General features: G+C 42.7%; 1 protein-coding gene across 2 annotated transcripts; it reads left to right on the top strand.

Moving 5' to 3' along the window:
- The first annotated feature begins 543 nt into the window (after positions 1-543).
- AGK (acylglycerol kinase) lies at positions 544-55,108 on the top strand. 2 transcript variants are annotated; one of them, XM_061638768.1, is made up of 16 exons: positions 544-563; positions 9,916-10,093; positions 18,391-18,430; positions 22,308-22,387; positions 28,764-28,839; positions 31,417-31,509; positions 31,807-31,839; positions 34,933-35,027; positions 37,021-37,090; positions 38,002-38,081; positions 38,794-38,851; positions 41,103-41,250; positions 41,866-41,963; positions 43,622-43,692; positions 52,011-52,095; positions 54,842-55,108. In XM_061638768.1, exons 2-16 carry the CDS (start codon positions 9,984-9,986, stop codon positions 54,977-54,979), a joined length of 1,275 nt encoding a protein of 424 aa, XP_061494752.1. In that variant the 5' UTR covers positions 544-563; positions 9,916-9,983; the 3' UTR covers positions 54,980-55,108. The 2 variants fall into 2 exon arrangements, with proteins under 2 accessions (XP_061494752.1, XP_061494751.1); XM_061638767.1 differs by lacking the exon at positions 544-563 and adding an exon at positions 1,141-1,585.
- Positions 55,109-60,948: the final 5,840 nt, after the last annotated feature.

Below are 60,948 nucleotides of genomic sequence, written 5' to 3'. Positions count from 1 at the left end.
ACTTAATGGTTTTTCTGCTTGTTGTAGCAATTGTTATGTGCTGTGCTAGATGCTGTTTGATTTTTAATTGTATTTTATTGCTTCTTTTTATGTCTTCCATTGCATTTTATTGTATTGCAATTTGCATTCCATGGAGCTCAAACTGTAATACAATAAAATACACTATAAGAAATAAAAGCAATAAAAACACAATAAAAATCAATATAAATATTTAATACAGACATGCTGTGGATTATCTAAATGAAGCTTGCAGACCACAATTTGGGATCCCCTGACCTAGACACACCACTGGGCTTTACTGGAATCCTATGCACTTTTTCATGAGTGTAAATAAGTCCTATTGACCACAATGAGCAGTTCTGAGTAAACATGCATAGATTTGGCCTGCTGGAGACCTGGGTTCATTAGTCCTGCTCAGCCATGAAGGTGACCTGGAACCAGTCACTCCCTTTCCTACCGGGTAACTTACCCCAGCTGCACAGGGTCAGTGTGTAAGGATAAAAGGCTTCCCACTGACCTGCTTGGAGGAAGGATGTGATGCAAATAAATTATAACTTTAAAATGTAAATAGCTTATTCTAATGTATTATTATTAGTAGTAGTAAATATAATGAACTGCCTTCAAGTCGATCCCGACTTATGAATAGGGTTTTCATGGTAAGCAGTATTCAGAGGGGGTTTACCATTGCCTTCCTCTGAGGCTGAGAGGCCCAAGGTCACCCAGCGAGCTTCATGGCTGTGTGGGGATTCGAACCCTGGTCTCCCAGATCGTAGTCCGACACCTTAACCACTTTGCCACACTGGCTCTCAGTAGTAAATATTCAAGAATATAAATCAGGGATGGGACTATTTCAGACTTGTTGGATATTTTTGCTTTTTACCAGAACCCCAAGAGCTAACAACCAGAGCCTGAAGCAAAAGACATTCAGTTCTAGTATGTAAAAAACAGGTTGCCTCTGAGCACGTCCTGAATCTAGGGATTTTTTTTCTGGAACCAGAATTGTGCCCACCGTCCTTTCATAGAGGTTAGCTTCCTTCCTGCCAAAAGCCTAACTGAGAAAGGGGAGGGGGCGCCTTTTTGTTGTTGTTCTTGTGACACAACTGGGAGTCGGCAGTCCCTGCAGGATGTACTACAAATCCCCCCGAGATCTACCTGTAAATCCCGATCTATTTTCTGCCTCGCCCCAAAATCAAGCCCCGGGGGCTGTATTAATAACAACATTACAGCCCTTGTTGCTAGGCCCATACCCCCCCCTTTTAGGAAACCCCGCCCGTCTTCGCGTGGCCTGCGCGGAACTAAGGCGAGGCGGTTCAGTGTTTCCACCGGAGACGCGAAGGAGGAGCAGCGAGGGTAAGGGAAGAGGAGACTGACAACGGCTTGTGCCAAGGAGGCAAGAGAGAAGGGACGGAGATCCTCTTTGTTTTTCCTTATCGCAGCCTCGGCCCTAACGAAGGGCGGGTTGAAGGAGGCCGGGCTAGGCCAGCGGCTGCCCGAAAACGAAGGAGGCAGAGAGAGCATGCATGCCGGAGAAGCGGCAGTGAGAACAGGAGGAGAAAGGCTTTGCTAAGAGGCTTTCACGTGCCAGGTGAGGCAGCCGCTCTGGGAAGCCGTTCAGAGGGCTTCTGCTGCGTTTACATCCATTTATCATGTCCTGCCTTTCCTCCAAAGAACTCAGGGCTGCAAGCGTAGTTTTCCCCATTCCTCCGCTTAATCCTCGCGACAACCCTGTGAGGTAGGCTAGGCAAACCTGCCGAATTCCTTGGCCACTGTGCTGCCTTGTTCCTTGATTACTGTAGCTATTTTGCTTTCAGAAACAGCAGAAACTTGCAGCCCCTTAAAGACTTGTTATGTGCCTTAAGTTGATTATGATTCACGGCGACCCTATGAATCAGCGACCTCCAATAGCATCTGTTAAAGCTACCCTGTTCAGATGTTGTAAGTTCAGGTCTGTGGCTTCCTTTATGGAATCAATCCATCTCTTGTTTGGTCTTCCTCTTTTTCTATTCCCTTCTGCTTTTCCCAGCATTATTGTCTTTTCTAGTGAATCATGGCTTCTCATAATGTGTCTAAAGTATGATAATCTCAGTTCCATCATGTTAGCTTCTAGTTAGTTCTGGTTTAATTTGTTCTAACATCCAATTATTTGTCTTTTTCACGGTCCATGATATCTGCAAAGCTCTCCTCCAACACCGCATTTCAAATGAATTGATTTTTCTCTTATCCACTTTTTTCACTGTCCAACTTTCACATCCATACATAAAGATCAGGAATACCATGGTCTGAATGATCCTGACCTTAGTGTACAGTGATACACCTTTGCATTTGAGGACCTTTCCTAGTTCTCTCATAGCTGCCCTCCCCAGTCCTAGCCTTCTTCTAATTTCTTGACTGTAGTCTCCATTTTGGTTAATGACTGTGCCAAGGTATTAATAATCCTTGACAAGTTCAACATCCTCATTGTCGACTTTAAAGTTACATAAATCTTCTGTTGTCATTATTTTAGTCTTCTTGACTTTCAGCTATAGTCCTGCTTTTGTGCTTTCCTCTTTAACTTTCATCAGCATTCGTTTCAAATCATTACTGGTTTCTGCAAGTAGTATGGTATCGTCTGCATATCTTAAATTATTGATATTTCTCCCTTCACTTTTCACATCTCCTTTATCTTGGTCCAATCCTGCTTTCCGTATGATATATTCTGCATATAGATTAAACAAATAGGGTGATAAAATACACCCTGACACACCCTTTCCGATTGGGAACTAATCGGTTTCTCCATATTCTGTCCTTACAGTAGCCTCTTGTCCAGAGTATAGGTTGCTCATCACGACAATTGGATGTTGTGGCACCCCCATTTCTTTTAAAGCATTCCATAGTTTTTCATGATCTACACAATCAAAGGCTTTGCTGTAATCTATAAAGCACAGGGTGATTTTCTCCTGAAATTCCATTATCCAATGTATGTTTACAATATGATCTCTGGTGCCTCTTCCCTTTCTAAATCCAGCTTGGACATCTGGCATTTCTCACTCCATATATGGTAAGAGCCTTTGTTGTAGAATCTTGAGCATTACTTTACTTGCATGGGATATTAAGGCAATAGTTCAATAATGATTGCGTTCCCTGGGATCCCCTTTCTTTGGAATATATTATTAACAGGTGTCATTCACAAAAATCAATTGTTGATAACACAGGCATCCTGACATTAGTAAGCCAACAGCTACCCCTCTGGAAATTATTTTGTTTTATTTGTCACTGGCCTCTTTGTGTTTCCTTTCCCTCTGAGCTTGTTTCTCTGCATCCCACTATCACCATATAGATATATGCTTGCCAATTCAGGATTATACTTCATTCATCTGATGAAGTGGACTGTGGTCCGCAGAAGCTTATGCCACAATAAGATTTAAAGAGCCACACGATGCTTTGTTGTTTTTGCTCCAGCAGACAACAGTGGAGACCCCTCTAGAAGTTGTGACTGGCCTAAGGTCACTGAGCAAGCTTTATGAGTGAGTAAGGATTTGGTGTCCCCTGTAACTACTGCGCTACACTAGCTGTATTAGGGGAAGGGCTGTAGCTCAGTGGTAGAACATCTGCTTTGCATACAGAAGGCTCCAGACTGAATCCCTGGCATCTCCAGGTAGGGCTAGAAGAGATCCCTGTCTGAAACCCTGGAGAGCTGCTGCAAGTCAGTGCAGACAGTACTGAGCTAGCCACGCCAGTGGTCTGATTCAGTATAAGGCAGCTTTCTATGTTCCCAAGGGCCTGGCCAGTAATACAGTGCATGCTTTGCATGCACAGAGTCCTATGTCCAATTCACATCATCTCCAGGTAGGACTGAGAAAGTCTCCTGTCTGAAATCCTGGAGAGTTGTTGCCGGTCAGTGTGGACTGGGGTGGGGAACTGGTGCCCTCCAGATGGTGTTGGACTACAATCCCCATCAGCCCCAGGCAGCAAGGCCAATTGTCATGAGCGCTGAGAGTTGGGATCCAATAGCACCTGGAGGGTCACAGGTTCTCCACCCCCCTGGCGTAGGCAATACTGAGCAAGTTTCTATGTTCTTAGGATGCAATGAGTGGAGCTTCAAAAAATATGGGACAGAAAATTAGTATTAGAATTGCAATCTGGCCAGCATTTTACTGGTCTAACCAGAATTTCAGTCTCATTGCTAGTTGGCAGGGGGACCATCCATTAAGTGTGCTCCGCATCTACAGCAGGGGTTCCCAAACGGTGGTCTTCAAGCTTCATTCAGGTGGTCCACGGCGTGTCTGGATTTGTGGTTGGAGACTGCACATCCATTGCATTAAATATTTGTATTGATTTTGATTGTATTTTTATTGCTTCTTTTATTTCCTATATTGCATTTTATTGTATTGCAATTTGAATTCTGTGGAATTCAAGATCATACAGCATGTAACATGGTGTATTCGTTACAACAGGCAGAAAAACCATTAAGTGATCCACCAAGACTCTTAGTAATGGTCAAGTGGTCCATGGGAAAAAATGTTTGGGAACCACTGCTCTAGAGGGTGGGAAAAGTGTGATTTATTTCATAGTCCTCAAACAGGAATATTTAAACTTTAATAAGAAAAAATGTGTTCAATATTTTTTATACTTTCTATAAGATAGGTATGTGTGTTTTAAAGAAAATGTGGTAGCCTCCAAGGAAGGAGCACTCTGTTCATATGTCCTCTATTGTTGACATTGGTCTGTGACAAAAACAGCTTTTTGTCTCAAGAGAAAGGCACTTTGCACATGCTCAGATACATGTAGACATGGGGTCCTTAGGTTTTTTTGTATGTGTACATATATATTTCAGAATAATTTAGCCTGAGCTTCCAGCGCTTCTCGGCGCTTCACTAATTTGGCAGTTTTGAATTGTGTCCATGTCCCATATGTTTGGTGCTTGTTCCGTTTTTGCAGAGATTTTGCGGCATGATGCAAATTGATGGTGCCTGATGCCCTGAGTGCGTCGTCAGAGCTTGGAAACGTTCCTTTTTTAAACTACAGTTGAGCTGATGGGAGTTGTAGTTCAAAAAAGAAATGTTTCCAAGCTCTGACAACGCGCTCAGCAGCTGAGTCCAAGAAGGGCGTCCGGTGCCATTTTATTGTTGAGAGAAGTGGCGGAGGGCGACTGACTGTGTGAGCGAACAGGCAGGGGGGAGAGCGAGCGGGCAAGGGGGGGATGAGCGAGGGAGGTGGCGGAGGGTAAGCAAGTGTGCAGACAGGCGGGGGAGAGTGAGCGGGCAAGGGGGGGATGAGCGAGGGAGGTGGCGGAGGGTAAGCAAGTGTGCAGACAGGCGGGGGAGAGTGAGCGGGCAAGGGGGGGATGAGCGAGGGAGGCTGCGGAGAGTGAGCAAGTGTGTGAACAGGCAGGGGGGAGGGCAAACGGACAAGGGGGGATGAGTGAGGGGGCGGTGGAGAGCGAGCGAACAGGCAGGGGGAGGGTGAGCGGGCAAGGGGGGATGAGCAAGGGAGGCTCCGGAGAGTGAGCGAACAGGCGGGGGAGGGTGAGCGGGCAAGGGGGGGCGAGTGAGGGAGGCGGTGGAGGGCGAGCGAGCAGGCGCGGGTGGGCGGGCAGCTCCCTCCCTGCGATCCACAGCAGGGAGCCTGCCATGGAAGGGGAGCACTACTCCCCCACCATAATGAGGGCAAGCGAGCAGGGGGGGAGAGGGCGATGCATGGAAAAGTGGAACATCAATCAGCTGCTGCGGGGGGAGCTTCAGGGGCCAAGCGCTGTCAGCTAGAGCTCCCCACACTACAGCTGACTGATGGTCCGCTTTTTGGCGATTTTCGCTTTATGGCGGGGGTCTGGTCCCTAACCTGCCGTATAAGTGGGGCCCTACTGTATTTCTGAAAATGAAAGGTGGCAACTTCTACTGTGGGGAACAGCAAGCAGCAGAGGAATTAAGGGTCTTGAGCAGAGAGAAGAATGGAGGGAGGCAAGAAAGAATTAGGCAGATTTATGGAGGACAGGTTTGTTAGCGTTAACTGTGATAGCTAAATGGAACCTCCTGTTGACCATTGAACCGCACTGTCACTGAGTTTGTTTTTCTATCAAGTCTGAAAAACTGTAGCTAGGGGGAGTTATGTCTTTGCCCAGTCTGGGAACGGACAGCCAAGGCCGTTGCTATGGTAACCATCGCGATAGACTGGGAAAAGTTCTAGCAGCTATCTGTGTTAAGCTGATTCTTCTGTGTATTGCCTCTGAACTGAGAGGCTGTCTTCTGTGTTTACCTTTGGAGAGAGATGTACCAGAAGGGGGGTGACTGAAGAAACTCTACATGTATTTACTCTTAAGCCTTTGGCCGTAATGTCTTAATAAAGACTCTTAACATGATCTAATGCTCTGAAGAAGTTTCTTGCTCAACTTAACTCCAACGTAATGTATGCTGTTTCACGCAACAACGCACACACGTCAACAGGGTTATGGGCCCAGATCCACAGCGCATTACACGGGAGTAAGTTGCTGGTCTGAACGGCAGATGGAGTTCCAGAGGGCAGCTTGATTGATTGTGCCAGACAGAGGTGAGCAACATGGCTGTAAACCTGTCTGGGGGAGGCTTGCCGATGGAACGACTTAATGAAAAGAATTATGGCAGCTGGAAGCCAAGGATGCGGGCTTTGCTGATAAAAGAGGATTTATGGGACATTATAGATGGACCACCCCCGGCGGTATTGACCGCGGCCTGGAAGCGCAAAGATCAGAGGGCGCAGGCGTTTATAAGCTTGGCTCTGTCGGATTCTCAACTGATGTGTGTGAGAGATGAGCCGTCAGCTAAACAGATGTGGGACGCGTTGCAGGATTTGTCCCAGGAATGGCAGCGGAGGCAGAAGGCGCAGAGAGCCGTGCAGAAGGAGGCTGTCGAAAGCAAACAGGATTATAAGCAGCAGCTGTTGAAGTCTTGTTATGCCTGTGGGGCTCGTGGGCATCTTCAAAGAGACTGTGCAGTCAAGCGCAACTCCAGGGACGGAGGCTTGAAGCAGGGAAGTGTGAACTTTGTTTGTAAACAGAAGCCACAAACTTTAGCACCTGTTGACTGGATTGTTGACAGTGGGGCAAGCCATATATTAATCAAAGACAGAAGTTTGTTTTACACATCAGAAGACGTGCAGGATTTTGTGCAACTAGCTGATGGATCGCAAAAGATTGTGGAAGCCCGAGGTCTGGTGAGATTTGACAAGTTGGGAATACTGTCAGATTGTTTGTTTGTACCAGAACTGAATCATAACATGTTGTCAGTCAGAAAACTGGTGAATTCTGGGTATTGTGTAACATTTGATAGAGGAAAATGTTTTGTGCAGAGAAGAGGCAAAGTTGTCTGTCAGGGTTTTATGACACAAGGGCTGTTTAGAATGTCCATGGGTGTGAAGTGTGCTGATGCCTTGAGTTTAATGGGGCGGAAAGAGAATGACAGTCAGGACTGTAAACAGACTGCTGTTGTGACACCGTCGGCATTAACCATTCAAATGAAGCACGTGGAATGTGCGGAACCAACCTCATTTAATGAAATTAGGTTGATGCCTGAGGCAGAGAAAAATAAGTGGCAACAGGCCATGCAGGAAGAATTGAAAGCCATGGAACAGAATGGCACGTGGACATTAGTAAAGTTACCTATGGGGAAAAAGGCCATAGGTTGCAGATGGGTGTTTAAGAAGAAGAAAGCAAGTTCCGGGGAAGTACAGAGGTACAGGGCACGTTTGGTTGCCAAGGGATTCACCCAGCAGCATGGGACAGATTATGATGCTGTTTTCACCCCGGTTGTGAAACATGAGTCCATTCGTGTGCTGCTGAAGCTGGCAGCGATGCAGAACATGAGTGTAAATCACTACGATATAGGGACGGCATTCCTACATGGTGATTTAAGAGAGGAGATATATATGGAACTACCTCCGGGTTCTGTGTCAAAGGAAGGGTTCGTGTGTAAACTGCATAAATCAATATATGGACTGCGGCAAAGTGCACGCTGCTGGAATGAGAAATTGGACAGAGTGTTGCATGGAATGGGATTCCAAAGATGCAAGGCAGATCCATGTGTGTATATAAAGAGACAGGGGATGAAAACCACGTTCTGTGCAGTTTACGTTGATGACATCATGTATATTTATCATGAGCAGCAAGAGGAACGAGAATTTAATGAGCAACTGGGCAGGCAGGTGGACACAAAGAATTTGGGGCCTGTCACACACTATTTAGGCACGGATATTGTGCATGCAGAAGACGGAAGCATAACATTGAGTCAGGAAAGTAAAATAAATCAAATCATAGAAGAATGCAACATGACAGAATGTAATGTTGTGAAGACACCAGTGGTTGTGGCATTTCAACAAAACGTGCAAGAGACACCTTGTACAGAACCTGAGAAGTACAGGCGCATAATAGGGAAATTGCAATATTTGGTGAAGGTGTCTCGCCCAGACATATGTAATGCAGTCAGCATTTTAAGCCGGAAGGTAGAGCATCCTTCAGAGGCTGACTGGCAAGGGATTAAAAGGATAGTGCGTTATCTGAAAGGCACGAAGACAAAGAGTCTGGTTTTGTCAGGAGCAAAGACAGGAGGTCTTGAATGTTTTGTGGATGCAGATCATGCAGGGGAGCTGAGCAGTCGTAAGTCAACCTCTGGCATAGTTGTGATGTGGCACGGGTCATGCATTGACTGGAGCAGCAAGAAACAAAATGTGGTGGCAACCTCAAGTGCAGAAGCAGAGTATGTGGCTCTATCACAGGCCTGTAATGAGCTACAATGGTTCGCAATGCTCATGCAGGAGATAGGCATTGATATGCAATTTCCGATTACTGTATATGAAGACAATCAGACCTGCATTAAGATAGCCACATCAGAAGCTCATACCAAAAGAACAAAACATATTAGTGTCAGATACTTTCACGTAAGGGATTGTGTGCAGCAGGGGTTCGTTAACCTGACATTTTGTGACACTAACAACATGGTGGCTGACATAATGACCAAGCCTTTGTGTGAGGAGAAATTTGGCAAACTGGTGACAAGGCTTGGAATGAGTTGAAAGTTTGATTGAATAAAGTGTTAGCTAAATGTACAGAGATGTTCTGAACTGTACTGCAATGTAAGCTGTATTGCAAGATGTATTGGAGAAATGTATTGTTATTGTTGTAATGAGTTACAGACATGATGGGAAAAAGGGGGGATTGTTGACCATTGAACCGCACTGTCACTGAGTTTGTTTTTCCATCAAGTCTGAAAAACTGTAGCTAGGGGGAGTTATGTCTTTGCCCAGTCTGGGAACGGACAGCCAAGGCCGTTGCTATGGTAACCATCGCGATAGACTGGGAAAAGTTCTAGCAGCTATCTGTGTTAAGCTGATTCTTCTGTGTATTGCCTCTGAACTGAGAGGTTGTCTTCTGTGTTTACCTTTGGAGAGAGATGTACCAGAAGGGGGGTGACTGAAGAAACTCTACATGTATTTACTCTTAAGCCTTTGGCCGTAATGTCTTAATAAAGACTCTTAACATGATCTAATGCTCTGAAGAAGTTTCTTGCTCAACTTAACTCCAACGTAATGTATGCTGTTTCACGCAACAACGCACACACGTCAACATTGTTCAGAGGCAGTGTACCTCTCAATACCAGCTGTTGCAAATCAATAGGGGAGGATGGTTGTCTTCACCTTCTGCTTGCGGGCTCCCTAAGGGCAGCAGCTGTTAGAAAGAGGATGTTAGATGAGATGGATCTTGTTATGATCTGGTATGGCAAGCTCTGTGTGGTACTGCAGTTGATACTGGGGATAGTAATAAATGGGGACAATGCTTTTTTCATCCTATAATATTTCCTGCCATTTTATTTTATTAACAGGAAAGAAATAGATGTTTAGAGGTAACTGAATGTTGCAGCCATTTCCCTGTTTTAGATTATATTAATCTTTTATTTATGGTTTACCACACAGATGTTCTTGTCTTCCGCTTCTTCACATCAGAGTCCCTCACAAAGTGTGCAGCAGAGTAAAACATAAACATGGCCAGAGTCGTCAAAATGTTTCACACACTCAGAAATCACTGGAAGAAGACTACTGTTGGGGCCTGCTTGCTCGTCTGGGGAGGAAACTGGCTGTATGGAAAACACTGGTAATTACTACCTTGGATTTGATCCATGCTAAGATTGTTGAACTTGAGCCCCATTGATTTGAAAGGGATCTGACTTGAACTATCTGGATGGAATTCCTAATCTTTACAATAGTATTGGAATGAAAGGGTTTGATTTTGATTTCCCCCCCTAAACTAAACTAGAATCTAGGGCCAAACCAGAAGTGACAGGAAAAACACAGACTGTGCTCCCAATTATTTTTGCTTTACTTTACCACGGAAGGCTCTGAATTTAATTGGAGCAGTAACACAAGGTAGAGGGGCTTATCCTTTCCCCCATGTTCTATATTTCAGATCAAAAACACTTCTAAGCAGTTTTTCTCCCAATGGTGGGAAAAATACATCTACTTAATAATATCCCTTGTGTGAAGAAAAGCAGATCTGGGGAAATTTTGACTGGCAAAAAGGTTAAGCACCCCTTCGCCATTTCTATAAAAAAATGTGAAGTCCCTTGCTGCTGCAATGTAGTAAAAACAAAGACTCTCAATGAGTTTTCAGTTTTAAAGAAGAGGCAGTTTATGTGTTTGTAAATCTAAAAATTAGTCTGTAGAACACCTTTCACATTTTGATCAGCAGGAGGCTACAGACTGGTTTTATGCATCTATAAGAGAAAAAACTGTTTTAAGTAAAGGGTATACACTTAATTGTTTCATGTCTTTCTTTGGGACCAGTATGGCAATTTGTTAGGATGAAGTTGATGACTGTAGTTTAGATTAAATGAAGCTGTAATGGACAGGACTGAACAGTTTTCCTCCTGGATGTTTTAGACTTAATGATGAAAAACATGGGCTCAAAAAGTGTGTGTAATTAAATGGACTATCTGTTACTAAATGTGCTATGTAAGGCTATATAATATATTTTTAAAATCCCACTTAGTGGTTCTGCCTGTTTGCTTCAAACTTGGAGTGGTGTTTAACCACACCATGTGGAATTATTAGTTGAGAACAGTTTGGTTCGCACATAACACTAAACCATGGTTTAGTGTAGGGGTTGCCAACCTTTTTAGGCCTGTGGGCACATTTGGATTTTTCAGGAAGTGCTGTGGGCACTACCACTTCTGATAACTTCTCTCCCCTTCCCTGGATAAGCACCCCCTCCCCAAGACAGAGTGCTCTCCCTCTCCCTGGTTGGCCACTGTGAGAACAGGATGCTGGACTAGATAGGCCGCTGGCCTGATCCAGCAGGCTCTTCTTATGTTCATATGTTCCCTTTCTCTCTCCCTCTCCCGTCTCTGCTTTTCCAAGAGATCTGGGTAAAAGTAGGCTCCAGTAGAATTAATCTTAGCCTTGAAAAGCAGAGTGAGCTAAAAGAGAAAGTTGGAAAGACCACCACACTTCTAACTTCCTCCTTCAGCTCTATGTACTTCTCAAAGGGGAAAAAGCTAACCATCCTCACCACCTTCTGACCAAGGGCAGAAATGTGTGTGTATGTGGTTTAGATGCTTTGTAGATGCCATAGGATGTCCTCAAGTGCATCGTTGCACCAACCCCTGGCATAAACTGTGTTGGCCCTGCCCCAATGTCCCCGCCTGATCCGCTGCAACCTCCGGCATTGACTGGATCTGAAGGAAGCTTCTTAACACTTTTGACTAAAAATGTTGGAAGCCTCTCTGAGATCAGAAACCTTGATAACTGAGAGTGTCCGATCACAGGGAGGCTTCAAAACTCTTAGAACTCTTTTCAGGCTCTCCTGCTCAATGCAAGAAGATTGGGGGTGAAGCAGGTAGGGAAGGGGACATTGGTGGTGAGACTGGCTCATGCCATCCCCAAACACACACTTTATGCCCTTGTAGGACTTTTGTAGATCCTGAATACAACTGTCACAGTCAAAACCCACTGAAATCAACCGAACCAAATTACTGCATATTCAAACATACACTGGAAACAAATGCAGTAAAAAATCTGAGTGATTGAATGAAGCACAAGACATCCATGAAGAGAAAAAAACCTGAGAAAGAGCCAAAGTAGACTTGTTTTTTTAAGTCTTCCATTTAGACTCTGGCAGGATTCACCATAAAAGAGATCCGAAAACAGAAAGGCTTAATTCGTTCCTATTTCTTAAAAAAGTGATTGTGCAGATTGTGCTTTGCAAGCCAACAGTGGTTTAAAATCATTGGCTATATTTGCTTTTCCCTGAAACTATATTAACAGTGCAAACAGGGATTAAAATTCCTTCCAGGAGGAAGGGCAGGATATTAAATAAATAGATAAATATTAAAGCTTATTAATATACTTTTTAGAAACCAGTACATTGGTTTTGGTCCTTATGATGAAAATAGTTCTCTTTCATTTTATTGCAGTGATGCTTACGCTCTCATTTTCTGAAGGAAAGAAGGTGGTTGCTTCCTTTACAAAATGAAATGAACCAAGAACAAACACCCACACACCCTATGGATGTTAATGGGATGGAAACATCCTCACCCGGTGGACAAAAATTGCCCTGTCTTAAACTAGGATCCCAGTATGACAATGTCTTCTTAATCTATCATAGTACTACCTTATCAAAAGATTCACCAGGGTGCAGATGCACATAGGGATGGTTCTCACATAATGCTAAACCATAGTTTAGTTCTATGTGGAAGAGCCTCAGCAAGCTCAACCAGAGCATCAGGTTTGCACGCTTTCATCTCTTTATCCCACATGGCCAGGAGGAAGTGCTCTGCCAAGACTGCTTTCAGTTTCAAAGAATCTCTGCTTAGTGTTATGTACAAACCAGAGAATCTCTGCTTAGTGTTAATGTGGTTGGACTTGCTGAGGCTCATCCAAATAGCAGTCCTACCACTTAGCTATGACCTTTCTCCAAAACTGCATTGAAAGGGAAGGTCATAAGGGGGCTTCTTGCTTATTAAACTCCCAGTGAGTTCCAGAGAGCTTTGAAGCCCCCTTTGTATTTTCTCATTCAGTGCAGAGAGGTTGGGTTGAAGCAGGCAAGGGCATTGGGATGGTGCCAACATATTTTATATTTTCACATGTTTAGCTGAATACCTAAAGAGGGCTTATGTTAACATGACTGTATGCAACTACTTAGCAGGGCTTTAAATACAGGCCTACAGCAGAGTTAACCCTAAGCCAGATTTCATGGGGACCAATGCCTATTTAAGCTCCCAGGGTGCTCCTGGAGACTCCATCATATAGTGAGTTGGGTGTTCAAATAAATAAATGTAGAGCCATATACCTGAAATGTTGAGCAACATTCGGAAGGCTTAATTAGGTAATATGTACATAGTCTGGCAAGTGAGTTTGGGTTGTTACTGATGCTGGAGACTAAATTACTATGCTTGAAGCACTCTTGACGAGACTTATATAGTGTCCTTTTATAGCAGATTAAAGGTTTAGTGAAATCTTGTCCCTTTTTTCCTGACATAGTAAGAGCTTCTAATGCAAAGAGTTCTGCTTTAGTTCAACATTGCTTCAGATTAGCCTTTGACTCCCTGCAATTAGCTGTCTCAGGCATAGCGTACTCATTTGCCGCTGAAGGACTCCTTCCAGGGGGAGTGCAGAGATCCAGTGCCAAAACCATCTCCAATTAGCTCATATTTATCCTTGAATGGTAAAATGTGGACTTTGGCTGTGGAATTTGAAGGCTTTATTCTGTAGAGCAGCATTACAGGCAGCAGTGCCCGCTTTCTCAGTTCAAAAATGAAAATGATTATTACATGGCACTGTGAGAGGGTGGCTTGAAACAATAGACTAGTGCTCCCTGCAACACAAGTTTTTCTCTTTCTGATCACCCACAGTCTCTGCTGACTATCTGATCTCCTCTCCATTGAAATGCTATATGCCCAGGACAGCAGAGTGTGGCCGTTCCATTTGCAGTCACACTGAATTCTAAGAGGTTTAGGCACCACTCATCTTATAAAGGAGCCAACTGGAACTCTTCATTAAGAATTGGCAGCTTTATGTTCTAAAGAAAAATATACCCCAAAGAAGTCTGCTGAAGCCACCCGTAATGATTTTATTTACAAAAATCTTGCAGAGAGAATTTGCCTTTCTCATCTGCCTTGGTGGTTGTGGTCCATCTTGGGCAGCTGAAATAAGAATGAGATCTGTACTGACTGTGGTTTGGTTACCAAAGTAAATGGAGATATGCTTCTTATTGTTCTCTTCCAATTTTACTGGCCTGCCAAGCCAACCCAGTTGTTTGGCAAATAATGGTTAAACTGGATAGCAGCGAAGCAGCATTTCATTAGCTGGAAATGGCTGTGCCTTTTTTTTTTTTTTTGCTATAAGGCAGAAGTGGTGATTGCAAGTTCTGAGCAAAAGCTGTGGATATAATTACTTTACACTTTACCTATGGTTATTGGCATTGTGATAGCACAAGTGCATTGAGTTTTTCCAGATGATAACACAGCTAGCTAGTCAATTTGCAAACAATATCTGCCCTATCTGCTGCTGTTAATTGTGAGCTTCTTGTATTATGTCATTGCTCTTACTATATAAGAGAGAAGACTCACTAGGTGTTGTCCTTATTCTGTCTGAGGTGCCAAGTGAAAACTTTATTTATTTTTATGATGGACTTTTATCTACTTCAGCATTTTTTTTTTGTATTTATGTATGTCTTTACACTGCTCTGAGAGCTAGGCTGAAGAGCTAACTCTTGTAGTGATAAATAAAATAATAGGAAATGAATTGACTAGATTGATCTGCAGCAGAAAATCCGTATTAAGTGGTAGCATTTATGGACCCACCCCACTCCTTCCTTCAAGAATGAGTATTGCCCTCATGTCCTGCTTCTGGGCTTCCCATTGGGTTGGGTTGGCCACTGTGCTGAACAGGATGCTGGAATCCAGCAGAGCTTTACTTGCAGGATCACCTTACCCATATCTGCCCACTCAACCGGTTTGATCTGTGAAACTGGCACCGTTTCAGGTGCCACATAATACTTGTTCCGCATTTGTAAGAAATCGATCTTTTACTGTGGCAGCCCCTGTGCTTTGGAACTCCCTGCCTATTGACATCAGGCAGGCACCTTTACTGTACTCTTCGGTACCTGCTTCAGACATTTTTGTTCAGGCAAGCCTGTCCAAACATGCAGAAGTTTATATTAAAGTATGTCTTTTCAGCTGACTGTTGCTTTTAACTATGTTTTAATGTTTTTAAATACCTTTTAAAACTATTTTTATTGATAATTTTGATGATGTTAGAGATGTGAAGGCACAGAAAAAAATGGGAGAAAAAAGGTTTTTCTTCCAAATTCTTCCAGGCCTTCACATCTCTGATGATGATTTTGTATACTGCTTAGCAGATTTATTACAATTGAGTGGTATATAATTTTTTTTAAAAAAAAAATAATAAGGGTGGTGTGGCACCCAAAGCTTTTTGCTGGCTTTGTGGATCTCTGAATCCAGACCAGAATCACGCAAGTGCAACTGAAGTTCCTGAAGGTAGAGAACACCTTGACAGTGCTTTCAGCATACAGTTCTATTGCCTTTCATGGATTTCCCTTCATGCAGATTGGTGCAATTTGGAAGCAAACCAGAGAAAGTAGGTGATTTTTTCTGCATTCCACTGTGACTTTTTTAGTAAGACTAACTGAAATAAATGGGACTTGAGAGCCCTTAGCTTTCAGCAGACAGGCCTTTCCAGTCAGCAAGCACAAACTTAAATTGTATACAACTCTGCACACCCACCCAGTCTTCACAACCTTGGCTCAAACGTCAGTGCCTTGGCTTCTAACCTTGAGACTGATGTTAGTCAAAGTTCAGCATTCTCTGTAAAGATTTAGCCTGACACTGAAGAACAATTCAAACAATTATGGCAGGAACCTCATGAGAACAGTTCCATTGTGTCCCCATTACATTACTACTGTACTGTGAATCAGCCAAGCTTTACTTTTCTTAGCCTTTCCTAGGTGTTCAGATGCCTAGCAGGATAGGTGAAGAATCCTTTAATAAGAGTAGCTCACTGTTGTCCCTGCCCCAAAGTGATCACGTGGTGGTGGGGAAAGGTACTGTGAATTTTGCCCTTATAATAAATACCTGTTTGTGTGCAATGCCTCTCTGTATATGTGTAGATAAGAGGAAGCAGGGCTGTCCAATTCATTTCAGCATTAGAGTAGGTTTTTAAGTAGTACTTAGTAAAAATTACTGCAATTAGTCAGTAGTCTCTTGTAAAATAAAAAAAAAGTTCCTGTTTCTTAACACACATGATTTATTCCTTTGAATTTGAAGAGGAAACATTATGTTAAGGGGAGTGCTAATACCTCTAAGGAAAACTTTGATAAATATTCCAATTAGGCTTGAATTGGAGTAATATATTATTTATGTGTTCTCTCTTAGAAAGCTTGCTTCTGTTTGTCCCATTATTTTCACTAAAGGTTTTCTATTGACAGGATTTCTCTTGCTGCTCAGTTTGAATTTCTTCAGATTGATTCTTTATCTGAAATCAGTTTTCTGTAACATGAGAAAAGCTACCGTGGCAATAAATGTTGGTAAGGCAGAGCAAGTTATGTGGCTCCAAAGAGTAGGATTAAGCAGAGAAAGGGGAAGTCCTAAAGTAAATTGTTCTGTAATAAGCCAAACAACGTGCTGCATATTAACAAAAACGCGCTGTGTTATTTGAGTTGAATTGAAATGAGTGTTGTGCAGCCCTTTTGGCATGCAGAGTCCAGGTGAGCGCTGCCCTGCTCTAAACTGATGTGCTTCTGTTTGCCCTTTGGTCTTGGTATCCCTGACCCCAGCTGCTCTGAGGCACATGCAAACCCTCTTGGGGTTTTACCAGCTTGGCCTTTACTCTCTGGCAGATGAAAGTAGTGCCTGCCCGAAATCCAGAACACTTCAGGCTGTACAAATTAGACTAGGAATGCCACTTCTCTAGAGAGAAGCACTCCAAAAAGTTGGCTCTCTTGCTTCCGTCCTTCCTTGGACTACATAGTATTTCCAGCCCAAAATTAATGAATTCATGGGGAGTTTTATTTGAAAAGAATGGTTAAATGGAATATGGAGAAGTAGCAAATTTGCCTTTATTTATTTAATACATTTGTATCCTCCATCCTCTATGGTTACCAGGGCAGCAAGCAATACAAAATGGACTAAAGTGTGGCTCTTTGACAAAATCTAGACGTACGTTAAAGTCCAATGGTCCAAGTTTTAGAGAATTCACATGCCTCCCTGTTGCAGCCTAAGCTGGACACTGATCCAAGGTGAAGAGCAGGACTCAAACCAAAGCCTTTTGTTTTATTGCAGCTCAAACCTCACTGCTTCTCTCCACCTCCCATCCCTGCAGGCTGCCCCTTAGGTGTCTTTGTTCATTTTTCTAAAAATAAAAATTAAAAATCTGCCTAGCTGGTTGCATCAGCACAACCCAATCTCATCCTTGCCTTTGCCTCACTCTGCACCCCTTTTCCAAGCAAAGACAGGTTCATGAGTCCTTTGGTCATGCATGCCGCAGAGGAGTTCTACGACCCGGCGGTAACTCATTTAGCCTAGCTGCTGGAGGAATTGGCAACTATGGCTTTGGGAGTTTTCAGATCCTCAGGTCTGACAGAGAGACTTGGAGGTCTTTACTGATGCCCTGCTATGATACCATCTCATCGCACAACATATACAGAGTCAGTTCAAGGTGTTTCCCCCCCCCACTTCATTGTACCTACTCAGCAAGTCCTATGCACATTATATTATGGCATCTGTGTATATGATGCCTTTGAGGATAACGTAAGCAAAAATAGACAAGTTCTTGCCACTGAGGAACATTCCATTTAAAATAGACTATGGTGTAAACAATAGAGAATAGAGGAGGAGGAGGCAAGAGCAGGGAGGAGAGAAGAATATTGGCAAATACAGGTACACATACAGAAAGGTTGTAACTTGATGACCGTATGCCGTTCATCAACAGTGCTGAAACTAGCGTGATGCTTCTGAAAGAAAATGAATCATTTGGCCACTGATTTGCCAGCAGGCTTGACAATTGGATTATGCTACTCACAAGTAAGACTGAAGGGAATTTTGTCAGTTACTTACTATTTATATAGTGTAGGGATCAGTCAGTTTGGCATACAAACAGCTGTGAGTGAAACATTACTCAATTTTGTAATCTCATTACATGTAGAATCTGGTTCTTAGTAATGAACACATGGCTAGAGAAATAAAGTAAGTTAAGTTGGTCTCAAAAGTGACTTTTAAATAGTAAATGTGCCTTACGAGTAGTCCCTTTGGAAAGTTTTGTCTATGTTTTGTGTGCCAAAACAGTAGAAGTAGATATTTTTAAATGTCTGCATCAGTCTGTCTCCCTTCCCTAAGTTTCTGCTAACACCTATTCTTTTTTCCTTCTTCTTCCTGATAGCGACAACCTGTTAAGGAGAGCTGCATGCCAAGAAGCCCAGGTAATGTCATTTAACAAGATCAAATTAGATTAAAATCCTCTCCTTATCTCACTTGTGCAGGATTCTGGAGATTCTCCCAGCAGGTTCTCTTCTACGTGACTAGACTGGCAAAGGGGCTGTCTGTATTCTTTTGCTCAAACACCACAAGGCACTTCAGACCTGTGCTTTGCACCTAATTAGACATCCAATTCAGTGCCATCACAAATTATTCAGGAACATCATGAAGGTGGACTTATTATTATTCAGTATGAGTTCTGGAAATTTAATTACCTGTATTGCTTCTGTTAGGTAAACTTATGGGCCAATGGTGCCAGGACTGACAATTCTAGAGATTGAAATTGCATTTCATCAGCTGACAGAGCAGAGAGCAATTTGGGTATAGCTTTTTCATTCTGATTGGACCTGGTACTTACACAAAAGGCAGGGTGGGGGTGGGGAGTTCTAAAGAAGTAGGAAAAAGCCAGATTGATTTTATTATGATATATTTTTTCCTGCTCACTGTGAATGTTCATAAAAACATTTTTGTGCCTCTTATGGGGAGTGCCCCCTTTTTAATTTAAAGGACCTACAGCCATAAGATTTATTATACCCCAAGTGTTCTGAAAGCATGACTACACTGTAATTTTTTTAAATGGCTGTGTCATTGGTAATTGGGAAATAAAACACTTAGGATTCTGTCTGAAATCTGTATCTTTTGTACAGAATAAAAACATCTGTTTTAACAGATGATGATATCCATTTTGACAAAATACAGAATTCTAACATACTTCAAAATACTTCTTATTACATTCTTAATAGGCTATTGCAGCACTGTAACATGGAGTCTTGCCATTATTCGGAGTCTGCAAATAAAACCCATATTTTGGGGATATTATTAGGATATGAAGTTCAGAGGGGTATAAGAGCTTAAACAATGGAAATGAAGGTGTAGTTCATATATACAAGTACTCATTTGATGTTGCAGCGGAGTGAAGAACACTTGAAAGGTGCTATTGCAGTTACACCACTACAGACACAGTGGCCGTGCTTGCACATCATGATGAAGCCAAAGTTTCTGGCTGATAGTAGTAGTAGTAGTATACTTTATTGCAAAGCCAAAGGCCATCGCATAACCAACACACAATCCATTTTAAAAGGATAAACATCAATAATACATATAAAACTAAAATTCCAATACGATCCATTTAAAATTAGCAAGACAATAAAACTTAATGGCTGGGGACCACACTTGGAATCAATTAAATGCTAAAAGGCCTGGTCTGTGCGAGAATAAAATAACCGCCCGGAGTCCCCTCAACGATCAATCCTGAATATGTTTTGCACGGATTTTTTGGGCTGCCAGTGCAAAAAGGGACACCCTATGCGTTATAGAGGCGTCCATGTCTGACATCAGATCGTGTATTTTTTCATAGTCTAGAGCCAGGTGCGAGTGTGACAACAGCCCTGTCAAGTACTTTGCACGAGAGTGCGAATAAATGGGGCAGGTCAACAGATAATGAGGTAGATCTTCTACCTCCGGAACTCCGCAGATGCAAAGTCGCTGGGACCATGGCGTCCGAGAGTGGCGGCCATCCCTCACCGCGTTTGGCATGGTGTTAAAACGAAGCGCCGTGAATGCCAGCCTAAGGTTTACAGGGATAGGCTGGGCCAGGTATGATGCTCTGGCGTGATCGTGCTTAAAAACCCAGTACCATTTGGAGAATTTAGAATTAATTATAGTCAATCTATCTAAATAGGCACAGTGTCGATAAATTGCATCACGAAGACTCATTTTGTTAGTTAAAGAGAAGAGGGCCTGTGGCGAGATGTGATAGAGTTGGTATAGACTATCAATTCGTGCGTTCCACGACCCAACACATGAGGCCTGGCCAAAACATAGATTGAGTATTAACTTGGCTGGTGCGCCATTTATAGATCTCCAGAAGTTAATAAGGGTATAGTGTATACAGGCTCTGAGCGGTGGAAGGCCCATCTCTGCTCGTAGCAGCGCTGCTGGGGTGCCTGGAGGCAAAGACAGAAGTCTTCTCAGGAAGCTATTTTGTATAACCTCTAAACTGGCAATATGGGTTTCTTCCCAGCCCCACACTGCCACACCATACGTGATCTGAGGGATAACCTTACTTCGAAAATTTTTAAGGGTGGGGTCAATTAAATTGCCACCTGCAGTGCGATAGAATCTAAGTATGGCCCCGCTTGTTCTTAGTGCTGACGCTTTGGTTCTTTCTATATGCTTTTTCCAAGAAAGGTTGTCTGAAAAATATAAAAGTTTCTGGCTGATAAGGAATGAGTAGTATGCTGGTGCATGTTGCCTGATTGCTCCGACATCACTTCTTCCATGGCATGAGCTGGAGAAACAAACCACAAAGTCATACTTAAGCTTGATTTCCTGTAATGTTCAAAGCCAGGATCCTGATTTGCTGCCCCCCTAACACACCAGAATCACTATGTTATAGCCAGGATGTTTATGTTCTCCCTTTGCTGCTGGGGGCAATATACCTCTGAATACCAGTTGGGGAGATTACTGTTGCACTCAGGTTCTGCTTGTGGGCTTCCTATAGGCATCTGGTTGGCCACAATGAGAACAGGATGCTAGACTAGATGGGCTCTTGGCCTGATCCAGCAGGGCTCTTCTTAGGTTCTTATCACTAGCCAGCCCTAAACCTTGGTTTGTTGTTTGATTATGAATCCTGGCTTCTTAACAAACCAGGATCCTGGATTTGGATGTCACAGTGAAGCCAAACTTAACCCTGGCTTATCATGGTGTGTAAATGTGTCAGTTAATTCACTTACCCTTTCATCTCCTCACATGCCATGTGTTTCAGCTAATTCTGTTCATCAGATGGCATCAGATTTTGTGAAAGAATCGGGTGACATAAAACAAGTTTCTAGGATATTCAGTTATTTTCTACAGTACTGGCTTTTTGTGTTATAAGGAAGTAGTGGGAAGTGTAAAATAAAGATGGAGTGGTCAAATATGACAGAGTTGTCTTAAAATCAGTTTACAAGGTGTCTTCCTTGTTTGTTCAGAGCAAGCAGGTATTACTCCCCCTATAAAGTAAATAATTAGATGTTTCTAACAGCTGTAGCAGATCACAGAATTATGAATGTAGACCCTCTTTTTCCATGATTTCTCTTAAGAATGCAAAAGTAATAGAATTAATGACTGATTTTTCCCATCTGTTCTTTAGATAACAGGGCAGTTTGATTTCCTTTGTCCTTTGCCTCCATGAATCACTTTCTCACATACTTTCAGCCTTCCCTTTTCCACTGCAGTAACACAAACAGAACAAAGTTGAGCATGACATTCTAACACATTTTAAATTCTCTGCTCTTATAGTCTCACTGATGTTGATAATTGCTATAAATTGCTGCTTTGAAGAGCTGCAGAGCTCTCTTAAAACAATTATTTCAGTTGCCTCGCTTTATATCTCTTCACCAAAAGCATTGAGAATAGATTCATTGATTAAAATTATTAGTTATATTATTCTTGTTACGAAGCTTGCCTCAGAGTGAGACATGCTATGGCAGAGCCAGCTGTCAATGGATAGAACTCACATTGTTTACAGTGGAATTAACTGCATGTACTTGAGGTGCATCTTTGTAAAATGTCAGTGTGGTCAGACTACATGTTGCAAAGCGTTAGGCTACATTAGGCATCGCGCATCTTGGTGGCCTTTACTGGTTGCTTGCTGGGAGGGAGCACAGTAAAGCAACCTCAGCTCCCCCTCACTGAACCATTTTCTCTGTGTGGGGCAAAGAGGGTCCCAGAAGCCACCAAACTAACACCGAGTTGTTAGTGCCATGTTTCAGTGTCAAAAATAGAGGAGAATTTTGGTTCTTTTATCATTGGAAACTCCTGCTTTCTCTCCATTGCTAGGTGTTTGGCAACCAGATTATTCCTTCCAGTGTGCAGATAAAGAAGGCAACAGTATTTCTCAACCCTGCAGCTTGTAAAGGGTAAGATTGCCAATGATTTTTTTTTTTTGCTTGAGAGGCCAAACACCCCTGCTTAAAAAGATTGTCTAGTTGTCCCAAATTGAAAATTTTAGCTTAGGCGTATTTTTGATAGGGTATAGTTCTTACATATTACACATCTTTTGAAAAATATCCCTTATTTAAAGTTTTCTCCTCCCCCCCCCCCCGGATGCTCTACATTATTTTTGCAGAATAATTTATAATTAATACCATGGTTATTTATTATGCAGTAGCCGACATTAAAATGCACAAGAGCATTACCAAAACAAGGTCAGGTAAAGTTTTTGTTTTAATGTTACTGAATAATAAAACAAGTAATATTTCTCGCTTAAAAGTAGAAGTTGCATCTTACCAGCCAAGAGCTTGTATTCCATTTTTCATTAGTTGATTAATAATACAGTATTTGCGACTTCCGGGAAGGGTGACTTCGCTTGTGCCTGCTTTTGAGACGGGCTCCCGCCTCAAAAGAAGCTTATTCAGATATAAATCAGCCAGAACATTTTTTTTTGACTGATGAAATTTCTCCCGGGCAGGGAGAAACGTAGAGATCAACCTCAAAAGCCTGTTTTTGTTGGGAGGACTGGATTTCATTAATTTATGAGAAAAGGTCCAGCCAGCAATGCCGGACGGACTTCCGAACAAGCTCTATCTGATTAATGCGATACGTTTTTTTTTCTTCAAAGAGAAAACGGACTAACAGGCAAGCACCCTTCTTTCTATTCTTTTTTTTACTTGGTTTAAATTGTTGCAGCAAAAAGAGATTTGTCAAATGAATCGGCTTTAAAGAACTTCTGGGTGAGCTATAACTCTTCTCTGTTATTCACGAAATTAACAGCTTATCTCTGTTTCTATTGCAAAAAGCTGTCCTGGAAGTGCATTCTAAAGATATAAACAGAAGAGGGATTTCTATTCCGAGGAACATTATATTGTCTGGGACTATTCTCTTTTTGGTCTATTTTATTTTGACGAATCTGCTTCTTCACGACGCCACTAACTGTTTTGATGCTGGGAACTAAATTTGTTTTGTATTCTTGAACATAGAGAGATAAGGCAGGCTGTTCTGTTTATACTGTGATGTCATCAAGCCTGGAATATTAACCCAATTGTTGCTGAAATAAGAAGTGGTTCTTCTTTATTTTTGTTTTGCTTTGTTTTGTTGGTTTTAAAAATGGCAATCAAGAAAGTGGCTGAGAATCTGGAAGTAATTATGTTTCAGAAAATAATGGATGAGATTGAGATAACGAAACAAACCCTGCGACAGGACAGTAAGGAGCTGAAAATTGAACTGAGCAAAATGACGCAGGAGCTTAAAGAAATAGGGGATCCTGTGAGAGAGGAGAATGAGATCAGAGATGAGAAAAGAAAAAATAAAGGGAAGATACAAGCCCTGGAGATTGGAACAAATGTGGAATTGGAAAAAGATCTGGAGTTTATGGATATTAGAAATAAAATCTACTGTTTGGAATTTAACGTTATCTCTGAAGAAATTAATGAAGATATTAGAGATAAAGTTATCAATGGCTTGGATAATCTTCTGGACTGGAATGACGTGATGGAGCTTGATATAGAGAAAATATATGGCATTAACTGCAGCCATGTGACAATGGAAAAACTCTCAAGAGATGAGCCAGTGCATTTTGTAAAAAAGAAGAACAGAGATATGACTTTACAACAGTATTTCAGCAACTTATTCAGAATTGATGGCAAGAAAATATTTGGGATAGAGGAAATTCCCATCAGACTCTTATTATATGACTATGGCTATGACAGCAAGATTATTATGGAATACTGATAATGGAAGATTGGACACTGAAATTACTGGACTTAACAGGACTATTGAAGATGGAAGATGGAATTAATATGGATAATGGAATAATGGCTATTGAAATTATTGGACCTAACAGATTTTGATGAGATGGATTAATCGATATGTTTATTTGGACTATGGTTATGACAATAAGATTATTATTGTTATTAACGAGATGGATTAATCGACATGTTTATTTGGAGAAAAATTGATAGATATATTTCTTAAAGAATTGAAACCTCTCTTTGACTTTTTGTGGAAAGAATAAAGTAATGTTTATGAGATTTGATGATTAATTAAGATAACTACTGGAGGAAAGTGATTTTATAATATAATTTAAGAGATAGGATTGTTATATATTGTAGACCTATAACTGATTTGATCTGCGACAAATGGGAAGTCAACATTTTATTTTTTTGTTTAATCATTTTTGTTTTGTTTTGTTTTTTGTCTTTGAATGTTTTATGATTTTGTTTTGTATGTTTTATGAAAATTTGAATAAAAATTATTGTAAAAAAAATAATAATAATACAGTATTTGCTTGAGGGCTTATTTGGGGGGTGGCTTTGGGGGAAAAAAATAAAGTTTCTAAAGTCACAATAAGAAAGTGGTGTGATGATGAGAATGTTGGCCTAGGACAGCCATGAAATCCACTGGCTAAGCCTAGGTCATTCACCATCTCTCAGCCTAACCTACCTCACGGAGTATGCAGTGGGGGCTAGGAAGAGCCATGTATGCCCCATGGAGCACTTTAGAGGGAAGGAGGGACATAAACGAGATACACGTATACAAGGGACTGACTTAAGAAATGGAAGGGATAAATCAAAGCCTCACTCAGGTATATTCATCTGGAAGTAAGCCTCCTTTCTCTTAATTCCAACAATTGCTTGTAATCAGGCTGCATGTGTGGTTTTACACTTCCTTCAGCTTGCAATTTTCCCCTCTTAGTCCACGTTTTCTTTGTGCTTCCTCGTAGAGCATAATCTGGGATTAAATGAGGATTGAATGAGGAGGGGGAGAACCATGTACACCACCTTGAGCTCCTTGGAGAAAAGGTGGGATATAAATGCAGTAAATAGAAGTTAACTTGGCCCCAACAAAATAACAGCATGAGCAAATTTAGAGGATTGTATTCAACTAAATCCTACTCAAAGGAGACCCATTGCAGTTAATGAACCCAAGTTAGTCATGTCTATTAACTTCAATGGGTCTGAGTAGGACTAGCATTGAAGACCACCTGAATTTCCCTGGCAAATCACAACATGCCCCTTTAAAAAGAAAGTATTGCTCCTGTTTACAAATATTAAAATGAATAGTGAAATATGAACGTATACAAACCTGAATAAAAGGTTTGGGAAGGGCTGTAGCTCAGACCATCTGCCATGCATGATGCAAAAGGTCCAAGGTTCAATCCCTGGCACCTCCAAGCAGGACTAGGAGAGATTTCTGTCTGAAATTCTGGAGAGCTGTTGCCAGTCAGTGTAGACAATACTGAGCTAGATGGACCAATGGTCTGACTCAGTTTAAGGCAGCTTCCTATGTTCATACCTATGTTCAATTTGTAAGATGCTTCTGTACATCACAATATTATTCTCTGGGAGCCCAACATAGAAGCTTGCCGGATACATTGTGTGATGCAAGCCTTTTTTTTTTCTTCTTTCCAGGTTGTAAATTTAGCCACATCCAAATATTGTTTCCTGCTATAGATTGTTCCCACCAAACTGGAATCCTTGTTAGGCTCACCAGGGGCCAGTCCTGTGATGTGTAAGAGTGATCCTGCTTGGAGCTGTGTGTAGGTTCTAAGAGTGGTAGTTCAGTTAAGGGTCACCCTAGATGTTGTCAACGTCCTTGTTCATCTGATTTATTACATAGCCTTCACCTGAAGGTCCCAGGGTGGTTCACAATAACTTAAAATACATTAAAAACAGTTCAAAGCAAATTACAGTCGCCAAAGTAGGGTGGGTCCTAAAAATATATGTCCCAAGTGTCAGTTGCCAAGGTAATAAGGTGGATCTTCAGCAAAAATAGTGATGTGCCAGACGCACCTCTGTGAGAAAGGAATTCCACAACTTAGAGGCTGTCACAGAGAATGTCCTCTTCTAGGCTGTTGTGCGTACAGGCAGGCACACACACGTGAGCTTCTGAGGGCAGTGGAACTACCAAGAGAGCCCTCTCTGCTGATGGTCACACCCAAGAAGGTCTATAGGGAAGGGAGATGGTCTTTCAGATATTTGGGGCCTAAGTCATCTAGGGCTTCAAACACTTGAATTTGGCCCTGAAACGAATTGGCAACCCATGAAGGGGTTATACGAGATCTAAATGGAACCCTAGCTAGTACTCTGACCACGGCATGTTGCTAATTGGCTGAAAGCAATTAATATGTATTCAAAAATGTAAACCAGAGGTTGTCAACTTTTTTGGACCAGGGGGCACATTTTGTATTTTGAGAGAGTGCTGAGGATACCAGTCACAAAATGGCTGCCATGGGGGTGTAGCAGAACCTAAACTTAGAGAGAGTACAGTCATTGTTGCTTCTCTTTCCCCTCCCGCCCCCAATGTTTACCGTGGGAAGTCAGCTATGTCCTGTTTTTCCTGATTGTGGAGATACAGTTGTTAAAGGTACAAGAACCCTCAATGCGTACCCTAAACCATCTTATACCCACTTACCAGGCTGCCATCTTGGGAGAAAGCCCCATTAAACACAAAGAGATTACTTCTGAAGTAGGCATTTATACCATTGTACTGTAAGTTAACTATACAGTGATTTCTTAATGAGTCCCTGGCTTTAGCTCCTGCACAATAGGAGATATGCCTAAGCTTCTTTGCAGTGTTTTCTCATTTTGCATTTGCCGTTTGGGGAGGGAATTCTTTAACATCCACCCACACTTATTGCAGTAGAATTTGCAGAAAATAACTTCTAGGGAGTGTCTCATCTCAGATGAACCCACCACAGGAAAGATGCACCTTGGTGGCTAGGAAGAAGAAAGGACAAACTCCGTAGATTCCAAGGACTATTAAAAATTAAGACAGAAGCAGGAAAAGAGCACTAAAGGTGAGGGGAAAACAAACCCTTTAGGACCCCAGGGATTCCTATTGTCTGCTGTGCAAACAACGTTGGTTGGCTCCTTTTACAGAAATATCTTTGAATGGTAACTGCACAATTTGCTTCATAACTTTCTTTCAAGGAGGGCTAGAGACTTATTTTTAAAAAATGAAAGCTCAGAGTCTGGGCTGTTGCCTGGGGACACCAATGAAGGCTTTCACATGTGCCATGGTGCCTGTGGATGTTGGGTTGGTGGCCCCTGATGTAAATAGTTTTCCTGGGGGGGGGAGCTGGCCTGGAACTGTGGCATGCAGGGCAGCTTAACCTCTTCACCTCCACCATACTGCAATCCCAATGAAAGTATCTCTTTCTCCCCCCGCCCTCCCTGGCCCCCTCAGTTTAATAGCATCTATGGAGGGGTAGTTTTCATCAGCATTGTGGCATGGAGGGAAAGGGTTAGACCTTACCTCTCTGTATGCTGCAGTCCTCTTCGCCCCTCACACATGCACACCCACTGCTATTCATACTGCAGAAAGTAGACAAGTTAATTGCATTCACACAATTAGTGTCACATCTAGTCTGGCCCTAAGCTGAGCCTAGAGCTGTGCAGAAGGGTGAGGGAGCACAGCAAAGGGGCCTTTAGCAGGGCCAACATAGACTGCGTTCTGCACAAGACCAAGTGCTGTGATGGCACACATTTTCCCTCACTGTGTAATTCTAGAGTTTGGAAGGACTTTCTTCTGAACTTCCAGTCTGCTGGTAAACACTTCAATTATTTCTAACGAGGAGAAAGTCCTGTCCTGGTGCTTTCTAAAAATGCCTGTGTGGTGAGTACTGCAACACAAGCTAGTAACTAGGAATCATATTTGCGACCACAAATTCATGAACAAAGGAGAGAGACTTGCATCTCCTCATAATATCACCTTCTGTCATAGAGAATTGGGGTGGTGGTGGTGGTTGCAGTTATGACCTGGAAAACCCAGGTTCAAATCCCTACTCATCCATGACGTCACTGGGTGATTTGGGGCAGTCACCATCTTGGCCTAACCTCTCATAGGGATCTTGTATGGCTAAATTGGGAGTGGCCCTTGGGGGAAGTGTGGGATAAAAATATGATGTAATAAAATACATAAATTGTCTGAATCCGACATTGCCAAGTGTCCACCCCCTCACTCTCACTCCTTTGCTTCCGTCACAAGGTAGGCAGATTTCATTGCTTACCCAGGTATCTTTCCGTTGAGACCTGTATGTGAATGACTCATTCTGCATACAAAAACTAATGCTAGAGACAAATAGCCACCTTTATACCGATGAAATAAAACTCCCCCCACCAGACGACCAGCTTTCACTTGGTTGACTTGGCTTCTCAGATTTGCCGGGGACATGCAGAGCAGACTGTTTTTATTATGAACATGATTTTGGTTTTGTTTAACACTGAAGGATTTTTAAAAAAAGAAAAGCAACCATCACAAAGTGACCTGCTACTTTTTTTTCTTTTTACTTCCTAGCAAAGCCAGGAATCTTTTTGAAAAGAATGCAGCCCCAATTCTCCACTTGTCTGGTTTGGATGTGACCGTGGTGAAGGTAAAGCCTGAGAATGAACTTGTGGTTTCTCTTCCTAGTGACTACTTTCTCCTCCTGGTACATCTCAGTCAGAATACCTGTCGCTAGAGGTGAAACTAAAGAGGGAAGTGTCTAAATGCTCAAGTCAAGGGGGTGCTATTTTTATTATTTTTAAAACAGTGCCCTTTTTTGTAATTGGGTTCTCTGGCTTTCATTTTATTGAAGCAAGGGCGATGGAGAACATGTGCAACATTTGGTGAGAGAGGCATTTTGGAGTGTTGTCTACTGATGCATGTAGGCAAAGAAAGGGGTTGAAGACTCTGAGAAAAATTCTGATGCACGAGAGCTCATAAAATTGCAATGGGGCACTTGAGATTGATTAAGGACAGTCTTGTTTTACACCTTTAATGGCCTCTCAGATAGGGGAAAAACTCAGCAACACTGATAGGAATATAAAAAGACAAGAGAGCCTTCTTAAGGAGGGGAAGATTGTACTGTTTTGAGATCATATTGTGCTAGCTTCTTAACATGCCTTGTGGTATCTGTTAGCAATAGAGGCAGCCCTTTCTGCACCCATAGGCAGGAGGACATTCTACTCAGGAAATGCCCTGTCCTGGGATCAGGTAGGTAGGACTAATGGGCACTTTTGTCTGAATGTCAGCAATGAACCAATGGAGCTCCCTTTATACTGAGTCAGGTTAGTGGTCCATCTAGCGCAGTGTGGTCTACTCAAACAGAGTAGAGTCTCAAGCATGGACTTTCTCCCCAACTTTGGTACCCAAGTAACTAGAGATGATGGTGAAGATTTCTATAGCCCCATCAATGTACATGGCACATCACAGAGCATTTATTTTGTACAAAGCATGTGTTCAACCATTGAGCTATGGATCCTCCCCATTAGTTTGCAAACATATTGTCAGTCCAAGGGGTTACTTTGTTTGTTTGTAACTTATATCCCTCTCTTCTTCCTAAAGGAGCCCAAGGTGGCAAACAAAGGACAAAACACTAAAAACATCTTAAAAACATATTTTGAAAAACCTTAACATCTTAAAAAGCAATTCCAAAACCGGTGCAAAATGGGATAAGGTCTCTACTTAAAAGGCTTGTTGAAAGAGGAAGATGTTCAGTAGGCACCAAAAAGACAACAGAGACAGCGCTTGTTTAATATTTAAGGAAAGGGAATTCTAAGGTGCCACAACACTAAAGGTCCACTTCCTATGTTGTGCAGAGCGGGCCTCCTGAGAAAATGGTATCTGCAGGAGGCCCTCACCTGCAGAGCGCAGTGATCGACTGGGCATATGAGTAAGATAGTCTTAAATAGTAAGCATACGCAAGTTAGGGTAAGCATTCACCAAGTTAAGGAGGATGTCTCCAGACAGTTGCAAATCCCTCAAGTACCTCAGGATGCAGTGTGGGTTCAATAGGTGGTGCTGTTCACTTTCAGAACTAATTAGCAGAGAGTTTTGGCTGAATGAGAAGACATGATTTTCAGAAACTATCCTTTTGAAAAGTCAACCATCAGTTAGTCCTGCTACAACAACAACTTCTTCTTTGAACCAGAAAATGATTAAATGTTTTGAGTTAAGTATTTCTAATTTTAAAATAGCATGGACTATATTTATCTTAGGTGAGCGTAAAAATATAGTGTAGGAATTTCTCTGCATTATATGCTGTAAGGCATTGGGGGGTTCTTTTAAGGGAGGGATATAAAATTTAAAAATAAATAAATGAGATGTATTGTGTTGAGCATTGCAAGTACACACGTGTATGGAACTAAAAGGCTTTCCTTTTTGGTAGACTTGTCCTTGTTTTTCAATAGGTCTCTTCTAATTATGGATTTTTATTTTTTATTCTACAGTTTTTATACTTAATTACAATAATCTCTAAGCAGTGTACAGTAGGGCCCCGCTCATACGGCAGGTTAGGTTCCAGACCCCCGCCGGAAAGCAAAACCTGCCGGAAAGCGGATCAGTTGTAGCGCGGCGGTCTGGAACCTAACCCGCCGATTGCACCAGAGGAGGAGGAGATCAGATCTTCCCCTCCTTGGGTGTGATCAGTTCGAGCGGGAGTCTGATCGTGCTAGAAGAGGAGAAGATCAGCTGTAGCACGCTACAGCTGATCTTCCCCTCCTCCCGCATGATCAGATGGAGTACAGGGAGCTCCAGCCCCCTCTCCACCTGATCGCCCCGCTGGCTCCTTATTAGCGGAACACCTAAAAGTGGGGTGCCGAGAAGCGGGGCCCTACTGTACAAGAAAATAAATACAATGAAAATGAGTTAAACCTATAAAATCAGAATTTGCTGGAATTAAAAGAAGTCTTCAGTAGATGCTGGAAGTTCAACAGGCGGGAGCCTGTCTGAACTTATCTGGAAGGGAGTTCCATAAAATTGGGCCCACAAAACTGAATTCATGGCATGTGAACTGTGCATCCCAGTAATGGGGGACCAGTGACAGTGACTCCCCCAAAGACCACAGTGATTGGGCGGGAATAAAAGCAACCAGGCAGTCCTTGAGATATCCTGGATCTAAGTTGTTAAGGGCCTTGTAAATTAATACAAGAGTCACCCACTGTATTTTTGGGCTCTGTTTGTATCATAGACAGATTATGAAGGGCAAGCAAAGAAGTTGCTGGAGCTGATGGAAAACACAGACATGATCATCATTGCAGGAGGGGATGGAACTGTACAAGAGGTACTGTAAGAGTTCTGTATATTTCTCCCCATGGGAAAATGGCATGGGGGAAGGATTCTTGATGCAACAAGTTTTCTTCCCCTTCTCCCCCCCCCCACTTTTCCTGACAGTGGGATTCCTCCCATCCTGATTCCCATAAAATGATTTGATACATCATGAATGGGCAATTAGAGCAAAAATTATAGGATACATCAAGGCTTGGTGCTGCTGTGTCACCTGTTTGCTTGAAGGGAAAAGCAATTTCTGGCTCAGTTTGCCAATGAAGTGAAAGTGCTCTTGTTTTTTATTTTGTTTCAGGTCATAACTGGGCTTCTTCGAAGGGCTGATGAAGTAAGATGCTTTCTTCTGTTGCCTTTTTAACGGAAAGATCCTAAGCTTCTCACAGTCTTTATTTTCTGTCATTGTTGAGGATGAAGCACTGCTAGCTTCTTGCCGTTTCACCTGTCTGTCTTTGACCCAGTTCTCAATGAGGCAGTCAACCCGTGTCTGGAGAATGGAGATGGTGGCTTCCTGCGATTGAATGTTCCTCCATACAAAAACAATTGCCTTCTTGAAGAAAAGAAGCATGTCGAGGAGAAGGCTAAAATCCTTCTCCTTGAGATGCTAGTTTTCTGTGTACAGGGAATTTATTTCATGCAGAGGAGCATTCAATCATACAGTTGCTACCTGCAATATGAAATGGTACAGTCTAGGCACAGTTTAGTTGTCTCATTGAGAATTAATTAGGCCTTTGTCTTTGGAAATGGCTTCCTATCCCAGTTTTGAGACGTTCCACGTAAGCACAATGGGGGAATTTTAAAAGCAAAACTTTCAGAGATCCATGAGATTATAATTCTGCCAAACAAACGTTCCAGTTTCCCTTCCTGTCCTGCCCCAGTATTCATGTAAAGATAAAGTGGACCCATGACTGTTTGCATTCCCTTTTGAATGAAATATATGACTGGCAGGGATGCACGGCATAAAGCATGAGGCTGCTTGTTAACCGAATTATATTCCACAACATCTTATCAGAACCTGACCAAAAAGAAAAGGAGAGGGAAAAGGCAATTTAATGAACCGCTTGAAGATCTGAGGAGGCTCTTAGCTGCTGTACAGAGCCTTTACCAGCTCATGGGGAGACAAAATTTATATTTTGGCATCAGTGCAAAGAATTACATTTCTGTCTTTGAGGAATTCTAAGCTTTCAAATCTCTACACTTGAAAAGAAACTAGGCAAAAGGAATAATATGCTGTGACAGCTTTGCTGCTTAATGGAAGACCATTATGCAGTCCTCCCTCTTCCTCTCCCCACTACGAAGCAATTCCTGGGGAAATGAGCGATGGATCAGTGCTGCAATGAATTGTAGTCTGGCCTCTTTACTTCAGCCTCTGTTCCCTGTCAAAGGGGAAGGGACGCAGTCTTTACTTGCTCCTGTCTGCATCTGGTTGCCCCAGAGTTCCCTGATACTTTCCTTCTCTCACACGGCACAGTGATGGACCCTTTAGGGGAACAGTGAGAGTTCGCAGTGCACTCCATGAACCTTGTCTTTCTGAACTGGACAGGGCAAGCTTCAGGATTTTGGCAGCCCCCTCTGCCACCCTCCTTTCCTGGTCAAGAGACCGTAACTGGATCCCTTAATCTGCTAGGAGTAGAGTAATAGGCAAGCAAACAGAGATCAAACCCAACAGTCATCTGCAAGCCTAGCTATGTGCAAATTTCTTTTTTCCGAAAGACTTTTATCTTCCCAACTCTTCGTAACTAAAGAGCATCTTCTCTATCCTAGTGCATCCCTGTATTACAGTGCTAGTTCAGACTAAGAGGATGGTGGAGATCAAGTGATGCCTTTGTTTGAAGGTGTCATCTAGCTCCAGCAAGCCATCTCAGTGGAGGCCCCTGCCAGCCATAGGGCCCCAGCAGCTGCTGCATTGTACTGGCCTCTGGAGCCAGCCATGTTGCTGGGTTCTGTGCACACTTGCAGATGAGCCAGCTAGTTGTCAATGGCCTCCACACATTCTTCAGCAGTTCTCCCTTCATCTTTGGCCATATGGCCGAAATGTCCCTTTCTACATGCCTATTGCACCCTTCCCGCCTCCCCTCAAAAGTATGCCACCTCTTGGCCTTGCCCTTCAATTTCCATGCAGCTTCTAGATTGCGTGTTGGTTTTGGGGGGAAGGCAGGGATGTGTTTTGCCACCCATTCAGAAATTTCCTCTAAGTACCTGGAGGAAGGATCAACGGGTCTCATGGCAAAACCCTTCTCTTGAATTGTCTGTCTTTTCCTGGTTTCACTTTGCATGATAAAATGGTACACTCTGCTGAAGTTCACAGTAACCCAAAATATCCTGCATGTTAACTGTTATTTAGATGCAAAGCTATGGCCAAAAAAGCCAATGATACAACTCCTTTTGCCGGATTGTACTTTGTTCTGTAGGTATAATCAATTTATGTTCATCTGACAGTAGGGCATCTCTCGTGAAGTACAAAGAGACATCAGAGAAAATGAGATGAGGAAAGAGACTGAGTGTACAGAGGGTGCGACAGAAGAGGATGTAGGCAAATAGAGAGCTTCAGAAAATTGAATTGGATTTGCTGAATCACAGTGCTGCAAGCTGCAGTATTCTGCGGAGAGCCTAGGTGTTGTGGTTATACAGTCATTTACATTGATTTGCTGACACACTTGAAGGAGCATGGCTTACTCTGTCTCTCTCTGTCTCTGTGTGTGTATGTATACACATATGTGTGTACTCCAGTAACATGCCCTTAACCATGTCCTGACTGGAAGAATAATGCAAGCAGTGACTTCCATGTCTAGAGAAAAAGAGCTGTATTTGAACCTTAAAATCCTATGCAAGCCATGTCTCGGTGTGTGGCTTTTTAAAATTAACAGATGACTGTATTTTGTTGTTTGCTTCCCCAACTTGCAGAGAAAAAGATAAAAATGGTCAAACTATGTTTAAAAATGGCTGCCTAATTGGTTCTAATTGGTAACTTGATTGCTGGGGTGCTTTTGAATCTTCTACTCCGCCAGAGGAAGGCATTCTGAATTACTCATTTCTGTCTCAACTGTGCTTTGCTGGCAGATGAAACGAGGCCTGAGTGCAGCAATGCTTCAGATGCCACCTTCAGTCTTTTTGGAGATGGCAGGTTGCTGACAGAATCCATACGTTGCTTAGAGAGTATGTGCCAGCCTCTCTCTGTATGTAACAATGTAGCTAATGACTACAGAAGGCTGCTTTGTAGCCCGTTGGCACTTGGAGGGCTGTCTAAAGAGCCTGATGTTCCAAGTCATTCTTTATTAAGGCCTCTCTTTCAGGAAGTGCCTGCCCGCTTCACACCAAGGAGAGTGTGTGTGTGGAGTGATGTCAGCCCCAGCTGTGCTCTATGCAAAAAGGGAGCTGAATTCAGCTGATGCTGATGTAAAAATTGTTTTGCATTTGTTCCCAGGCAGCTTTCAGTAAAATTGCGATTGGATTCATTCCCCTTGGAAAGACCAGCACCTTAAGTCACACTCTTTATCCTGAGAGTGCAAACCAAGTCCAGTAAGTTTGCATTTGTGCATCATATGAGAATCTGTGTGAATGTTTTAAAAAGGAGTGGGATTTCAGAATCCTGCAGGAAGGAAGGGCTGTTGATCTGACTTTTTGTTTTTTGAAGTACAGTTTTAGATACTTTAGGGTATGTTATGTACCTTCTCTAATTTTTTTAAGCTGTCTGATTTTACATTTATTATCATAATTGTATCCTGCCCTTTCTTCATGGAGTCCAGGGGAGCATAACTCGGGTCTTTCCACTTACAGCAACCTTGTAAAGTAGATTGTCCTGGCTACAGGTCAAAACAAAATGGTAGACTTCATAATTGAGTGAGGGTTTGAATCTGAGACACACACACCCTGGTCTTGGATCTACACTAGCCTTCCCCAACCTGGTGCCCTTCAGATGTTATTGATTTCAACAACATCCATCTCTGACCATTGGCCATTCGGGCTGAGGCTGATGGGAGTTGTAATCCAAAACATCTAGAGGGCACTTGGCCAAGGAAAATACCACTAGGTTGGTTGCTGTACTCTCTAACACCATCACGCTGGTTCTCACTAAAGGCTGACTTTGAAGTGATTTCATTAAAACCAGCATTGTTGAGTCTAGCTTCCACTAAAAAAAAAATAAAAAGTCATGTCAAGTTGGTCTATATAAGTCTGGTTTGTTACAAGAGTTTTGGCCTGCAAAGGATGTGCCAGTTGGCTTGGAGAAAACTACGTACAAAGGATACCAGCAAAGCATCTATTGAACTGAATGCTAATTAGATATTGTGAACAATAGTGAGCAGACCTCTGCGGGGCAGGAAAGTACATCCACTACTGCTGTGGTACAGAAAAAGTACAATAGGAAGATGATGTACCACATCCCAGTAAGTTAGTCATCTTGAAAGTGTCTTTCACACTGAGGAGTTAATTGTCTTGTCACCCTGTTTTCCACCCCCTGCCTCGCCCCTATTATTTGACCATTCTCTGAAGCTAGAAATGCCTCATCTCTTGCGTTTAAGACAAAGTTGAATTTTTGAAGACTTTACACTGGGAGAAAGAGCAGGTTATAAATAGAGATATGTGAAAACATGGTGTCAGAACTATAATGTATGTGTCCTCCCTTTTCCTACATCCTGATCAATTATTTTATTTATTTATTATTTATTAGATTTGTATCCCACCCTTCCTCCCAGTTAGGAGCCCAGGGTGGCAAACAAAAGCACTAAAAACACCTTAACACATCATAAAAACAGACTTTAAAATATATTAAAACAAAACATCTTTAAAACATTTTTAAAAGCTTTAAAAATCTATTTTTTTAAAAAAGAAGGTTTAAAAACATATTAAAAAGCAATTCCAACACAAACGCAGACTGGGATAAGGGCTCTACTTAAAAGCCTTGTTAAAAGGCGTGTTGCCACAAGCCACAAGCCACATCAGTGTTCAAATCCTGGAAACTGGTTCAAAGGGTTGCATTCAGAGCCCCTGACTTTATTACTCTGAACTTCCTATTGAGCTTTACAGCAGAGTAGGCATTTGTACCTTACTCTCCTGCATCCATTGTCAATGGTGTACTATGCTGGATCAACAAAACAAAGGGTAGAATTGTGGCTGGGAGCGAGCAGGGGGTTCTCTTTATTTCATTGCAGCACAACCTATATTGAAGCCTTTTTGTGGTTTTTTAAACTGTTGTTGCCTGCCCAGAGGCTGTGGGATCAGGGTGGTTTTGAAATCTAAATAAAGGCTCTAATTTAGATGCCAATATTACCTTTTTCTTGTATATGAATACGTGCAGATGCTTATACCAAGTCTAGCTGATGTTTCCTCTCGCCCTGCATTATCAATTCTGGCTGGCAGCAACTCTCTAAGGACCTTGGGCAGGGGTCTTTCCCAGCTCTGCTGTCAAGGATCCTTGTAAGTGGAGATATGTGAGACTGAACCTGGGATCCTTTGCACACAAAGCCTATGTTCTCTACTACTTAATTATGTGTTCCTTTGACTTTTTCTTCAGACATATTACTGACGCCACATTGTCCATACTGCGAGGAGAGACTATTCCACTTGATGTTTTGCAGATCAAGGTAGCCGTGTTTGTCTTAGCTACTCCTCTGTTTGGGAAGGATATTCTTATTCCTATGTCTGTCTTCTGTTATATGTTGTTCCGACCACGCCAGAGATGTATTTCTAAATCATTCTCTAAAGAACAGCACACCTAGTGCAGGGCAGAGGGACTGAGGGTTACGGTAATGCTTAAAACACCGGTCATTGTAATGGAAATAATGTCATTTGTGGCCAATGAATTTGGTGGCAATAAAGGTTTTGTTCACAAACATTTCTGTAGGTGGGCATGCTTTTTTTTAACTGTTCACACATATTTTAGGCACAGATGTGCATAATGCTGTTTGTTTCTCTACCACGCCTGATTCTTTCTGGGTATCTTAAAGACGTCTTGGCTAAGTTGTTTCCTACAATGAAAGCAGCCATCATGAAGGCATCTGGGAAGGAGAAGAGGGGGCTTCGTTCCAGTCACGTTCTTAGTTCGACTTGATATTGTTAGATGTTAATTGTTTTTAATTGCTTTAAATAGTTTATGTTTTATTTTTAATTGTATTGCTTCTGTGTTGTTTGTCACCCTGGGCTCCTTTGGAAGGAATGTTGGGATAGAAATTTAACAAATTAATCATCATCTTGTGAACCCTTCCCTTTTATTTAAATGATAGCTGCTCATCGTCCTTTGTTTCAGTCTTATGGTACCCACAAAACGAAATGGCTCAGGGTTGAGGAAAAAAAGTTGCAACCAAGCCTCTCCACATAGGTATTAATTTGCAATTCCTTTCTGTTGTGTGCTGCCAGCATTATAGTGGTTGGTATTTTTGTTCTCAGCCTGATGCTGAATGTTTGATCCATTGCTGGCGAAATCACTGCAGATTAGTGCAATTTAAATGTCTAGCGGCTTTTGTATCAAATGTAACTTTTATTTATTTATTTATAGGGGAGCAAAGACCAACCTGTGTTCGCTGTAACCGGTTTAAGATGGGGGTCTTACAGAGATGCAGGAGCAAAAGTCAGCAAGTAAAGAAATAACACTCTTGCTTTGTGTTCTTTCTGCCCCTGTCTCTTACTTGCGGTTGCCTTCTTCTCCCCACTGTCTCCAACAATATGCAATAAGGAGTTCACTGTGACCAGATTAGGCTCTGAGGTGTTAAGATTGCTGCTGATTCCTAGTGAACGCCCTGGGCCAGATTTCACAAAGAGACATGGGATGCCTCCAGACTCACTATTTTATGCAAGCGATTTGAGCACATACCAGAAATTTAAGTTTGCACAATTAAAGTAAATTAAAGTATTCCGTTACCCTAGCACAATAAATCCACTTTAAAAACAAAACAAAAAAAGTGACTTATCGTATTTAGGAAAGTGACAGGGGAGTGCACTGAAAAATGGGGGATGAACAAATGACTATAGGAAGATGTGTAAACACCCCACCAGCAAATCAGAATGAGTGCTTAATAAAGACTAGACACAACCTAACCTCTGTGTAAGCTTTATGCAAGCAAATCAGGATGAATGATCAATAAACAGGTCATCTGGAGGAGTCCATAGAATACATCTGCGTTAGCATAGATCCATGGGCCAGCTACACTTTGCTGAGCATTGGCTGGGCATCTAACGTCCAAGGGTTAGGCTCTAAGAAACAGCTTTAGTAGAAATTCCATTGGCAAATATTATTGCCTTTTCCATGTCCTTAACATTATTTTGCTTTCTTTCTTTTATTCTCTTACAGGTACTGGTATCTTGGGCCTCTGAAAATCAAAGCAGCCCACTTCTTTAATACATTGAAGGTAAAGGAACTTCAGTAAAGGGCCTTTCCAGGCTGTTGTAGTATTTAGGAAGTGGGAGAATCTGTGTCTCACACAATCTATAACATAGCTCAGTGGTGGAGCCCATTTTCGAATGCATAAAAGGCCCAGGTTCAGTCCCAGAACTTAGAGGGTCTTAGTCGGTATATGTGCTCATACTGTATGAGGCATATGATGCAATTTGAAGTATCAACGGACCATATTTAAGGCCATGTTGAACGTCAGAGTATTTTTGTAACGTATCCAAAGCTGGCTCTTGACACTGGTCTGATGCAAGGTCAATTTTGAGTTATATCTTGCCAAAAAAAGGTAGCAGAGTTACAAAGGTTTTTTTATAAAGCTGAATCCTGGAATGCAGTTGGAATAATATTGCAGTGCTAGAAATTACTAGAGAATATTAGCTGCATTTTGAAAGGGTGAAGAGATGCTGTGATGCAGCTGAGGCCCATTAGAGGTTACTCCGCTGCCTTCCTCTAGTGCATCCCACTTTCACAGTTTTTGTTATGCTAATGATTCACCCTGAGATTTATTCCATTGACGTAAGCAGTGCCTATAAATAGAGTCCACAGGACTGTTGATAATCTGCTTCTTGCAGTCAGCCTACCTTCTGTCACAAAATGAGCAGAAAGGTTAATTGCTCTAATTTTTAAAGTTCTCAGGTAGTGAAAGATTTGACATACATCAACGGAGCTAAGTTTTTTTCCTTTACACACCCTTCTCCTGATTTCTTTGCAGATAATAAATATCCAGACCTCCACTAAAAGCTGTGGCATCATAATAGATATACTGGGCGAGTTTGTACACACTGATAAACCATGGTTTAGCACTACGTGGACAAGCTGCAGTGAGCTCAAACAAAAGTGTTGGGCTCATGTATTCCCCTCTCTCTCCCCCCACCCCATGCAGCTGAGAGATTTGCTTTCCTAGAGATTAGTTTCAGTGACAAATAATGACAGCTTCTCATGATATATCAACCAGGAATCCTGCTTTAAAATTTATATTAATTAAACAAAGCAGCGTTGTAACCATGGTTTGTTTTAAAATTTACCAGAATTTGTTGTAAGCCAGGATGTTGCACAAACGCAACATGCCAAGTATTCTTTGAACATGAAGCTAATCTCTTCAGAAGTCCTCCTCCAGACTGCATGGGAATGGATAGCACAACACTTCACTTTGCCTTGCTGCAGCTCATCCATATACAGTAGGGCCCTGCTTTTCGGCGTTCTGCTAATACGGTGCCAGCAGGGTGATCAGCTGTAGCATGGGGAGCTTCAGGGGCCAAGCACGGTCAGCTGTAGTGCGGCGGCTGGAGCTCCCCGCATTACAGCTGACAGCGATCAGCTGTAGTGTGCAATCAGTTGTACTGTACAGCTGATCACGCCAGAGCAGCAGCAGGCTTCGGGCTGTGTCCCACTTTCCAGCGATTTTTGCTTTTCGGCGGGGGTCTGGAACGTAACCCGCTGTATGAGTGGGGCTTTACTATAGTGTTAAACCACAGTTTAGTGTTGCATATGAGTGTCGCCATTTTAAGACTTGGTAAAGACCAACTAGACTATAGAGTCTCTTCTTTGTGTCAAGAGAGTGACTTGCATGAGATGCTTTGAGAAAAATATAGCTCCTTCTCATCCCATTTCCTGACAAGGATGCCCTATGTTAATATTGCTAAGACATTTAAGTCCTTTATTCTGAGGGGCAGAAGAGTAAGTTGCTTATATGCCTCATTCTGCCATGGTGGTTGTTTATCTTTTTGAAATTCATAAGGTACAGCATTGCTACTCAACACTAGACCTCTCTCAGCAATGTCTGGTGGCCCTACTGCATGGTTGTGGTGGTGGTTGGTAGTCAGCCAACCACTGTAGCTTTTGCTGTTTCACCTCCTGCATTCTGTGGTGTTTGGATGGACATTTTTATGCTCTTCCTTACCCACGTTTTCCCAGCCACTCCCTGTCCAAGATGCTTCCCCTTGGCTGGCAAAGATACTTGATTCTCCCATCATGGGGGAAAGGAGCCAGTAGAATGGTTGTAGTGGGAAAGTGGCAGGCAGCAGATGGGCTCAGCAGCAGCCCCTCACCTGCCTACAGCTTCTGCCCGGCAGATGGCTCCTTCTGCTTTGCAGCTGTTTAGTGGCAACCAGGGTTCCCAAGTCTATCTATTGCTGAATGAATGGCTGATCCAGTTTTTACATACCCCTGTCGAAAGGGTTATCTTGCTTTGTTTCTGGTCAAATCCCAAGGAGTGGCCTCAGAAACATTCAGCCTCCCTTACCTATTTGGGCCCAACTCCGAGGCCTCCTGAGGAGCCAGAGCAGAAGACTCCTAGACCTCCTTTATACATCAGGCTTTACAAGAGGCTTGCTCTTTATTGGGCACCTGTTCCGAAAGGTAAGCAGCCAGTCTCTCTCCCTCTCTTTTATATATATATAGTGCGAGTCGTTTCTGACTCTTAGGGTGACGTCTTGCGACGTTTACTAGGCAGACTGTATATATGGGGTGGGATTGCCAGTTCCTTCCCCGGCCTTTCTTTACCCCCCAGCATATGCCGGGCACTCATTTTACCGACCACGGATGGATGGAAGGCTGAGTGGACCTCGACCCCTTTTACCGGAGATTCGACTTCCTCCTTCCGTTGGAATCAAACTCCGGCCGTGAGCAGAGCTTCGGCTGTGTTACTGCCGCTTACCACTCTGCTCCACGGAGGGTCTTTATATATCTATATCTATATCTTCATCAGAAAAGTCCTTTCTCCCTGCTGCATCCATGCAGCTTGGCCCTGAGAGATCCATCAGGTGTTTCAGCTACTTTTCTTTTGTTGTGTGAACTCTGACCTTCCTTTCCCCTTCTCTCCTGCTGTACGGTTCCTTTGAGCCATAAGCATTAAATATAAATGGAATAAAGCCTTCCGAAGCCATAAGAAAGAAAAAGATCTAGACCGCTGCTGGTCTTAACATTGCTTGTCTTAACTTTCCGCTTCATGGTATCTTCCTTCTCGAATCTCAGAAACCCCGAAGGAGGTGACTCCGGAGGCCTGGCAAAAAATGCAGCTGTCCACCATTGAATTCTCTGTCACTACTCAGAACAGTCATCTGGACTTGAAAGTAAGGGTGCAGACGTAAAAGAATCCTAGTTTCCTTCTGTGTTCCAAAACCCCCCAGCTGCTTTGTAACTTGTAATAGGCCTCAGATATTTAAGCAGGCTGATATGTCAGGTGCAAATTCAAAATACGACAACCTGTTTTTTGGGACATGTGTGTGTTTTGCTGTCTCTCCTTTTAAGTTCCAGATCTAGGGCCTGTATGATGTGCTTTTTAAAATGAGACTTGGCAGAAAAAAAAAGTGGGGGCATGTACACACACAACGCTCTTCATACTTGCTGAGTACCTATATCATATAGAAATATGAAGTTTGTATGCATGTGCAGCCTTGATGAGATTCTCTACTTTTATTTTTTATTTTTCTAAGAAGAAGTAGGATAGGGGAAGCTCTTAGATCTTATGATTACAAAAATATATTTGAGAATGTGTGGACCATGCATGGTGGATCACTGAAGCCAAAGGGAAAGCTGAGTAAGATTTCCCATGATCAGCAAGCTGGGCTCCAGGGCCCTTTCTTTTCCCCATTGCTAACAGTATAAATTTACAAAACACTGGTACCGTGTAAGGGTGCTTGCTTTGCATAGCTTGCTCAGGCTTTTAAGGTTTTGGTGGTTGACTTTTATTTATTTGTATGTTTAGCAGAGAGTTTACTGGCTCTTATAGCTATACTCTAGTATAGAACACAAACCTGAGAGCCAAGGATTGTTATTTCTTTCTTTCTTGTACCGCTTTTTCTTTGGGAGGAAGCAAAGACTCATGTTCAGGTGAGGTGCCATATGTGAAAGAACAGCAAGTACCTAGCTACTGAACTGAAGTGAACAAATTGAAGGACAGTTGCCAGTATGCCCAATTTTTAAACGAAATGCCAACTTGGCAGGATGTGTTTAGTAGATCAAATGAATGGTAACATAGCCAGCAGGGCTGGTCAGGGAATCTTCTGGGCTAGAGCGCTATTTTTGTATTATTTGTACTATTCTGGTTGTGTGCGATTCCTGACTTCATTCTGAGTTCTGGGCTCTCAACAATAGGTTTACCTGTACCACCCTGTCTGCCAACCACCTTACGAGGCTTCCGCAGTACGTTCTGAATCCAAACTCACCAATTTGGGAATCCCTAGCTTCAAGGACGATTGAAAGATGCAAGAAGACTTCCCTCAGTGTATACTATTTCTTTAAGAAGAGGCCAAAAAGAGGAGGTTAAGTTTTATTCCTTCCCCAAAGAGCACTCTGCTTCAACTGCAGCAGTAAGTCCCATTGAGATCATTGCCCTGGAACTATAAATGCTGCTCAGAAGCAAGCTCTATAGAGTTCAGTGGGACTTACTTCTAGATAAGTGAGTATAGAACCGCCGCTGTGGTCCTCTAGGTTTGGAAAGAGGATAGAGGTGTGCACAAGTAAAGATATGGAAGGTGTGTGTGTGTAAGTGAGAGAGAGAATATATGAATGTGCACTCTGCCTAGATTTTCCTATAAGGTCCCTTTTATGGCTCACAAGTAACTGTTTGCTTTGCATTCTCTTGCCTCCCAGACACTGTTTCCGCCGCCTCACCCCCCTCCCAGAATGGGAGAAGTTGATGATTTAACTCAAGAGGTAGAAGGTTGGACTAATATAAGATGCTATGGGTATTAGTATTAATGTGTCCATTTCTAAACATTCCTTTTAGCGCACAGAAGACTTCATGAATATTTGCATCGAACCAGATACAATCAGTAAAGGAGAATACATAAAAAGAGGGTGAGTCTTAGAGAACTTGCACTGATATGCTTTAACAGAGCCATAAAATGTATTTATTTTTCTTTTTGTCTAGTGGTAGTTTTTATAATAAGGTGCATTGACAAAACTGGAGATCCAGTGTGGGGACAAAACTCATCTGGTGTCCCTGGCATCAATAAACCCTTCTAACGATCCCAGCTGTGTGTCAGGTTCAGTCAGCAAGGACACAAAAAGAAAGGCTCCTGGCAGCTAATCCCAGCCTTTAATTTATAGTTTCCATGACCACTGCAAGCATACAAAGCTGCAGATCATTTTCCCTGTTGCCTTGGATCTCTTCATATCTCTCCACCGCTGACTCGTAGTGGCATTATATATTGTTATTTATTTCCTTTATGAATTGCTTCCCATAAAACATCCAAAAGCAATTTAACAATTAAAAAAAATAACAATAAAAGCATATTTAAAAACCATTTCCAGCCCAAATCAGATAGAGACAAGGATGAAAATTTCTTCTTAAAAGACTAGCTGGAAAAAGGTCTTGAGTAGGCACTGAAACGATAATAGAGACGGTGTCTGACTGACTTGCAATGGGAGGGAGTTCCAAAGGGGTAAATGCTGCCACACAAAACACCCAGTTCTTGCATCCTGTGGAAGGGGCCTCTTGATGAGATGGTACCTGCAGTGAGCCCTCTCCTGCAGAGCACAGTGAATGGGTGGGCATATGAGGGGTGAGATGGGGTTTGTGTGTGTACACACACACATAGTAATATATATCAATCTATTTGCAAAGCCTGCTCAAATTTGCCTTGTGGATGAGCTGCTAAGATACATACCAGTATCCTACACAGGTGACCAAGGCTGAACCTAGAGCTGCTCTCTAGTTCCCCCCACCCCAAATGTACACTGGAGAAAAGGGGAGATTTCCCATCTTCAAACAAAAAAATGGAACAGTGCATGTGTGTTGTGAAAAGAGGATGAAGTTAGAAGCTACTATCAAACCGAAACACTAGTAGGAGTTGTTGGATAATAGGCTCCATATGCCAAAGACTATTCCCCTGCCCTGTGTATGGTTGAGAGGAGTAGCAGCACAGGGAAAAGAGAGAGGTTGTGTGACTGTTTTTTTCCCCTTTGTTTTTTTGGCTAGGTACTGTACACAGACACACACCCTTTTATATACTGTAACTTGTGTGTTCATTTATTTGCATTTTTATATGCTGTTCATGCTACTTGATGATGGAAAACTGTTATTATAGGGTTATTGATAATCTGAACCAGGACCGTTGGCCTTGCGCTTTGAGAAGTTGGAACCAGGAAGTTTGAGTTAGAATGTTGCATGTGTATCATCATGTACCCAAATTTCATGTAACTTGTTTTTAATGTTTGCTTTTTACTGGTATTTTTAATGAATATTTTAGATTGTAAGCTGCTCAGATGCCTTTTGTTTGAGTAAGTAGTATATAACTTTTGTGAAATCAATCAGTAAAAAAGCCAGCACCTAATTTTCTTTTTATTGCAAACTGCCTTGGGAGCTGTTAGGGCTGAAAGGAAGTATATAAATATAATTAGTAAATCGGTAAATGAACGTTACCTACAAAAAAGTCTGTGCATATTTATTTATTTATTATTTTATTTCGTTTCATGTCTAGACCGCCCATAGCTAGTAGCTCTCTGGGCGGTGTACAAAACTGGATTGAAATACAATAATATAATAAAATCAATATCACATAGCAGCAAGTTAACTAACAAAAATTAAACGTAAAAACATTAAAATGCCTGGGAGTATAGCCAGGTATTAACCTGGCGCCTAAAAGAAAGTAGCGTAGGCGCCACGTGTATCTCCTCAGGTAAGCTGTTCCAGAGTTCGGGGGCCACCATAGAAAAGGCCCTAGATCTAACAACATTCCTCCGGGCTTCCTGATGAGTTGGTACCCTGAGGAGGGCCTTAGATACTGAACGAAGTGAACGGGGAGGTTCATAGCGGGAGAGGTGTTCCACAAGGTATTGCGGTCCCACACCGTATAAGGCTTTATAGGTCAAAACCAGCACCTTGAATCTAGCTCGGAAACAGATGGGTAGCCAGTGCAAGCGGGCCAGGACAGGTGTTATATGCGCAGACCGATAGGTCCTTGTCAACAACCTGGCTGCCGCATTTTGCACTAGCTGGAGTTTCCGAACAGTCTTCAAGGGCAGCCCTACGTAGAGCGCATTACAGTAGTCCAATCTAGAAGTTACCAGAGCGTGAACAACTGAGGCGAGATCGTCACTGTCCAGATAGGGGCGTAGTTGGGCTACTAGGCGAAGATGGTAAAACGCATTCCGTGCCACCGAGGCCACTTGAGCCTCAAGCGACAAGGAAGGGTCAAAAAGGACCCCCAAACTACGAACCTGTTCCTTCAAGGGGAGTGTAACCCCATCTAGAACAGGATGAACATCCACCATCTGGGCAGGTAAAGGGCTCACCAACAGTGTCTCGGTCTTGTCTGGATTGAGTTTCAGTTTATTAGCTCTCATCCAGTCCATTATCGCGGTCAAGCAACAGTTCAGCACATCAACAGCCTCACCTGAAGAAGGTGAAAAGGAGAAGTAGAGCTGCGTGTCATCAGCGTACTGATGACAACGCACTCCAAAACTCCTGATGACCGCACCCAGAGGCTGCATGTAGATGTTGAAAAGCATGGGGGACAGAACCGACCCCTGAGGGACTCCACAATGGAGAGTCCAGGGTGTCGAGCAATGTTCCCCAAGCACTACCTTCTGGCGACGATCCGCCAAGTAGGAGCAGAGCCACTGCCAAGCAGTGCCCCCAACTCCCAACTCCGCGAGCCTCCCCAGAAGGATACCATGGTCGATGGTATCAAACGCCGCTGAGAGATCAAGGAGAATCAACAGAGTCACACTCCCCCTGTCCCTCTCCCGACAAAGGTCATCATACAGGGCAACCAAGGCTGTTTCAGTGCCAAAACCAGACCTAAAACCGGATTGAAACGGATCCAGATAATCGGTTTCATCCAAAAGCGCCTGGAGCTGGCCGGCGACCACCCGCTCCAAGACCTTGCCCAAAAAAGGGACATTAGCCACCGGTCTATAGTTGTTCAAAACATCTGGGTCCAAAGAAGGTTTCTTTAAAAGCGGTCTTACTACTGCCTCCTTGAGACTGCCAGGGACTGCTCCCTCTCTCAAGGAGGCGTTTATCACCTCTTTGGCCCAGCCGGTGGTCACAGCCCTGCCGGCCTTCACCAGCCAAGATGGGCAAGGGTCCAGAGCAGACGTGGTCGCCCGCACCATTCCAAGCACCTTGTCCACTTCCTCGAGCTGCACCAACTGAAATTCATCCAACAATGAAGGACAAGACCGTGTTCTGGACACTTCAATGGAATCAACTGTCATAACATCAGAGTCTAAGTCCCGATGGATGCATGCAATCTTGTCCTGGAAGTGCTCCGCAAATTCGTTGCAGCGGGCTTCCGATGTTTCCTTGGTATCATGAGGGCCAGAATGTAAAAGCCCTCGTACCACCCTAAAAAGCTCCGCTGGGCGGCAAAGGGATGATCTAATGGTTGCAGCAAAATAAGACTTTTTTGCTGCCCTAACCGCTTTTACATATAACTTAGTGGAAGCACTTACCAAAGAAAGATTACATCCGTCAGGAGTTCGCCTCCACCTGCACTCTAGCCTCCTTCTCTCTTGCTTCATCACTCTCAGCTCCGGGGTATACCACGGTGCTGTATGAGCTCTACACCGAAGGGGGCGCGCGGGAGTGATCATGTCAGTGGCCCGGGTCATCTCCGTATTCCACAGATCAACCATGGCCTCGACAGGAGCACCAGTGCTATCAGCCGGAAAAACTCCCAGAGCGTTCCTGAAAACAACAGGATCCATAAGCCTCCGGGAGCGGACCAACTTAATAGGTCCCCCACCTCTGCAGAGGGAAAGGGCTGTCGTGAGTCTAAAGCTCAGCAAGCGGTGATCTGTCCATGACAACGGAGTAGATGAAAAATACCCCACCCTCAGATCACCATCTCCATGACCGGTGGCGAAGATCAAATCAAGAGTATGTCCTGATACATGCGTCGGGCCAGAAACAATTTGAGACAGCCCCATGGTTGTCACGGCGGCCATGAAGTCCTGATCCGCCCCAGACAAGACAGCCTCGGCATGCATGTTGATATCCCCCAGTACCACAAGTCTGGGGGACCTCAATAATACCTCCGAGACTATCTCCGTCAGCTCAGCTAGGGAAGCCGTTGAGCAGCAAGGTGGTCGGTACACCAACAGTATTCCCAGTCTGTCTCCTTGGCCCAGCACAAGATGAAGACACTCCAAACCAGTCGCCACCTGGACAGGGTGCTTGGTGAGAGAGAAAGAACTCCTATAGACCACAGCAACCCCACCTCCCCGGCCCTCAGATCTACCACAGTGCTGCACCGAGTACCCAGGTGGGCAAAGCTGGGAAAGAGCAACCCCTCCCTCTTCACCCACCCAGGTCTCAGTAATACACGCAAGATCAGCATCCTTCTCCACAATCAAATCGTGGATAAGGGGGGTTTTATTAAGGGCCGACCTGGCATTTAAAAGCAGCACCTGGAGATCCGAGAGCTGACTGATAGTACAACCAGCAATCCTGCGGATATGAGGAGAACCGGAACAAGGCACAGACACAACTTGTCTAGGACGAGTTCCCCTTACCTGGCACGTTCTCCTCCCAACACCATACCTCCCATTACCTACGTTGATTGGGCCCCCCGAAAATCCCCTTGCAAAACCCAAGGTATGTTCTCCCAGGCATATGTATGTATATGTGAATTACTGTGTAATAGAGAAGAGTATGGTGTCAAATCTTCAATATGCTGTCCAAGATAGATCCGTAACTCTAATATAACCTGGAAATTTCTCCTATTTTGCAGGTGGGACAGCATTAGCCAGTAGTATAATGCTTACAATGAGTTATTTGGAGGTCTTGTTAGTAATGGCTAGAATGCGTTCTTGAACTCTGATAATATGTGTGTGTTTTTGTGTGTGTGTGTGTGTGTGTGTGTGTGTGTGTGTGTGTGTGTGTGTGTGTGTGTGTGTGTGTGTGTGTGTGTGAGAGAGAGAGAGAGAGAGAGAGAGAGAGAGAGAGATACCCGTGGTACAAAGGTGGCATTTGCATTCTCGGCTGCTCTTGCCCTGCTCACCACTGGCGTATGGCCCTCAGAAGGTTGCCCAGATGGGAATGTGGCCCTCAGGTTGAAAAAGGTTCTGCAGCCCTACTATACACCATGAGGGTATGAAGCGGCGCTAGACAGAGGGGCCTGGACAGCTGCATTTGGCCCCTGGGTCTGACGTTCCTCACCCCTGGTAAATAGCCATGGTGGCTATACCTATTGAGGTAGGGAGGCAGGCTGGTGCAGTCAGCAGTTTTAACAGACTGAAAAGCTGGGTTCAAATCAAATACATAAATCAGATAATAAATAAATAAATAAATAAATAAATAATTTATAAATAATTTATAAATAATTTATAAATAAATAAATAAATAAATAAATGTACTCCAGCCAAGAAAGCCTGTAGCTTTGGGCAAGCAACGTAGTCTTGGACCTCTCTTCTTCTTCGTGTGTAAAATGAGAAGATAACTTTGCCTCACGGAATGGTGGAAGGGGGATGGACTATGACTCCAAAAACGTGTAGACCTGTAAGTCGCATTGATCTTAATGGAACTGACTTCCAAGCAAGTATGCTTAGCATTAATTATTAAGTATTAAATGGGTTGAAGCAGCTCGAGGAATTTGTAATGGATTTTAATTTAGGATTGTTGACAAGACTGTTGCCTTCTCAAGCCCCCGAATCAGCCACGGTTCCTCGCTGCTGCACTCAGTCCGCAGCTTTCTCTTCCAGTTTGTCTACTCTTAACGCATTCAGTTCTTTAACAGAGATCAGCCGTTTGAGCTTCCACTTGGGCTGTTTATCCTGGGAGTCTATTTCCAGTGTTGCTTCACTGTTATGCATATCCACAGAGTGGGCTGTAGATAGAATCATAGAATAGTAGAGTTGGAAGGGGCCTATAAGGCCATCAAGTCCAACCCCCTGCTCAATGCAGGAATCCAAATCAAAGCATTCCTGACAGATGGCTGTCCAGCTGCCTCTTGAATGCCTCCAGTGTTGGAGAGCCCACTACCTCTCTAGTAAGTGGTTCCATTGTTGTATGGCTCTAACAATTAGGAAGTTTTTCCTGATGTCCAGTCGAAATCTGGGTTCCTGCAACTTGAGCCCATTATTCCGTGTCCTGCACTCTGGGATGATCGAGAAGAGATCCCGGCCCTCCTCTATGTGACAATCTTTCATGTACTTGAAGAGTGCTATCATATCTCCCCTAAATCTTCTCTTCTCCAGACTAAACATGCCCAGTTCTTTCAGTCTCTTCTCATTGGGCTTTGTTTCCAGTCCCTTGATCATCCTTGTTGCCCTCCTCTGAACCGTTCCAGTTTGTCTGCATCCTTATTGAAGTGCGGAGACCAGAACTGGATGCAGTATTCAAGATGAGGCCTAACCAGTGCTGAATAGAGGGGATCTAATACTTTACGTGATTTGGAAACTATACTTCTGTTAATACAGCCTAATATAGCATTTGCCTTTTTTGCAGCCACATCGCACTGTTGGCTCATATTCAGCTTGTGATCAACGACAATTCCAAGATCCTTCTCACATGTCATATTGCTGAGCCAAGTATCCCCCATCTTATAACTGTGCATTTGGTTTCTTTTTCCTAAGTGTAGAATTTTGCATTTATCCCTGTTGAATTTCATTCTGTTGTTTTCAGCCCAATGCTCCAGCCTATCAAGGTCCCTTTGAATTTTGTTTCTGTCTTCCACGGTATTAGCTGTGCCCCCCAATTTTGTATCATCTGCAAATTTGATAAGCGTGTTCTGTACCTCCTCATCCAAGTCGTTAATAAAAATGTTGAAGAGAGCACTAGAGGCCCAGGACCGAGCCCTGTGCTACCCCACTCGTTACTTCCGCCCAGTTTGAGAAGGAACCATTGATAAGCACTCTGAGTATGATTCTGGAGCCACCTGTGGATCCACTTGATAGTTGTTCCATCCAGCCCACATTTAGCTAGCTTGCTAATCAGAATATCATGGGGCACTTTGTTGAAAGCTTTGCTGAAGTCTAGATATAGTATATCCACAGCATTCCCACAGTCTACAAGGGAGGTTACCCGATCAAAAAATGAGATATGACTAGTTTGGCAGGATTAGTTCTTCATAAATCCATGCTGGCTCCTAGTAATCACTGCATTGCTTTCAAGGTGCTTACAGATTGACTGCTTTATAATCTGCTCCAGAGTTTTTCTAGGGATTGATGTTAGGCTGACTGTAGTTCCCCGGTTCCTCCTTTTTGAAGATAGGGACAACATTAGCTCTCCTCCAATCATCTGGCACTTCACCAGTCGTCCATGATTTCGCAAAGATAATAGACAGCGGTTCTGAGAGTTCTTCAGCCAGTTCCTTCAATACTCTAGGATGCAGTTTATCGGGCCCTGAAGATTTGAACTCATTCAAAGTGATTAGGTATTCCTTGACCATTTGTCTATCAATCTCAAGCTCCAATCCTGCCCCTTCTACTTCATGTTTCCAGGGAGGGTCATAGACCCTTTTTTGGGAGAAGACTGAGCCAAATTAGAAATTGAGCTGCTTTTTCTTTGTCATCTGTTATCATTTTGCCATCCTCATTGAGTAGCTGTGCCACTATTTCTTTTCTCATGTCTTTTACTATGGACATACCTAAAGAAAGCTTTTTTGTTGCTTTTAGCATCCCTCGCTAACCTCAGCTTGTTCTCAGTTTTAGCCTTTCTGACACCATCCCAGCAATTCCGTAATACCTGCTTGTACTCTTCCTTTGTGGCCTGACCTTCTTTCCACTTCCTGTATGTGTCCTTTTTTGTTTTCAGGTCATTTCTAAGCTTTTTGTGAAGTCACATTGGCTTCTTCTGCCGTTTCCCCCCTTTTTCCTTGTTGGAATTGCTTGCCATTGCACTTTTAGAATTTCCTTTTTTAGAATCTCCCACCCATCTTGAACTCCTTTTCTCATTGCTCCTGATGAGTGGCTCTGTTCTTTCAGCTCTCTGTTCTCTGAGTCTCCATTTTGGTGAGAGGGTTGGTGCTACTTCTTAAGTTAGTTCATCAGTCTCTTAAAATGTTTTATTTATTGTAGTTTGTTTTTTGGGGGGTGGGGAGAAGGATCATTGTGTGTCTTAACTGAGGGTGTCCAGTTTAGCAAGCCAATCCACTTGCCTGCCTCACAGCTCCTTTGTGCTTTAAGCATAGCTTTAACGGCTGATTCCGTTCCTCTATTTCTTACAGAAGCCAAAAGATGCAGGATCCCCACTTGTGTCCAGAAGGAAGCCACTGTCTTCAGGCTAGTAGGTGTATCTTGCAGCTTCCAGAGGTGAGAAATAAGATGTTGAGGAAAGCTTAGCTTTACTCTCCGTTTTCTTATGGATCATAGAAGGCTTAATGCATGTTGCAAAGGATCCTATCAACCATGTTGAATTCCTTCACTGTATAGAAGCAGAATGGTTACATTCAAATTTGTTAAATTGAGGTAGCTCATGCCCTAGGGGCAGCTTCACTCACCCTTCCTACTTGGAAAAATCAATATGGGATAGTCTTCCTCACTGCATCCCTGAATTCCACTTCCTCTGACCTCTCTTACATTCACATAGGCTACAACCAGCTTCATTATCCCTTCCCCTGCCCCCCAGGACAAAGCCACTATGTGGTGATAGGTCAATACTTTGGCTGGATTGACCACAAACACTCCTCCTATCTACTCATTTCCTGCTAAGATTGCATCCTGTCCTGCAGCTTTTCATAGAATCTTCTAATTATGGGAGAAAAGCCAGGCCCATAGTTCCCAGGATGCAAATTCACTTATCAGAACAGAATCCCCAATTGAAAACCATTTTCAGGCACACAGGAAAATGGGAAGATATGCAAGACATTTTAGAAGAAAACAATGATATTGCCCTCTAGCCTGTAATTATATGCCTTATCATAGCCGTAAAATGCATTTATTTATTTTTCTTTTTGGTTAGTAGATAGTTCTTATAATAAGATGTATTAAGGACAAAACTGGAGATCCACAGTGGAGGCAAAACTCATCTGGTGCCCCGGGCGTTATTAAATCCTCCTAATGATCCCAGCTGTGTGTCAGGTTCAGTCAGCAAGAACACAAAAAGAAAGGCTCCTGGCGGCTAATCCCAGCCTTTATAGTTTCCATGACCACTGTAAGTCTCCATAACTTAGTTCATCAGTCTCTTAAAATGTTTTTTTATTGTAGGCTGGCTGTAGCGGGGTGCAAGGGGAGGATAATTGTGTCAATGTGTGTCTTCGGTGAGGATTTCCAGCTTAGCAAGCCGATCCACTAACCTTGCCGTCCATTTGATAAGTCAGTAGGCAAAAAACTTGTAGTTGCAGATCCTATGCGAGAAGAAACCTGTTTTGAATTCCCAAACACCTGACAACTTTTAATGGACAAAAAAAGGACTTTTCAATTCTGCAGTTTAAGAAAAAGGCAGGAGGGGAGGGGGCTGAGCAGAACAAGTTTGTCCAGCCATCTTCTAGGAGGTGATGATGGGGGCAGGGCAAATCCCCAATTCAAATTGCCGGGTTCCAGTGAGAGAAGACTTTTAGGTAGTAGTCTCAGGAATTGCCTCTTGGGATGATCTCTATGCAAACTGGGAAGGATGTAACTTGGCGTGGAAATCACGTAGGCTCTTGAACATCTTATCTGCAGCTAGAGATGTGCATCTGACAGGTACAGACAAAAGGTGTGGATATTCCATCTGCCTGTGCTAGACCAGACTCTTAAGGAATTTTCAGGAGGCAGGTGATTTAGCATGCAGGCTGTCATAAGTGAGAGGTTGGGTGGCATCTCATGCTTCCTGGCAGACACTTTGACTCGGGTGGGGGGAACCTTGGGCACGAGAAAAATATGGCCTCCAGGCCTCTTCAGCAGTCCATTCCCCACCCTTTTGTACACACCTGTCACTCTCCAGGAGTGCTTTTGCCTGGCTAGAATGTGGCCGAACTGTGATAATGCCTTTTGCTTGCCCTGATGGAGAGGCATGAGTTTTGTACAAAGCTATGACTTGTGTGTGGCTGGAATGTAGCCTACTGTACAAAGGTAAGCTTTATACCTGTTGCTCAGCCAGTGTTTCCCTGTGGCCCCACCCACCACTGTGGCCCCCAGAAGATTGTCTACAATGGAATTCGGCCCTCAGACTGAAAAAGGTCCCCCTATTTTAAACTGAGAACTGATTTGCCTATAAAAAAGACGGATACTTCTAATATAAACAGAGATTTCTATCCCACATCATGGTAAACTTACTTGTGAATAGGCATAACAGCACATGGCTTGAAACAGCACATTGTTTTGGCTTTAGGAAAGTAGGTACATCAAAATGTAATGTAAATGTACTGCCTTCAAGTCAGTTCCGACTTATGGCGACCCTATGAATAGGGTTTTCATGAGGCTGAGAGGCAGTGACTGGCCCAAGGTCACCCAGTGAGCTTTGTGGCTATGTGGGGATTTGAACCCAGGTTATAGAATAGACAATGTTAAAAAAATTAGGACTTTCACAATAAATTATTTTACAAGAGAACATCTTACAGTAGAGCCCTAACTGGGATGAACATCAGGTCTCTTGGGTATGTTTTGGTACATAACCATGGAGGTGGAAATCCCCAGCTGTTCAGACATAGCTTTCATCAGTATGTCTGTTTCATTGTTCTGTTGTAACTAGTTATATACCATGGACTGCAAAAAAGACAAATAATTGGGTGTTAGAACAAATAAAACCAGAACTGTCACTAGAAGCTAAAATGATGAAACTGTCCAAAATGATGAAATGATGTCCAAATCATACTTTGGACACATAATGAGAAGACATGATTCAATAGAAAAGACAATAATGCTGGGAAAAACAGAAGGGAGTAGAAAAAGAGGAAGGCCAAACAAGAGATGGACTGATTCCATAAAGAAAGACACAGACCTGAACTTACAAGATCTGAACAGGGTGGTTCGTGACAGATGCTATTGGAGGTAGCTGATTCATAGGGTCGCCATAAGTCGTAGTCAACTTGGAGGCACATAACAACAACTAGTTATTGTAAAACTACTTTCTCTGCAGGATACGGAAGGCTCCTTAGCTATTGACAGTGAGGAGTATGAAGCAATGCCAGTGGAGGTGAAGCTGTTACCCAGGAAGCTCCAGTTCTTCTGCAGTGCCAGAAAAAAAGAGCAGATGCTTCAAAGTGCATCAGAATGAAGGCAGACATCAAAACAGCGCTCCCAACTCCTGTCCGCCAATCTGGCATTTGCATTTCAGAAGAACTGCAGACATGGCAGGTGCCAAAAGAAATATACATTAAAAAGAGGGTTAATTTGGTTGCATCACTGACTGGCTTGTTTAATGAACTACTCCAACTGAAAAGACTGTTTACCTTTCCTTGAGTACAATGAAAGACTTGTCTTTGCAGACTGACCTGTGTTTTGTCTATAAGTAGATCTCAGAACTCTAAATTCCTTGACTAGGAAGTGAAATGAAATTTATTGTTACAGTCATTTGACCATTTCAGACAGACAAGATACAAAGACATATGTCAATAGAATAAAATGGGTACAAATAATTTCAATATTTAGTTTGACAATAAAATAGTTAATAATTGATTCACATTAGGAACTAGTATGCAGCTATATGTTTCACCATTGCTTTCCTACGTTGAATAGCAGCAGCACTAAATTTGGCGACTGCAAATGTCACCTCAGGTGAGTAGTCTCCTAGTAAATAATCAAGATAAAATGATTCAGGTCTGCCTGGGTAAGGCAATAAAATAGGTAAAATCAATTGCTGTCTTAAATCACAATAATAAGTACATCTAAAAAAGACATGTTCATTGGACTCAATTTCTTCACCAGCACATGGGCAAAGTCTCTCAGGATATGGGATTTTATTATATCTGCCCGTAAGCACAGCGGACGGCAAGATGTTTAATCTGGCTAACATAAAAGCCCTGCGATAATTGGGTAATTCCAGGGTCGAAAGATATGACATTAAAGTACAAAACTTCGGGTTGTGTCTTTGTTTTTTAATGAGCAATAGATGGTTCTGGAAGTCAATGTCATTAAGCCGTTGTTTAACTGTCCCACGAGCAGATTCATAACCCAATTTGAGAATATAGGATAACGAGAAACCTAAAGTTAATAACTTATCATGTATAAGTTTTCCCCAAGGGGAATGAAAGTTATCAGAAAGGACATGGGGAGCCAACCCAATAGGGTTGAAAATCAGTTTCAGCCATAGAAAAATTCTCAGCTTCCATGCACAGGACTCTATAGATGGAAGTCCACATTCTAACCTCAGAATATGATTAGGGACACAAGTGGGTACACCTAATATAGTTCTTAGAAAGGAGTTTTGAATAGCTTCTAGTTTTGAGAAATTAGTAAATGTGGTAGTTTGAACACCATATAGAAGTTGCGGTATAATTTTTGCAACAAATATTTTCTTGGCCGGGAGGATGAGTTGGCCCCCTGTCGTGTAAAAAAAAGATATTAAGGCCTTTGTTGTGCGTCTAGCATTCAGCAGGCTAGAGGTGATATGCATCTGTTGTGAACCTGATGATTGGAAGATAATTCCAAGGTATCTGATGGTTTTTACCTGTTCAATAGAATGAATACCTATCCTCCAAACATGTTTTATCTTTTTTTTAGTAAAGACTAGGGCTTTGGTTTTCTGATGATTAATTGTTAGTTCCTCCTCTAGGCAAAATGATGTTAATGTCGCCAACAGTCTTTTGAGGCCAATAGGTGTCTGCGAGAGCAAGACTATATCATCCGCATATAATAAGCAGGATCTTGGAACGTGGCACAACATTGGTGGGTGTGATGAAATAGGTGCAAGTTTGGTAACTAGCATTTATATAGATGTTAAATAATAAGGGTGCAAGAACGCATCCTTGTTTTACTCCCTTTGAGGTAAAGATTTGTTTTGTTAAATGGCCTTTGTTGTTACAGCGGACTTGTACAGAAATGTTATGGTGGAACCCTTGGATCAAAGTTAATAATCGCTTATCTATTCCCAAATTTTCTAGTTTTAGCCAAAGTCTTGATCTAGATATTGAATCGAAAGCCGCTTTTAAATCAATAAAAGCGGTGTATAAGGAACGGCCATTGATGTTACTATACTTAGTGATTAAAAGCTGGAGAACCCAGAGCATGATCACCTGGTGATCGTCCTGCTCGAAAGCCTGCTTGCTCTGGTGCTAGGAGGTCGATTTGGTTAACCCAGTCTAGAAGTTTCTTATAAAGGTAGGTGGCATAGAGCTTGCTTATTATATTGAGCAAACTTATTGGTCTATAGTTTGCTGGATCTAAATATGATCCTTTTTTATGGATAGGTATTATAATTGCAGCAGTCCATCCTTCTGGGATGACCATGGAGGTGTTGATGTTGGTAAATAGGGCCGCCAAGATGGGAGCCCACCAATTTGCATTTGCTTTGAAGACCTCTGAAGGTATATTATCTGGTCCTGGTGCCTTATTTAATTTAAGAGTGGCTATAAGATCTAGAACTTCATCAATGGTGACAGATGGCCATAGCGGGAATTCCATTTGCGAGCCTATAGAGGCTTTCGCCATCGTGGTACTATTATGGTATAAAGTAGCATAGTACTTTTCCCAGACTGCTGGAACAATGGCACAATCCAATTTAAAGTTGGTTTTAGGCCACTGTTGGTCTATTATATGCCAAAACAAGGTAGAGTTTTTTAATCTGGAAGCCTGGATAAGACTATGCCACGTTTGTCTCAGTGTGAGATTCTTTTTTGTTTTTATTAGTTGCTTAAAACTTTTCCTAGACTCCCTAAATTTATCTAAGCATTCTTGAGATCCATATAGTTTATATATTTGATGCGGGAATTTAACTTGTTTCCTAAGTTCAAAGCATTCCTGATCAAACCAAGACCTCTGTCTGTAACTAGAGCTGGCTGGTATTTCAGTTGAGTTCCTCTTAATCAAATCTTGGATCTTAGTAATCAGTTGGTAAAAGTGGTGGTAGTAAAGAGTGTCATGGGAAGCTGATATAAATTGGTTTTTGATGGTCTCTATTTCTAAAGAATTGAGACCATCTGAAATCCCCTTCTGAACTTTAGGAACCCACTTTAACCGAGGTGGGCGTATTTCCACATCCGTTATATCAAATGTTCTTTGAGTCAAGAATGGAGATTTGTTGTTACCATGGATTGTAAATATTACCGGAAAGTGACTAGGAAGTGTTAAGATAGAAATGTGAGTTAACCATACATTTGCCTTCTGGTCTGGCATAGCCATTTTATAAATGGAGAATGACTTCTCGCTACTGTCTGTGACAGATGTTTTTGGCTGAAGTGCTACTTGGAATATTGCCATTGTGTGTATATTTTTTTTCTCCAAGGAGGTGACATACTTGGTAGAGAAAAAACACAAGGGCGGGTAGTGTTAATACTTAAAATGCAGACACATAATCAAAGCTGACTGTGCACTTTTTTAGGGATAAGCTATAGTGATGAATAGATGTATCTGGAAAAGCATCTAAAATGAGTTTGCGTAGCAGTATGCATCACCATTGGTCAATGCATCATTAGGCCAGTCTTGGGTACTGTAACTGGCAGGAATTCTCTTGCTTTAGACAGTGGTAGTTTCTACTCCAGGACCCTCCATGGCGCAGAGAGGTAAGCGGCGGTAACGCAGGCGAAGCTCTGCTCATGGCCGGAGTTAGATTCCAACGGATGGAGGAAGTCAAATCTCCGGTAAAAGGGGTCGAGGTCCACTCAGCCTTCCATCCATCCGTGGTCGGTAAAATGAGTACCCGGCATATGCTGGGGGGTAAAGAAAGGCCGGGGAAGGAACTGGCAATCCCACCCCATATATACGGTCTGCCTAGTAAACGTTGCAAGATGTCACCCTAAGAGTAGGAAACAACTCTCACTACAAGTGCGGGGACACCTTTACCTTTTAGCTTCTACTCCTACAATTCAAGGTGAAAACAGAAGGGATCAAATTGGGGATTATATGCTTGCAAATTCATATGAGCCTGCAGGATCAGGCCAAAAGCACATCTAGTCTAGGATCCTAGTCTCAGTGACGAACCAGCTGCCTTTGGGAAGCCTGCAGGCAGGATCTGAGTGCAACATGTTCTCCCCACTGGTGTTCAGAGGCATACTGCCTCCAACAGTGGAGGTAAAACAGCTATCAGAGCTAGTAGCCATTGATAGCCAATCAATCAATCAATCGTTTATTTGCAGTCAAAGACCCGAAATACAATATACAGTTGACTTTACTTGTAATAGAAAACCAAGAATAAAAACATATATATATATATATTTAGAATAGCCTGGTTGACTAGGAGGGAGGGAGGATCTTCCTTCGGATCCGTTGGGCAGTAAAAATAAACTTTGCGACGGATAAGGTTATTGATTTGTCCTTGCCATCCAGAAGATATTGCAATAAAACTATCCTGGACCTGCCAGGAAGGTTTATTAAAATAGGATTTAAGTATCTGGAACGTGCCATGCGATAATAAGGGCAAACAAAAAGGACATGAGACAAGGACTCAATGTCTACAGTATTACAGGGACAAAAACGGAGATCAAAGGGGGTACCCTGGTATCGACCCACAATAAGCGAGGAAAAAATACAGTTAAACCGCACCCTAGAGAAGGTGTGGCGGAATTTAGGTGTAGTGAGGTATTCCAGATAGGGGGCTGAATTGGGGAAGGGGAAACTTAAATTGGAGTATAAGGGAGAGCAAGTTTTAGTCGCATTTGTCCAGGAGCTTTGAAGGTAAGTGTCCTTTAATCGAGTCTCTATGGTCCATCTGCCTGTCTCAGGATCCAATGAGGATAAATAATCCACTGAGAAGCCTAATAAAGCCAGTTTAGCAAGGAGGGCTTTGGACCACGAACTTGAGAAGGGATCACGCCAAAGAAAATGTAAGTGGCCGGGGGGAAGATTCATATAGGCTAGTTTGACCCAATATCTAAAACTTAATACCCAAGCATGGAATTCAAGGGAAGGTAAACCAGCCTCCAGCCTGAGGGCTGCGGCCGGAACACAACGTGGGACTCCAAAAATTAGTCTTAAAAATGTTGACAGGATTGATTCGATTTTAGGATTAAAACTTGGGGCCCATAGGGGGGCACCATACAAAAGTTGAGGAAAAATCTTTGATTTAAAAACCTGAGAAGCGGCGGGAATGTACTGTCCACCTCTAGTATAAAAAAAGTGTGAGATAGCTTTCATTGTATTCCTGGCAGTTTGCGTCGCCGAATATATATGGGGGGACCAGGATAGGGAGGAGTGGAACAAGATCCCCAAGGACCTGAATTGTCTAACCTGGGCAATTTTTTCCCCGTTAATTGTCCATTTGGAAGTTGTACGACGGCGGGAAAAAGCCAAAATTTTGGTTTGTCAAAGTTAATGAGTAATGAGTTTAGAGAGCAGTAGGCCATGAAGGCGCGGAATAATCTTTTAAGGCCTATTGGAGACAAGGCAAGAAGGGCTGTGTCGTCTGCATAGAGGAGCAGAGGACATTTTTGGTCAGCCAACTTTGGGGGATGGAAAGCGGGAGAATGACAGCATACACTGAGGTCACTTAAATAAAAATTAAAAAGTGCAGGGGCCAAAATACATCCCTGCTTGATGCCATTATATACAGGGATAGAATTTATTAATGTCCCATCGGAACCACAGCGAACACGGATGGTAGTCGTTTGGTGGAGATGATGGATAAGGTACAGAAGTCTCTTATCGATGTTAGAGCGATAGAGCTTGGCCCAGAGTTTGTCTCTTGGGATGGCATCAAACGCAGATTTAAGGTCAACAAAGGCCACAAATAAGCCATTACCCAAGGGGCCCATGTATTTTTCTGCCAAATGATTAAATAGTGGTCCAGTGTGGATCTCCCTTTCCTAAAGCCAGTCTGTTCCCAGCCTATAATGTTTTCATTCTCTAGCCAAGAGGTCAGCTTTAGATTTAAGTAGCTGGCATAAAGCTTGCCGACTACCGAGAGGAGGCTGATTGGCCTATAGTTTGCCGGCTCGTCTCTGGCTCCTTTCTTGTAAATAGGAATGACAATGGCTTCAAGCCAGGTGATAGGAAAATGGCCGGTGTTATTAATTGAGGTAAATAAATTTGCTAGGAGAGGCGTCCACCAGGCTTGGTTGGACTTTAGTAATTCAGGGGGAATAGCGTCTGGAC

Source organism: Rhineura floridana, chromosome 8 (assembly GCF_030035675.1).
Source record: "Rhineura floridana isolate rRhiFlo1 chromosome 8, rRhiFlo1.hap2, whole genome shotgun sequence".
Taxonomy (NCBI): domain Eukaryota; kingdom Metazoa; phylum Chordata; class Lepidosauria; order Squamata; family Rhineuridae; genus Rhineura; species Rhineura floridana.
The sequence above is the reverse complement of the archived record's forward strand: the minus strand, read 5'-3'. Positions and strand labels throughout refer to the sequence as shown.

Bases quoted from the DNA above. Each gene is read 5' to 3' on its own strand.
- AGK (XM_061638768.1), top strand. From the start codon at position 9,984: ATGGCCAGAGTCGTCAAAATGTTTCACACACTCAGAAATCACTGGAAG. The intron at 37,091-38,001 runs GTAGCCGTGTTT...ATTTATTTATAG, and splicing joins TTGATGTTTTGCAGATCAAG to GGGAGCAAAGACCAACCTGT. The intron at 38,852-41,102 runs GTAAAGGAACTT...TCAAATCCCAAG, and splicing joins ACTTCTTTAATACATTGAAG to GAGTGGCCTCAGAAACATTC.